General features: G+C 34.7%; 2 long non-coding RNA genes and 2 other non-coding genes across 4 annotated transcripts; all 4 read right to left on the bottom strand.

Annotated features, from left to right (window-relative positions):
* Positions 1 to 4,982: 4,982 nt before the first annotated feature.
* Positions 4,983 to 5,088, bottom strand: LOC121224778 (small nucleolar RNA R71). The gene has a single exon (XR_005922523.1). It is a non-coding gene; the product is annotated as a small nucleolar RNA R71 (small nucleolar RNA).
* A 2,617-nt stretch (positions 5,089 to 7,705) lies between these two features.
* Positions 7,706 to 7,811, bottom strand: LOC121224875 (small nucleolar RNA R71). Its single transcript, XR_005922617.1, has one exon. It is a non-coding gene; the product is annotated as a small nucleolar RNA R71 (small nucleolar RNA).
* A 39,860-nt stretch (positions 7,812 to 47,671) lies between these two features.
* Positions 47,672 to 61,277, bottom strand: LOC121224484 (uncharacterized). Its single transcript, XR_005922062.1, has 3 exons — positions 61,147 to 61,277; positions 48,073 to 48,125; positions 47,672 to 47,933 (listed from the first exon to the last, which is right to left on the bottom strand). It is a non-coding gene; the product is annotated as an uncharacterized lncRNA (long non-coding RNA).
* A 1,719-nt stretch (positions 61,278 to 62,996) lies between these two features.
* LOC107945500 (uncharacterized) lies at positions 62,997 to 64,125 on the bottom strand. Its single transcript, XR_001696597.2, has 3 exons — positions 63,454 to 64,125; positions 63,182 to 63,308; positions 62,997 to 63,110 (listed from the first exon to the last, which is right to left on the bottom strand). It is a non-coding gene; the product is annotated as an uncharacterized lncRNA (long non-coding RNA).
* Positions 64,126 to 72,089: the final 7,964 nt, after the last annotated feature.

Below are 72,089 nucleotides of genomic sequence, written 5' to 3'. Positions count from 1 at the left end.
CGTCCTTGACTAACTGTAACGGGTCTTTCACTACTATCTGGTGACATCATCCCTTCTGCGGTAGCGGGCGCATTACTTTCTACATCATCTACACCAAATTATTTGAGATCCATAACTATAAAAGAAAAACATTTTAAAATTGTCAGCAGTCGTCACACTATCAAAATACAAGTATGGCATGTATAGCTAGACTCTTATTCATACTGAACATTTCGAGAACCGAATAAACTCTCGCTCTAATACCAATACATGTAACACCCTTTACCCGAGACCGCTGCCGGAGTCGAGCACGAGGCGTTATCTGACTTAACTTACTAGTTCGGAGCATAAAAATTTGCTTTTAAAATTATTTCGCTCACGTTCAATCAATATATCCCTAAAAAGATCCCTCAAGACCCTAAAACATGCAATGGAAACGGTTCGGGTCCAAATTGGGAACATTAAAAATTTTCTGAATACTTAAACAAATCAAAATAATTTATTTTACTGTTCACAATAAAACTGTCCACTTATGTAATAGTCACTAATTTAATTATAACTCAAGTTAAGATACTCAAAATTTAGATCTATAAATTTTCCCTGAAACTAAACTCATATATCTTCTTATCATAAAATTTTTAAAATTTTTGGATTTTCCAAATAGTACAGTTTATTCGTTAAAGTCTCTCCTGTTTCACTGCTCGACAGTTCTAACCCCTCATCACTAAAAATCAATTATCTTATTGTATAGAATTTGAATAATGTTCTCGTTTGTTTCTATTGAAAATATACTCACTAAATAATCTAGAAATATAAATTATGACTTATAATTCTTTTTGTACAATTTTTAATGATTTTGTAAAGTCAGAATAGGGGACTTCAAAAATCATTCTGACCTTGTCTCACTAAAATATTTGATTCAAATATTACAAAATTTAAATTTCTTAAACCTGCACCGTTTCTTTCATTTGAAAATAGACTCGATAAGCTTTAATTCTATATTTCTACTACCCTTGTTGATTTTTCAAAATCACGTTAACGCTGCTGTCCAAAAACTGTTCAATTGCAAATTTTTACTCTTTTGTAATTTCTTTGTATTAACTATCATTTAGTCATACATAACATCAAAACATGTTCTTAAATAGCCATTTAAATAGCTAATCATTATTGAATATTTAGATGCTATTCATTAGCCATATCATAAGGACACACACACAAAATGACTAAGTCCCTATACATTCCATAACTTAATCGTTCGAATCATAAAATACCGAGATGTCTATTGATGGTGTGAAACGATCTCTGATGTCCTTACAATCCCTGTATTAACTTGGCGATACTAAGAAAAAGAAGGAAAATAACGGGAGTAAGCATAAAGCTTAATAAGTTTACAAGAAAATAAATAACAACATTTATCATAAATAATTATACTCATAAATCATCATCAAGTATCGTGGTCTTTGCTTCTTCTTTACTTACTCCCTTGTTTACTTAAATAACTCATGATTATAACTTCTCCTCCCTTGCTGAAATTTCTTTCTCAACTGATAACAGAAATATTCTTAACCCTTATAACTCACCTGAATCTATTTATTATGCTTTTACCTAAACTTTCTTGTAACATAGTCTATTTACTTGCCCGTTGAACCACATGGAATACTAAGGATACTCGGGTCTCATGTCTGATAATAACATGCCAAAGCCATGTCCCAAACATGGTCTTACATGTGATGTTTCCTGTACTGCCAATGCCATATCCCAGATATGGTCTTACATGAGAGTTCTTATATCGGTGCCCATGCCATGTCCTAGACATTATCTTACGGGGGACCTCTCATCTCGGTGCCAACGCCATGTCCTAGACATGGTCTTACATGGGACATCTCATAACCTCAATAATACCAATTCCATGTCCCAGACATGGTCTTACATGGGATCTCATCCCACTAATGTCATGGCATTTGTATCCAATACATTCCTAATGTTTCAACGGGACTTTTTAACACTGATTCTCTATCATCTCATACTTGAGTCAACATTAAATAATTTCATAAAATAAGTACATAATTTCTGGAAAATAACAACATTAATAATTATTAAAATATTGCATTTATTTACGATACAAAATACGATCAAATTTAGCAACTTAGTCCTCAACCTTTTTCTTTTCCTGGTCTAACTCCAGATTTTGTTCCTCTTGACCTATAATAGAAAATTTTGCTTATTTAATACTCACATTCATCAAAACAGTCCTTGACTCGAACTTTGGAAAAATTATGATTTTGCCCCTAAACTTTTTCATATTTACACTTTTACCCCAAAGCTCGAAAATTAAACTTCATCCCTTATTCTTATATTTTATGACATTCTGAACATATTTCCCTTCTATGGCAACATCAAATTCCCACTCTAACATTTACTTATGAACATTAGGTGTTTTTACCAATTATGTCGTTTTACTCGTTTTTACTTAAAATCGCCTAGCAAAAGTTGTTTAATATAATTTAAAACTTCATATTCTACCACAAAACATCAAAATAAATAGATTTCACCTATGGGTATTTTTCCAAATATAAACCCTAACATGAATTAATGGTAGAATAAGCTAAATCAATCTACGAGGACTCCAAAAACGTAAAAAAAAATTAAAAACGGGGCTTGGATGCACTTACTATGAGCTTTAGAAAGTGAAGAAACCTTAGATATGGTATTCCTTGAAGTTTCGGTCCTATGGAAGAAGATGAGCACATTTTTCCATCTTTTTCCCTTTTAATTCTTTTTATTATCAAATGACTAAAATGCCCTTCATTAAAACTTTAGTTATTTTTACCTATGCATGCCCATTTTTGTCCATGAAAATCTAATGGTCTAATTAACATTTAAGGACCTCTACTTCATTTATGCACTTCAATTAAATCCTTTATCATCTAAAACTCATATTTACCCATTTTTGCATTTAGACCCTAATATGCAATTCAAACATGCAATTGCTGAAATTTCTTATCGGTATTCTAACACATGCATCCAATCAACCGATAAACCATAAAAAATTTATCACAATAAAATTTTCTATCTTGGATTCATGGTTTCGCAACCACTGTTCTGTTTAAACCCTATTTTGGGATGTTACAAGGATAGCATAGGATAGAGATTTGTTGAGGCATTATAAGAGGTTTCCATGGCAATACTGGTGAAGAAAATGAAAAACATTCAGTTAGAAATGAGAACACTTAGAATTTGGTCCCCCACATACACGTGTAATGAAGAATATTCACCTTAAAATTAGGGAAAAAGTAAGGATTGGCTAATGACTTTTACCCTAGAGGACAACCCAAGTATAAAAGGCAATGAAAAAGAAGAAGAAGAAGGACGGCGAGAGCTAGGACAGAGGTCTCATTGTGGCAAGAAGGGTAAGTTGAGCTGACTGTGAAGTTTGGTGAAAACAAGCAACAAGACGTTGACTTAGGGGGATTGAAATTTTTAACCCTTATTTATTCCTTTGCATTTGTTTCTATTCTCCTGTTCTAAACTGATATTTTGGGATATTGAGGATTTTGTTCTTGAATTTGTATTGCCCAACTATGAGCTAACTTAATATGGCTAGGGTTTGCTTTAGATGATGTTTTAACCTTGATTAATGTTTATGGGTTAATATGGTTTATATTACTGCTTTACTCAATGGTTGTTTTTGTTTAAATGCTTAAAAGAGTGTTGATGAATGCTCAATAAGTCTTAAGGTAGTTTGACATCGACATAATTAGGTTACTTGGATCAAAGTTGGGTAATATAAGAGAGTGTTGAGTGAAATAGTTGTGTAAACTCTAGACATAGAGCCTTACTTTTTATGATTTAGAGGATTGAGCCTTAGTAGTAGTTACTAATCTTGAGCCTATAGACATATAGTGCCTTAGGGGTAAGTAACTTGAGGTCTTGCTTTTGACAGAGGTGAACCACATCAGTACCCACTCAAGTAGTAAATTCGCCATAGTTTTGCCACGGCATTGTTCCCGAGTTAGAACAGATCCCTTAGTAAACCGCTTCATGACCAATATTCCAACCTTGCTAAAGTCTTTAGTACTCTTGTTTGATTTGTTACAATGATAATCTCTGCTAGTATACTTCACTACTCTCACTTGTAATGTGTTAATCCTATTTTAATTTCATTAAACATCATTCAATACATTTATCTTTTCTGTTCAATTGTGATAACTTAGACAAAGAGCACTCATCCAATCCTCATTGGAACGATGCTCACTCATCACTTTATTACTTGATTTGATGTGTATACTTGCACAATTTAGACATCATATTCACAAAAGACAAGTTTTTGGCACCGTTGCTGGGAATTGGCGATTGGTAACCTTAGTTTTTGTTATTGCATTTTTTTTATAGTTTTAGTTGCTAATTTTTTTGTTTCATGATCTCAACAGTTTTGCTATTAGTTGTATGCGTAGAGGCACTACGGCTAAAGGAATCTATCATTTAAATCCAAAAATTAAAAGGACCTTGCTGAGAAGGAGAAGAGAACAAAGAGCAATGAATCAAGACGGTAACAATCCACCTACTATGAATGTGTAACTTAATCCAGGAGCTCAAAATGTTAATCCTCTTGTTGCTCAAATGTTTGATGATTAAGATAGGCCAATTTGAGAGCATGTTGTGCCTATCTTAGACAACATGAATCTTGGAATAGTTAGGCCACAAATTCAAGCTCCCACTTTGAACCGAAACCTGTAATGTTTCAGATTCTTCAATCAATTGGTCAGGTTGGTGGTTTTCCAAGTGACGATCCTAGATTGCACTTGAGACTTTTCTTGGAGTTTTGTGATTCTTTTAGACAACAAAATGTCCCTGAAGATGCCTTAAAATTTAAACTATTTCCCTATTATTTAAGAAATCATGCTAGAACATGGCTCAATGCTTTACCATCTAGAACAGTAGAATCTTGGAATGATCTTTGTCAAAGATTTCTACTACGATATAACCCACCTAATATGAATGCCAAACTGAGAAATGACTAACATCCTTCAAGAAACTAGAGGATGAAACATTGTATGAAACATGGGAAAGGTTCAAAGATTTTCTTAAGAAATGTCCTATGCATGGATTTCAGCATTCAACCCAAATGGAGATGTTCTACAATGGTTTGAATGCACAGACATGGATGGTGGTTGATGCTTCAGCTAATGGAATTTTGTCAGATAAATCCTACAATAAGGCTTACGAGATTTTTGAGAGAATTGTCAATAGTGATTATCAATACCCCACATCAAGAGTTGGAATTGGCAAGAGAGTGGCTGGATCATTCGAACTTGATGCTGTTACCTCACTTTCTCCTCAGGTATCTTCTTTAGCCAACAGGATAAAGACCATGTAAAAGCTTGTAAACTTGAAATTATGTAGGGTTTTTTATATATATATTTTAGCACCTTTTTACTTAATAAATATGTTAATATTGAGTAACTATTATTAAAATAAGTAAATTTTACTTAATTAGTAATATTGGGAATGAATTTATAAAGTATGTGAAATTGTGCTTAAGTACATGATTTTTGTACATATTTTATATTAATTTATTAATATGTGATTTTTCATTATGTAGGAGGATCACTGAAGATGTGATTAACGTGAATGAAACATGGACATGCATAAATTAATTCATGTGGGCGACAACACCATGCAATTTGGTTCATGAGGTTGATAATTTGACCAGTAAAAGAGGTGCTAAAATATGGACATGTCTGTTATATTATTGGATTGAGAAACTGTCTAATAAGGGGGAACTAAAGCCCAGTTTCGACACAAATAGATGGCAACCCAAAAGCAAGCTTTGGGGTATTTAATTGAAGGTCTTTATAGTTGGAAAATAATTAGAAATCAGCCCAACTACTTCACTGTTGAAACCATCCACCCTATGGCTATTAATAACCTTGATTTGAATTCAAAATGAGGAGACTTAGTCATCCCATTCTCCTTGAAATGTGGCCGGCCATGTGTGATAGAAAAAAAAGGGATTTGAAATCTATTTTTAGCTAACTCTACCCCTTACCTTCACCAAAAAATACCATGCACCTATCACTTCTCAAATCATCCCTCAACACTCATTTCTCTTCTCTCATAAGCATTTTCTCTACATTCCATTTCCCTTTTCCTTCCCTTGCATAGCTGCCCATCTCCTTCCCATCCTTTAGCCAATGTAAGCTTTATCAAAAGCATTCTTTGGTTGGCCATCTTAGGAACTCCTTAGCAAAAAAAGGCATTGAGTAGAATGGAGGAGCGTATCAATTAGAATAGATCTGAAAGGCTACTAAACTGAATAGCGTTTACTCTTTCCTCTTGTTATTTATTTTAATCATGTTTGCTTTGAGTTTATTGTTTTTGAAATCAACGATGATATTTTAAATCCTATTTGCTAGGATGATTATGTTAATTCAATAAGATCTATTTTATTCATGTTTAACATGTTTGTGCTTCAGTCGATCATGCTTTCAATTTAGATCATTAAACCCGACTAAGTTGAGGTTCGTAATATCTTTAGTTAGCTCTATTATCTTGCATAGTTTTTAGGTTTATGTGATTAAACTGTTGCAAACATAAATGTCCCTGTGACCTCGCATAAATGCTAAGAAACCCTTAGTCTAATATGATCAGTAAAATGCATATTTAACTTAGTAAAAGATCCGAGAGGACTTAATTTGGTTCCCAAACTCATGAAAGATCAAGTTACCGTTGAAGTATTTCCGAACATTGTTAAGCACGATAAAATAAATTGAATTGATTAATATAATTATCCTAGCTCATTTAATGTTGATTGTATCTAGATTAGAATAGCATAGGGATTAATCTTTGCATCTAGTTAATTATTGAGTTTTTACATAAAATTGGTAATTATAATTCTGCAATTAATCGGTTATGTTTATATAGCCCCTATGGAGATGATAACTTATTTTACTTACTTATTACTTGAACGACTGTGTACACTTGCACAAATCCAGTTACAAGTTTTTGGCGCTGTTGCCAGGGATTGTTGCCTTAATCATTTTTGTGAAATTATTTTTTACAATTTGGTTTTTATTTTATTTTTATTTAATTTCTAAATTTACTAATTAATTCTTTATTTTTTCCTTTATTAGTATTCTTTATTATTTAGTGTTTTTTGTGATTTTCTTTTCAGGTTTTCATGAGCATAGATCGAATCATCGATTTACTCCTTGTAGACCTTGAAATTGAGTAGCATTTAGATAAAAAAGACAAGAAAGGTTAGCCTAGAGACAAGTCGCAATAATATACCTTGAGAATCAAAATGATGTTCATGGGAAAAGAGCCGCTAATGTTTGGAATCCAATCCTTATTGCTGATGATAGGGACTGACCATTAAGACAGTATGCCGTGCCACTTCTTAATGAACTAAATCTAATAATTAGAAGACCAGAGATGGAGGTACTACGGTTTGGATTGAAGCTTGTGATGCTTCAAATAATAGGCCAATTCAATGGAATACCCACAGAAGATCCACATCTTCACCTTTGATTGTTTATGGAGGTGAGCGATTCCTTCAAGATAGATGGTGTAGCTGAAGATGCACTGAGGTTGAAGTTGTTTCCATACTCTTTGCTAGATCGAGCACGAGTATGACTTAATTCTTTGCCATCCAACCCAATTTCTACTTGGCAAGAATTAGTTGAATGCTTTCTGGTCAAGTATTTCCTACCTAGCAAAAATGCTAAGTTGCGGAATGAGATCACCACTTTTCAACAATTGGATGATGAGTCCTTATACGAGGCATGGGAAAGATTCAAGGAGTTACTATGTAGATGCCTTCATCACGGGATTCCACACTGTATCCAGTGGGAGACATTCTATAATGGTCTCAATGCACACATAAGGTTGGTGGTAGATGCTTCTACGAATGATGCTCTCTTGTTGAATTCTTATAATGAGGCTTAAAAATCATCAAGAGAATAGCTAATAATAATTACCAATGGCTAACAAATCAAGCAGCTTCAAGAAGACGAGTAGTTGGAGTACATAAAGTAGACGCCATTACTTTACTCTCAGCTCAGGTACGGTCTATCTCTTCAATGTTGAAATAGTTTACTACTAACGATTTAAATCATGTTGCAGCTCAGCCACCAATCCACTACGAAGAAGGTGGATCGAACAACACTTACATGCAGCATAGACTGAATCGACCTCTTAGTTTCAATCAACAAGTTCAAAACCTACCTTAAGTTGAACCTTCAAATAATTTGGAGAACTTATTGAAGACATACTTTGCTAAAAATGATGCTTTGATTCAAGGCCAAGCAACAACATTGGAGAATCTAAAAAATCAAGTGGGACAATTAGCTGATGAGTTTAGAAACGAATCCCAAGGTGCCGTACCAAGCGATATAGAAAATCCTCTATCAGCCGAGTCTTCTAATATTGAGAACTTATTAAGAGCATACATGGAAAAAAATGATGCAACTTTGAGAAATTTGGAGAACCAGATAGGGCAACAAGTTAATGAACTTTGAAATAGACCACAAGGAGCTTTGCCCACTGACATGTAGAACCTAAGAAAATCGAGCAAGGAGAATTGAAAAACGGTCAATTTATGAAGTGGAAGGACTTTCTAACCCAATGAGTTTGAAGTTGAAGATGAACCTCCCCAAAAAGAGGAAAATCAACCAACAATTGAAATTCTTGCACTAGAGAAGTCAAATTCTGAAATTCTACAAAGGTAAAATCTAAACTAGTGACTTTTGACAAGCTTCTTCATTAGATGTAGAAATATTACCTCAGAAGAGCTTTCCAATCCAAGCCAAAGCTCCACAACCTCCATATCCAAAAAGACTCCAACAACATAAACAAGATACTCAAATTAAGAGAATGTTGGATGTGTTGAAACAACTATGTATCAACATCCCATTGGTAAAAGCTTTGGAGCAAATATTGAACTATACGAAAGCTATGAAAGAATTTTTTCTAAGAAGAGAAGATTTGGGGAATTTGAAACTGTAGCCTTGACTACATAATGTAGCTTATTTTTTCAGAACAAGTTGCCTCATAAGTTGAAGGATCTAGGAAGTTTCATCATACCTTGCAATATTGGAGAATCCTATTGTGGTAAGGCTTTGTGTGATTTGGGATCGAGTATCAACTTAATGCCTATGTTCGTGTTTAGACGGTTAGGTATTGGTAGGGCTAGACCGACTACTATTACACTCCAATTGGTGGATCAATCTTTGGCATACCCGGAAGGAAAAATCAAGGATGTCTTAGTATGTGTTTATAAATTCATATTTCCTACTGACTTTATTACCTTAGATTTTGAAGCAAATAAAGAAGTACCAATCATCCTAGGAAGGCCTTTCCTGGAAACCGGTACGACAAGAATCGATGTACAGAAAGGTGATCTCACTATGCAAGTTCAAAATGAACAAGTGACCTTTAATATACTCAAGGCCCTAAGATCTCCTGATGAGGTTAAAGATTTTTTTACTATATTTGAGGAAGATCGGTTGGTTCTTGCAAAATTAGAATACAATGATCCATTGGAAGGTATTTCATTTGACTCTTCACATCAAGATAAGGATGATACATGTTCGGAAGCTAACTTAGAATAATTCAGTTCAAAAGTTCAGTTCGAGTCATTAGAGCTACCATCACATGAGTACAAGCAACCCAACCCATCAAGATAAGAGTCACTCGAGTTAGACTTAACGATTTTGAAAAGATCATTAGATAGTGAAAAGAGTTCTATCGAGGGACAAAAGAGATTCATCCAATCTTAAGTATTTGATCCTGGGAAACTCGAGTCTCAATGGTTAAAAGCAAGGATCATAGATCCCATCTATGACATTCAGTGGGTGGGACTTGTACCAAAGAAAGAAGGTATAACAAAAAATGAGCTGATTTCGTTAAATATTATCGTGGGTAGGTAGATTTGTACAAATGACAGAAAGTCGAGCAAAGAAAAACAGAAAGATCACTTCCTGTTGCTATTTATTAAGCAAATATTGAATATAATTGTTGGTCAACATTACAAGCAACCCAACCCATCAAGAGAAGAGTCACTCGAGTTAGACTTAACGATTTTGAAAAGATCATTAGATACTGAAAAGAGTTCTATCGAGGGACAAAAGAGATTCATCCAATCTTGAGTATTTGATCCTGGGAAACTCGAGTCTCAATGGTTAAAAGTAAGGATCATAGATCCCATCTATGACATTCAGTGGGTGGGACTTGTACCAAAGAAAGAAGATATAACAAAAAATGAGCTGATTTCGTTAAATATTATCATGGGTAGGTAGATTTGTACAAATGATAGAAAGTCGAGCAAAGAAAAATAGAAAGACCACTTTCTGTTGTTATTTTTTGAGCAAATATTGAATATAATTGTTGGTCAACATTACTTCTTCTTTCTAGATGGATACGATTGATATGATAAATGGCTATTCGACATTGCCTTTGTTAGTGACAATCATCAATAACATTGAGGGAGTCCACTTCACTCTCTCTGTAGTTAATTTATTTTCAATTTTTTTCTCTCTCATTTGAGTAAATGACATGCTTAGAAATTATTTTTTCTTAAATTAGTACATTTAATTAATTCTATCTAAGCAGATTGGAACTTAAGTGGGACCATTGTGACCCCTCCAACCTTTCCTGAGAATTAATTTAATGTAATCTTTTGAGAAGAAATTTTCTAATTAGCTTTGAAATTTTATTTCAATTTTGATTTTTGTTTTTAATGTTAATTTTATTTGTTATGTTTAATAAGGGGGTCAATTTGGCCCAAGTACTAATAAGTTTATTTTATCTTAACCAGTCTATTTTGTAAGTACAATTTGGGCTCAAGGCCTGAAACAACAAAGAGCAGAAAATTCACCCCATGTTGCCATCCATAGGGTTCTCGAAAACCTTTTTTTTGCTACTAGTTTTCCATAATTCATCATTATTTAAACCCCTCTCTACCACCATATTTTTCACAACCCTTTAAACAATTAGCCTAAACCGTAGCCACTCATTCTTTTTCCTTTTAGCTGTCAGCCTTGAATCCCAAAGAATCTCTCTAAATTTCCTTCCCTTGTTGCAAACCCTAGCTTATTGTTGCCTTGAGCCTTTAGCCAGAGCAACCATATCGCCACCACACCCTATCATTATCAAAAGTCGTGCGCCATCGCAAGCCCGTTGTTGTCTCAAGCCTATCACCGTCGCAAAATCCCTTGCTTAATCTATTGCCAAAATTTTACCTATTTTCGGGAAAAATCACCATGTCTCGCAAAAGAACTAGATCTTTCGAAACCTCTACTGAAAATCCCATTATGATTCAAGATAAGGAAGTGAAAGAAAGGTTTGATTCCATCTTGAAGAATCAACTTATGATGTTGGAAAAAGGTTCCAACTTCGAAAGCAATGATAAAATGGTTGTGCCTTTGCCGATTTGAAAGACAATTGATGCCCTCAATTGGAATTATTTTTGTGATGCATGATCATTGCCCAATGAGGAGTTAGTTTGAGAGTTCTACGCCAATTTGACTAAGCCAGATGCTACTGAAGTTCTTGTTCGCAAGAAAAAGGTACCCCTAACTTCTAAATCCATTAATGATTTGTTTAACCTACTTGATGTTGAAGAAGATGAGTACTTTGCCATGATGACAAATATAAATTGAGATTTTCTTCAACAAGTGCTTAATGTTGTGACAAATCTGGGATCCCAATGGATTATAAGGAAGTATGGCAGCCATTCTTACCGAAGGAATATTTAAAGTCGTTGGCTAAGGTATGGTTCTACTTTGTTTGATATAGTTTCATGCCTATCTCACACAGTTCGACCATCTCGATGGAGCAAATTCTTTTGTTGTATGCAATTATGACAAAAAGGTCTATCAATATTGGGAGGATCATTCTCAAAGAAATCCACGATTGTGCTAGAAAAAAGACCAGAAGTGCTTACTTTTCATCATTGATAACTTCACTTTGCTTAAGGACCCAAGTTAAAACAAAAACAAACTTGAAATGCCTATATGTTCAAGGTTGCATCACAGCCTAGGATCTTGAAAGGTTAGTGGAGAATGTCCATGAACTAAACTCAACTGAACAGAGTGAACCAACATAAACAAAAATTGATGAGTCATCGAACAAATCTGAAATGAAAGCTAACTCAGTTACAGAGACAGAAGAAGCAGAATCTAAGGAAGAACCAAACAATCCAAACCCGATAAAGAAAGCAAAAAACTTTGAACCAAGAGAGGAGTCGAATGCTGATGAGCTAGTTGAACCAAGTGTTGATCATAAGTTGACTATTCCTATGCCCACTTCTTCAAACACTGTGAAGAAAACAAAATTGTCAATTGTGATGGATATGATGAAATTTATGCATAGCCAACAACAGGCTTATTAGAAATATGCAAAAGTTAGAGATGATTTTATAAAAAATACTTTTAAAAATATCTTTAAAAATTTTGTTCTTGAGTTCCTAGATTATATCTTCAAGTCATGGAAGGAAGATAAGAATGCATGCGAGGATGAAACATCAAAAGAGGAAGACGAGGAGGAGAAATCAAATAAATAAAAAGGGGGATTTCTTATCTTTATTTTTTTTATCTCTTTTTAGGTGTTTATTTTTATTTCCTAGTTAGAATTTTTGCTTTCGCATAATAATATAGCAAGCATGAGTAAATAAGCTCAATGCCTCTTCAACATAAAAAAAAGAAAGTGATGTGGTAATGGGAATGAGCATGTCTAGGATTGGATTGTTGAGAAAGACTTGGTACTTAATTAGTCTTTATGACTCACCTCTCTTTTCTTGCAACCCTACCTGGTGTTCAGTTTTCATTCATTACTTTGTTTTTGCAATGAGGAAATTGCTTCTCTCTAAAGGGGTAAGGCATTTCGCATGAATTTTAAAGTATGTTTCAATCTTTTTACTTAAGTATGCTGAAATAAATGAATGTTCAAAAAGAATTTTTGTTGATAAGTTTGTTCAAATACAAGCATGATTTTTGATTTTATCTAAGTTATTTGCATGTTATCTTGAGTGATGGAATGTTTGTATGTTCTTTAGACTTATGTCGTATTTGCCATGAAAATTTGATTTCTTTAGAAATAGACATGTATGAAGGTTTAAGTTTTTAGAATTGACTTAGTAACTTTCTTGAGGTGAAATCCTAAAAGGTATAAGAATCTAATATGATATAGACACACTTTCTTTGGATCATTTGAGCTTTTCAAGCAGACCTTATTAATTTAATCCTTGAAACTTAATTTTTGAGCTTAATGGCATGTTTATTACAAAATACCTACATTATAAGCCACATTATTATCTTTTTAATTTTGTCCTATTTTGTGCAACTATTTTAACTAAATTTGTCTTAGTGATCAAAGTTTGAGGAAAGATATGAAAAAATGTATATGCTCTTCACATATTAAAAAAAGAGAGGAGAAGAATGAATGAATGAAAGAACAAAGGTAAGTTTACTCAAAAGAATAAAAGAAAATATTGCTCAAAAATCTCAAAAATAAATAGCAAAGCTTGCTCAAAGTCTGAAAAATAATAAATGTTGAGTGTGAGCTCGAAATAAGTTTGGGGCTGTTCCAAAGACCCAATTTTATGAAGGTTGTGGCACAAAAAGATCCCAGACAAGTTAGGGCTAAGATGATTGAACCTAAAAATTCACTTCTCTTTATCCCTACCTTTAGCCTAACCCTATTACAACCTAATAAAAGACCTATTGATTGGATGATTATACCGACTACATTAGTGGAGAGGAATTACTAAGCTCAACTTATGAAGATCACTAACTAATCCTTGGGATTGTCATGTTTAGTTGATAAGGAAACCATATTGATTGGTGAATGTTATGTATGACTTTGAAAATGCATGCTAACTATGATTCATGTTGACATTATGATGTGTTTAGTATAAAGTTTGGAAATAATATTTGCATTTGAGCTACTTTTCAATAAAAAGTATTTTTGAGCATGATTTTATTGATGCATGATTATGTACGAAAATTGATTCTACTTTATCATTTTGCAAAATTGCCTTAGCAAAAGTTGTGCTATGCATGAACATTACTCGAGACGAGTAATGGTTTAAGTTTGGGGGTGTGTAAACTCGAAATTGTATAGGGTATTTCTATATATTTTTACCACCTTTTTACTTAATAAATATGTTAATCTTAAGTAATGATTACTCAAATTTTAATTAGTAATATTGGGCATGAATTTTTAAAGTATGTGAAATTGTGCTTAATTACATGATATTTATACATATTTTATATTATTTTATGTTAAATTATTAATATGTGATTTTTCCCTATGTTGGAGGACTACTGAAGATGTGATTAATGTGAATAAAACATGGACATGTATAAATTAATTAATGTGGATGGCAAGACTATTCAATTTGGGTCATAAGGTTGATAATTTTACCCAGTAAAAGAGGTGCTAAAAGATGGACATGTCCACTACATTATTGGACTGAGAAACCTTCCAACATGGGGGAACTAAAGCTCAGTTTCGGCACAAGTAGATGGCAGACCAAAAGCAAGCTTTAGGGTATTTAATTGAAGGTCCTTACAGTTGGAAAATAATTAGAAATCTGCTGTAACAGCCTGTTTTCAGTGAAATTGAAATACTGGCTTTGGGACCACAAATTTGAATTAGAAAAATTTATTTTATTATTATTTTATTGTCTAAAGCATGATAGAAATATCGTATAAAAATTTCGTTAAGAAATTTTACCGGTTACATGCCCAATTTGATAAAAAGGACTAAATCGCGTAAAGTGCAAAAGTGGAATCTAATAGCTAAATGTATTAAGTAGCTATAAAATTTTAAAGTGGAGGTCCTTATATGGTAATTAAATGATAATAGTGATAGTGGGTTATAATGGCTTGGCATTTTGTGTAATTTGCAAGGTTAATAAAGGTTAATTAAGTAATTAGGAAATTAAAGTTAATAATAAATAAAACTACATTAAACACCATTTTGTATCATCTTTCTTCAACCAAATTTCACAAAGAAGAAATACATTTTTGTGCTTAACTTTCGGCAACCTTATTTCCTTCAATTAGGTATGTATTTTTAATCCGTTTTTTATGATTTTTATGTTTTCGGGATCGTTGTAGCTTAATCTAGCTAGCTCGGGACTAATTTTTGAAACTATTAAACTGTTAGGGTTTTACCATTGATGAACATGCTTGATCTTTGAAGTTAGATGATAGAATATGAATGGTTGTTGATAGATAGACAACTTTTGTAAAGGAATTTTTAGTAAAATTGTCAAATAGGAACTAAATTGAAAAATAAGAAATATTACATGGTAAAATTGTGAAATAATTGAAGTATAGTACATGTTAAGGACCTATTTGATATTCGGCCATGGTGGGTTGTGGTGAAATTGTGTAAATTTCCATTTTTATAAACTAGGGATTAAATTGCAAAGAAATTAAAAGTATAGGGGCAAAATGGTAATTTTTCCAAAAATGTGTTTTTGATTAAATTTAATGTGAAATATATTAAGTTGGATTACATTTATTCGTATAGATCAAGTTAGACCTCGTACGGAGTTAGATCGAGGCAAAGAGAGAGTCTTGGATTAATCTCACCCGTGTCTACGTATACTCGTCGAGGTAAGTTCGTGTAATTAAATTGAGTACTTATATGTTTTAATTGAATTATATGCATTTTATTAGTATAATGGCCATGTATAAATAACGATCGCATATCTGACGACATACAATGATTACCGAGTCCCGTTTGAACCTTAGGAATTCGTAGGATACAAATGACATGTCATTAGGGTTACCGATTTGGTTGTAGTCCTGCATGTGTTGCGGACGCACCACAACTTGTATGAGCTTACCAATTTTTAGCTCGTGAGAGCTTACCAATTTCAACTCGTATGAGCTTACCAATTTACAGCTCGTGAGAGTATATTGATTCATAGCTTGTGAGAGCATACCGATTCATAGCTCGTATGAGCATACATGTACAAGAATTGATGAATTACAGTTTAGCACCCTATGTGCGAGTTATCCCGAATATCCAACGATATTCTAAATGGTTCAATGGGCAATGTTCTTTTACGAGATGATACGAGTTCGATACAAACTATTACAGGTATATACATGAAATACATGGAAAGGCTATTACATGATATATAGTTAAATGAAATGGATGATACATGTATATAGAAATTTGATTATTAGTTAAGCTCATTAATGATCTGGTTTGTATGTGATTTTACATGGCTAAAATGTTGGTGAATATGTGTTTAGGCACTTGTCCAAGTTATGTTGGGATATGTATTGTTTACTTACCTTATATGTGCTTAAATGGTAAGTTAAATTCTATGTTATACGAACTTACTAAGCTTAAATGCTTACTCTGCGTAATTTATGTGTTTTATAGTGATTCAAAAGCTCATTCGGTTAGAAGCTTGTCAGAGCTATATCACACTATCCATCGACTCACTCGGTACTTTCGGTTGGTTTAAGTTTGGTTATAATGGCATGTATAGGTTAGTTTTGCTAATGTTGGCCTATATGCTTTGTTGAGATTATAACCATTTGATTTGGCTTGCGTTTTGGTATATTTTGGTATGTATATATGTGGCCTTCATTTGGTTGATGTGTGGCTTGTTTAGTGGTTGAATGATGTATGGCAAAATGATAGTTATATGTGCATTTTGTATAAGTGCTTTGTGAGTTGATGAATTGTTAATTTGTTGTATAAGACATGTATGTCTAATTATGTTAGAAATTGAAGGGCATGTTTAACCTCAATTGGTATGTTTTGGTAAAGTGATCTACATGATATGTATTGATGCAATTATGCATATAAGCTAGTTGAACATTTGGTTATACTGAATACATGGTTAAACATGTTTATATTTTTCATTTGAGGTGCCTAAGGGAATATTGGTTGTATGTGATCATACCATTTCTATAAGGCTAGAAAATGCATGGTTTTGGTACCTTATTATGGCTAGTTTATATGCACAATCTTGGGTGTAGGTGCATGTCAAATTGGGTGAGAAATATGGCTTGTAAAATGGCCTAATTTTGTCACACGGGCTAGCATGTGTCTCAGCCGTGTGTGACACATGGCCAGGTGACATGGCCGTGTGTCCCTTGTAGCTTTTTAAAGGGTTGCAAGTCAGGCTATTACACGGCCTGGCACACTGGCGTGTGAGGTTACTTCAAAGGGTACACGGCTTAGCACATAGATGTGTGGCTTGGCCGTATGACCCAAGTTAGCGAGTTACACGAGCACAGACACGGGCTGGGACACGATCGTGTGTCCCTATTTCGAATGCCCACATGGCCTAAGACACGGGCGTGTCTCTTGGCCGTGTGACCCCTACAGCTTTGAAAATTTTTACTAGTTTCTGAAAAATTCTTTGAGTTTCCATTTTAGTCCCGACTTGTTTCTAATGTGTATTTTGGGCCTCGAGGGCACATATAAAAGACAATATATATGATGTTGATTGGTTTCGTTGTAATTATTATTATGTTATGAAATGTTTGAAATTTTTGTCTGTTTTATTTGTATTATTTGGTAATGCTCTATAACCCTGTTTCAGCGACGGATTCGGGTTAGGGGTGTTACATCAGCCCAACTACTTCACTATTGAAACCATCCATCCTATGGCTATTAATAGCCTTGATTTGAATTCAAAATGAGACTTAGTCATCCACTTCTCCTTGAAATGTGGCCGGCCATGTGTGATAGAAAAAGAAGGGATTTGAAATCTATTTTTAGCTTACTCTACCCCTTACCTTCACCAATAAATACCATGCACCTATCACTTCTCAAATCATCCTTCAACACCCATTTCTCTTCTCTCATAAGCATTTTCTCTACATTCCATTTCCCTTTTCCTTCCCTTGCATAGCTGCCCATATCTTTCCTATCCTTTAGCCAACATAAGCTTTGTCAAAAGCATTCTTTGGCCGGCCACTTTAGAAACTCCTTAGCAAAAAAAGCATTGAGCAAAATGGAGGAGCACATAAGTCAGAATGGATCCGAAAGGCTACTGAAATGAATAATATTTTCAATCCTATTTGCTAGGATGATTATGTTAATTTAATAAGATCTATTTTATTCATGTTTAACATGTTTGTGCCTTAGTCGATCATATTTTCAATTAATATCATGATGCATTTCATTCATATATGATTAGGTGCACTCAGGTTAGCTGAACGATCCTATCCAGACAACGACTAGTAGACATATAATTGTAAAGTGCAATGCTCAATTTAGATCATTAAACCCAACTAAGTTGAGGTTCATAATATCTTTAGTTAGCTTTATTATCTTACATAGTTTATAGGTTTATATGATTAAACTATTGCAAACGTAAATGTCCCTGTGACCTCACATAAATGCTAAGAAACCTTTATTCTAATGATCAGTAAAATGCATATTTCACTAAGTAAAATATCCGAGAGGACTTAATTTGGTTTCCAAACTCATGAAAGATCGAGTTGTTGTGGAAGTATGTCCGAACATTGTTAAGCATGATAAAGTAAATTGAATTGATTAATATAATTATCCTAGCCCATTTAATGTTGATTGTTTTTGTTGCTAAAGCCATTCATTCATATATTTAGGTAAATTGCATCTATATTAGAATTGCATAGGGATCAATATTTGTATCTAGTTAATTTTACTTAGTTTAATCACCACCATCCAAATTATTCAGTTTTTACATAAAATTGTTAACTATAATTTTGCAATTAATCGGTTAAGCTTATATAGTCCCTGTGGAGACAATAACTCATTTTACTTACTTATTACTTGAACGACTGTGTACACTTGCACAAATCCTGTTACAAAGCCTAGTGAGGTGAAAGAGCTAAAAGCAACTGGGTTATCTTGTGTTTATTGTGGTGAGGATCACATGTTTGAATAGTGTCCCTCGAACCCAACTTCTGTCTACTATATGGGCAACTTCAATAGGAACAACAATCCTTATTCCAACATATATAACCCTGGTTGGAAACAACACCCAAATTTTGGTTGGAACAGTCAAGGAGCTGGAAATTCCAACACGATTATTAGACTCAATGCCATGAATGTTCAACCTGGTTTCAATCAGTCTATACCACCTCAACAACGAGTTCAATAAGGATAGACATCATCTTCTTCCTCATCTACTGAGTCTCTATTAAATGAGCATATGGCCAAGAACGATGCTGTGATCCATAGCCAAGCATCATTATTATGAGCTTTAGAGAATCGAGTAGGAGAAATAGCTAATGCTTTGAACTGAAGAACATACGAAACTTTGTCTAGTGATACCGAGAATGCAAGACCACATGGGAAAGAGCATTGTAAAGCAATCCCTCTTAGAAGTGGAAGACAACTAGATAGAGTTGTCAAGAATGTTGCTCCTGAATCAGCTAATTCAGAAACAATTACAAGAAAAACCCTTGAACAACCCAATAAGAGCACCACAACTGAGAAATTTGGACCAAGTAATGCCGAAGCAAATTCAGATAGCATTGTTGAACACCAGGCCCGGGCAAAACAATCATTACAACCTGATGTTTGCCTACCCCCACCATTTCCCCATTGCTTTCAAAATCACAAACAAGACCTACGTTTCAGGCGATTCTTGGATATCCTTAAGTAACTTCACATCAATATACCTTTGGTGGAAGCCTTGGAGCAAACACCTAACTATGTCAAGTTTATGAAAGACATACTTTCAAAGAAGAAACGATTGGGAGAATTTGAAACAGTTGCAGTCACTGAAGGGTGCACTGCTATGTTGACAAATAACTTGCCTCCAAAGTTGAAGGACCCAGGAAGCTTTACAATACCTTGCTCAATTGGCAACCCATGCCTGTGTTCAAAAAGCTAGGAATTTTTGAAACAAGACCTACCACTATAACGCTACAATTGGAAAATCGATCATATGCACACCTAGAAGGTAAAATCGAGGATGTCCTTGTAAGGGTAGATAAAATCATTTTTTCTACTGATTTCATTGTGTTAGACTGCGAAGCTGAAAAAGATGTGCCTATTACTCTAGGTAGACCTTTCCTTGCAACAGGTAGGACTATGATTGATGCTCAAAAGGGAGAATTAACTATGAGGCTGAACGATCAGTAGATCACTTTTAATGTTTTCAAGGCTCTAAAATGTGTTGATCATATCGAACAGTGTCATGCTGTTAGTTTGTTAGATTCTACTATGGAAGAGGAATTTGAGAAAGAATATCACGACAAAGAGCATAGTGAATCAGATTCAGTTGAGATTAATTATGAAGAGCCATTAGGACATTGCAATGAGTTGCTGGAATCCAAAATAATTGTCGGTAGACCTGGAAAGAGGTTTGACACATTAGATTTATCTGCTCAAACTTTCAGCCCTTTTAAATTGTCCATAGAAGAACAACCCACCTTAGAGTTAAAACCTCTACCTTCATAGTTAAATTACGCATATTTAGGAAAGAATAACACGCTACCTGTGGTTGTGTCTGCTGAGCTAACTTATGAGCAAGAGGTTAAGTTGTTAGTTATGCTTAAGAAATTCAAAAAGGAATTTGGTTGGATAATCGCAGATATTAAAGGAATCAGCCATACACTCTGCATGCATAAAGTTCTATTAGAATACGGCCATGGCAATTTTATTGAGCAGCAAAGAAGGTTGAACCCCATTATGAAAGAGGTGGTGAAGAAGGAGATAATCAAATTGTTGGATGTTGGCATTATCTACCCAATCTCTGAAAGCTCTTGGGTGAGTCCAATCCAATAGGTGTTAAAGAAGGGAGGTGTTATCGTGGTCAGTAACGACAACAATGAACTTGTACATACAATAATTTTCACGGGAAAGGCAAGTCTGCATGGACTATCGTAAGCTCAACAAAGTGACAAGGAAGGACCATTTTCCACTACCCTTTATTGACCAAATATTAGATCGATTAGCTAGAAAGGACTTCTACTATTTCTTAGATGGATACTCTGGGTACAATCAAATTGCAATTACCCTAGAGGATCAAGAAAAGACAACATTCACCTGTCCATATGGTACATTTGCCTTCAGAAGAATGCTTTTTGGTCTGTGTAATGCGCCAGCAACAATCCAATGGTACATGATTTCCATATTCTTGGATATGGTTGAGAATTTCCTTAAAGTATTTATAAATTATTTCTTTGTATTTGGGAATGATTTCGAAGGTTGTTTACACATCCTAAAATTGGTACTTCAACGTTGTGAGGAGACTAGCCTCATATTAAATTGGGAGAAGTGTCATTTCATGGTAAGTGAAGGCATTTTCCTAGGGCATAATGTTTCCTATAGAGGAATCAAAGTTGACAAGGTAAAAATCGAAGTGATTGAGAAGCTGCCACCTCCAACGAGTGTTAAAAGAATTAGGAGTTTTTTAAAGCATGCTGGATTCTATAAGAGATTTATCAAAGAATTTTCCAAGATCTTTAAGCCCTTATGTGCCTTGTTAGCTTTTGAGGAGTTAAAATAAACCTTTCATCTTTGATGAACCTTCTTGTTACCTTTTGAGGAGTTAAAAAAGAGACTAGTGGTTCCACCGATTGTAATAGCTCCTGGGTGGACATTTCCATTCGAGCTTATGTGTGATGCCAGTGATTATGCCATTGGAGCAGTACTGGTTCAAAGGAAAGACAAAATACTTCATGCGATCTATTATGCCAATCGAACTCTAATTGACATGTAGCTTAATTACACCATCATTGAAAAATAATTATTGGCTGTGGTATTTGCATTCGATAAATTCCACTCATATTTAGTTGGTACCAAAGTCACGGTTTACACAGACCATTCTACCATTAAGTATTTTGCGGCTAAGAAAGATACAAAGCCAAGACTGGTTCCGTGGATACTCTTGCAGTAAGAGTTTAATTTGGAGATTCAAGACAGAAAAGGAATCGAAAATCAAGTGTCAGATCATCTATAAAGATTAGAAGCTGGAAATGAAGACGACAATATCAAGCTTATTAAGGACGATTTCCTAGACGAGTAGTTGTTAACTGCTATAACATTGCCTTGGTATACTGATATTGTAGACTTCTTATTCAGTGGGCTGTTGGCACCTGATCTGAATAGCCAAGGTAAATGAAAATTCTTGAATGATGCAAGATTCTATTATTGGGATGAATCTTATCTATATAAGCAATGTGCTGATCAAAAAATTCGAAGATGTATTCTTGATGAAGAGATGAACATTGTATTGCAACATTGTCATTTAACCTCTTATGGAGGGCATTTCAGAGGAGTAAGAACCGTAAAAAGGTACTTCAATTTGGGTTCTGTTGGTCGAATTTGTTCAAAGATGCCCATGAATTTTATAAGATATGCGATTGTTGTTAGAGAACAGACAACCTATCAAGGAGACATGAAATGCCACTGTAAAATATTTTGGAACTTGATTTGTTCGATGTTTGGGTGATAGATTTTATGGGTCCATTTCCACCCTAATTCGACAATTTATACATACTTGTGGCAGTATATTATGTCTCCAAATGGGTAGAAGCCATAGCTCTACCTATAAATGATGCCAAGTCAGTGATGAACTTATTGCACAAGAACATCTTCACAAGATTTGGTACGCCTCGAGCCATCATTAGTGATGAGGGATCTCACTTCGATTGCAAGCTAGTTGCGAACCCCTGCAAAGGTATGGAGTAAAACAAAATATTGCCACATCATATCATCCACAAACGAACTAGCAAGCTAAAATTTCCAACAGGGAAATTAAGTAAATTTTGGAGAAAGTTGTTAATCCAAATCATAAAAATTGGTCCTTGAGACTGGATAAAGCTTTATGGGCATATTGCACTGTTTATAAAATCCCATTAGGAATGTCACCATTCAAGGTCGACTATGGAAAACCATGCCATTTTTTGGTTGAGTTAGAGCACAGGGCATACTGGGCTATAAAGCAATTGAACATGGATTGGAAAGCTGTTGACAATAGAAGATTGCTTGAATTAAATGAAATGGAAGAATTCAGGGCACAAACATATGAGAATGCTAAACTTTATAAGGAGAAGACCAAGCGCTGGCATGATAAGAGAATTATGCCACAACAATTTGAACCAAGACAACAGGTGTTGTTATTCAACTCAAGGTTGAAAATGTTCCCTAGTAAACTGAAACCCTGTTGGTCAGGTCCCTTTGAAGTAGCCAAAGTATACCCCCATGGAGCAGTGGATGTCAAGGATATGCAAACAGGGGTCACATTTAAAGTTAATGGACAACGTTAAAGCACTACTGGGGTGCTCATGTAAATCAAGATAAATAATCCATTGACCTTAGAGATGTTTAAGCTCAACATCTCTTTCCTGTCTTTATTTTCTTAATTTGTTTTACTTTAGTTTTGTTTTCACAATTTTCATCTTTAATTACTTGATGATATTTTCAATTCTAGTTATATTTTTTATTAGTGTACAAATTTTGCAGGAATTATAGAGAATGAATGAAGGTGCAAGCACGATAGATGTAGTACCAATATGTGTTTGACCCAGTAATCCAGAGGTAAATTATGTCGCAGCAAAGTGGGTAACTAGACATCAAAGAGAGAGAACATGTGGGTTGAAAAGAGAGAAAGAGTACAAGGAAAATATTTTGGATAATTGGACCCTATCCTAATATGAAAGCCCATGAAGAAAGTGCCAAAAATTTTTAGGGCCGAGTCATTCTAGGGTTCCCTCCCATTAACTTCTCTTAAGTAGTTTCACAAACCATCTTCCTGCTTAGACTATAGAAAACTCACAAGGATTCTTCAAGACTAATCAATGGCAAGAGTCAAAACAACTTCTAAGAGTGTCGAATCTTCTATGGCAGGGGCCACCCAACCCAAAAGTTTCTTAAATAATGCCGCTACATCAAAATATGACAATAACATTTCCAATATACCATTCTATTTTGAGCAAGGTTTTTTGTTTAAGGATGAGCCACACATGGGGTATGACGAGTCAGTTTCACCTATTGTGGCAACGCACAATTGGCAAATCTTCGTCTTGTATCCAGACGATATCTTGGGAAAAGTTGTTCGAGAATTCTATGCACATATAAATTCCCCTGATAACCCATTCATTTATGTTTGAGGAACATCAGACTCATTTGATGAAGATAGAATCAATGTCCAATTTGGGCTGACAGATGTTCAAGAGCATACCCCGTTCACTGAAAACATCATTGCTGAAGGCTTAAATCAGGTGTTAAAGGACTTGTGTGTTGAAGGAACTCGATGAAATGTGTCCAGCCAAGAATGTCACACAGGCGAGAGGATTTCGACAAAGCCTATTTGTAAGGTCTGATATCATTTCCTCAAGAGTAGGTTAATGCCATCTACCCACAATTCCACAGTCGGAGGAACGAATGCTACTGTTGCATTCGATCATCATGGGTAGGAAAATCAACATCAGTAAGGTTATTTTTCATGGTGCATCTGTGTGCAGAATTGAATTTAGGCAGTCTAAATTTCCTTTCCCGAATCACTGCTCACTGCAATTCAACTAAAGTTCCTTTAAATGCCAATGAGGATGTTACCCCAAACAATGGAGGAATGTCACGATCTATATTTGCAAAAATCTAAGGACTAGAAACATCGAAACAACACCAGCAAAGTAAAGCACCTACATCTTCAGCTAGGCACTTTGCATCAGCAGAAGCATCAACCTTTCTGAGTTTATTTAAAAAATAAGTATTTGAGACTCAGTAATATCAAATTTCTAAGAAAATGACAAAGGCTCAAGAACAGCAGGCGCTCTATTAGTCCTATGTGAAGGATCAAAATATTGCTCTGAAAAGATCCCTGTAGAAGAACTTTACTAAACCAATGCATCAATTTCCTGATTTCCCCAAAGATTTGCTACCACTCCTCGAGGCTGGACGTGATAAGGAGGAACCAGTTGAAGTACTTTGTGACAAGGTAGAGCCTGAGACTATGAGATAAAATCCTGAAAAAGGGAAAGCAACTGATGAGGAACTAGAGAAAACAAAGGCTGTGAATACTGAGGGCGAGGAAGAAGAACAAAATGAAACCACCCCTACACCTGCACCACAGAGGGCAGTGTTGAAGCTGTCCCACCTCCGTCAACAGAAGACATGTTCGAATAAGACTGTGAAATCAATCAAATCATTGACAAGATCACCAATTCTGACAAGGAATAGGAGGAACCACCCATTCAGTCACTTAAAAGAAAGCTAAGATACAAGCTTATAGCACAAAAATCAACCCGCAGGCAGTGAAGTACCATCACAACAAGTTGTTAGTGAGTTTCTTTTACCCTTTATTAAATAAATAAATCACATTGAATTTTGTTAATTTTAAGTCTCATGCATCAAGGACAATGCATCCCTTAGGTTTGGGGGCGTAGCATGTATTATAGATTTTAGTTTAACATTGCATCATTCGTTATTATATGTTATCCTTATAGACATACTTATTGCCATATCATTTTATGCATTTTGGTAAGTAATAAAGAATTTTTTGTTATAGCATTATTGAGTTGATTGCATGATAGCTAATTTAGTGAAGTCTAATGATGAAAATAGTCATTAAATTTTTTTGCAAGATATAGAAAGGAGATGAATAGAACCAACTCCTAAGGTTAGGATTCTCTATCATATCTATGACACGTAGATTGTATCATTCAATCCTTAATGACCTTAGGAATTTTTGGACTAAAACTCACAATTTCTTATAGAAGACATTGAGCTGAAATGCACAAATGTAGCAAATGAAAGGCTAAATTTAAACTCCCAGAAGCATAAACTGGTAAGCTAAGTTTTGTAGTAAAGATTGTAATTTCTGTCTCATTGAGTAGCCCAAAATTTTGGTGTTTGCTTCATCTTTACTTTTTGGAAGAAAAGAGTTTCAAATAAGAGTATCTTAAAGTAATTTTGGGACACTCCGCTGTGGAAGACTGGTAAGTAGCGTGGGAGTTTGGTGTTTATTCCATCTTCACATCCAAGTAGAAATGTAACAGCCCAAAATTTACCCTAGTCGGGAAGTGGTTTCGGGACCACAAAACCGAGTTACAAGAAAATTTATTTTAATTTTAATTGCATATATTAAATGTGGTAGTGTATGTGTGGAAATAATAAAGGTTTAAAATTTGCCTTAGGAATGTGGATTTTCATGAAAGGACTTAGTTGAGAAATTTAGAAAAGATGATAGATAAATTGAAAGGATTAAATAATAACAAGGTGAGAAAGTTTGGGTTTGCATGTCAAAGTGCCCAATTCTTGATAAGTGGCCGGCCAAGCATGGTTCCATTCCTCCAAGTTTATGTTGTTTATTATTTAATATTGGTAAGTAGATTAGAATAAATAAAAGAAGTGAATTAAAAAGAAAAAAAGGATGAATAAAATAAAGGAGGAAGAAGGAGTGTTCATCCTTTTCCTTACCACAATAGCCGTACCTAAAGAAAGAAAAAGAAGAAAGTGAAGTTAAGGCATTTGGTCATCTTCAAGTTGATTAAGAAGCTCTTGAATATTCGGTGCCTAGGGGAAAAGTTTCTAAGAGGTTTGGCCATGCATGTAACTAGATTGAGGTATGTTTGATATTATTCTTTGAGATTCATGTATATTTTAAGTTGTAAGTAAAAATCTACCTAGCCATGTTCAAATTTTGTTAATTGATGGAGATGATATTCGGCCATGAATGTTACATTCTTGGTTGGTATTTTGATGTCTTTGGTGATGAGGTATGAAGATGGTTGATTTTGAGTGTTTAATAAAAAGGATGCATGAATTATTGTTAAATAATGGTCGAATGTAGCATGATTAAAGATGTGAATAAATTGAAGTTAAGGAGGTTGTCAATGAAAAATATGAGTTGGATGAGGCTTAAAGAATAAAAATCTAGGTGACTAGAGGTCAAGGACATTCGGTCATAGGCTTGTGTGCTAGCAAAATCGGCCAAGTGTTTATGTGGTGGAAATTAAGTGTTAAATGGAATGAAAATGATATTATATGGGGTATGTATATTCGGCCATATGAGTAAATATATGGATGATGTTAAATTTGATTATGTATAATGGGCATTAAGATGTGGAACATAAGAAATGTAGTATATGTGGATTTACATGATGTTATAGTTGACATTGTGCATATACACATGCATTCGGCCATCTAATTGAGTATGAAGGTGGTGTTAAATCTAATTGTGATGCCCATTCCGAAGTATATATATACATATATATATACATAAGTATGCCATTCGTGATGTTACCTTTAATTATGTGTGTAATCGACTAAATGGGTAATTAGTGAGGATGGTTGCCGAATATACAAACATACATATGCATGTGTAATTGAATTATGAATGTTTAGCAAGATGGTTAAACTAGTTGATTTATTAATTAAGCTCAAGGAGTTAGAGGAGGATAATCGAGCAAAGGCAAAGAAAAGATCATCGAGTAGCCGAGTTGGAACCATCTTACCCAACACAAGTAAGTCATTAAGCATGTAGTTGGTATTATTTCAAATGGTCATAATGTTTATGTATTGATGCTGAATGGAATGAATAAATATACATATATATATGCATGTACGTATGTGATGATGAAATTGTTGAATGAAAAGAGGTAAGATGTACTGAGTTGTTGATCTCGGCACTAAACGTGCGGGTATAACCATTTATGACCATGAGATTGGCGCTAAGTGCGCGGGATTAAATTGTACAGCACTAAGTGTGCGATTTGACTATGTTGCACTAAGTGTGCGAAATGAATATGATGCACTAAGTGTGCGAATTGACCATGCGGCACTAAGTGTGCGAGTTTGACTATGTAGCACTAAGTGTGCGGTTTGATTACGTAGCACTAAGTGTGCGAGTTGATTATATAGCACTGAGTGTGCGGACTCAATATACATTCGTGAATCATTATGGACACTATGTGTGCGACACTATTGAGTCGATCGCGGACAGCGGATCGGGTAAGTGTCTTGAGTACATGGCTAATAGGTGCTATGCTTATACTTGGTGTTGAGCTCGGTAAGTTTGAACCTATGTGACAACTATACTTGAAGTCACGTACATAAAATTTATCGTAGGATGGGTGAAAGGCCGTTTAGTCATTTGATTGTAACGAAAATAAATTGATTTATGAAAATGCTTCAATGTCCTATTGATGAGTATATGGAATGTGAATGCATGAATTGATATGAAATTGAATCGATAGGTTGGAGGAACTATGGTATGGTTCGGAATGGATGGAGTAATTAGCCTCGTTCCATTTTGTTTTCTCTTGTGATAATGTTATTGATGGATGGTAGTGCATAGCTTATGACTTACTGAGTTATAAACTCACTCGGTGTTTCCTTGTCACCTATTCTAGGTTTCTTGGACACATCTCTTTTTGCGTGATCGGGCCGTCATCGAAGTCATCACACCGGATAGCAAGTTTTGGTACTTTCTTCTTAGTTGGCTTAGAAGAACATTTTGGCATGTATAAGCTATTACGTTGTGTTTGAACTTTGGCATGTAAACTTTAAGCCATGCGAAAATGGCACGAATGTTCGATTGAGTTGGATCAAGGGTAGGCATGAAATGGACCTAGTTACTTTCGTAACAGATGCTGGCAGCAGCAGTGTCATGAGATTGAAAAATCACTAAAAATAGTAGTAGTGGAATTAATTGATGAATAAACTATGTAATCGAAGCTCGATGAGTCTGTTTTCATGAGGAAGTAACGAAAAGATCATATGGGCAGTATATTAAGAGATAATCAGATTTTTGTGGGACAGGGCCAGAACGGTTTCTGGATTCCCTGCTCCGACTTTGGAAATTCATTATAAATTAACCAGAGATAATTAGGGGTCGTACCATATATGTATAGATTCCTCTCTGAGTCTAGTTTTCATAGAAACAAACAGCATCAGTATTGAAGCCCCGTGCAGGGAGATATCCAAGTCGTAATGGGAAAAGGTCAGTGTAGTCGACCCCTGCAACATGGGAGACTTTGACTAATAAACTGTACTAATTTTCCCGACCAAAAATTCTAGAAAAAAATACATAGATGGGCACATGAGTCTAGTTTCTGGGAAAAATTACGAAACTGATTTTCGAGTTACGAAACTCAAGATATGATTTTTAAAACGACTAGTACACAGATTGGGCAGTGTCTGGAAAATAAATTTTATAAGGGTTAAAGTCAGTTAACACCTCGTGTTCGACTCCGGTGTCGGTTTCGGGTTCGGGGTGTTACATTTGATTGGTATCAGAGCTATGGTTTAGTCGGTTCTAGGACTACCATAGCACGTATGAGTCTAGCTATACATGCCTTAATGTTAATGTTTAAAAGGGTGATGACTTCTGACGGTTGAAATGTTTTTGTTTTGATTAGTAAATGGATCCCGGTGTAGAAAGAACCCTAGCGGATGACGTTGAGAGCGTAGCGGCTACTCCTGCACAAGGGACGCCGCCTGTTGAACCTCAGTCATCTGCGAATAATCAAGGTGAGGGGGCTAAACAAGCCTTCTTTACCATGATGAATGAGTGGGTCACGCAATATGCCCGAACCAACCCGGCTGTCCAACAATTCCCAAATTTGAATAATCCACCCCAAGAGCCTGTAATGCCATCAGTCGCTGATCCTGTGAGGCTGAGTAAGCCACCTGTAGACTTGATTAGGAAGCGTGGGGCCGAGGAGTTCAAGGCCATAGTAACTGATGATGCCGAAAGGGCCGAGTTCTGGCTTGATAACACCATTCGGGTGTTCGATGAATTGTCATGCACACCTGACGAATGTCTAAAATGTGCTGTATCTTTGTTGCGAGACTCAGCCTACTATTGGTGGAGGACCTTGATTTCCATAGTCCCGAACGAGCGAGTAACTTGGGACTTCTTTCAAACGGAATTCCGAAAGAAATTTATTAGCCAACAGTTCATTGATCAGAAGCGTAAGGAGTTCTTGGAACTCAAGCAAGGCCGTATGACTGTATCTGAATACGAACATGAATTCGTAAGACTCAGTAGGTATGCCCGGGAGTGTGTAGCTGATGAGGTTGCTATGTGCAAAAGATTCGAGGAAGGATTGAATGAAGATTTAAAGCTACTAATGGGTATTTTGGAAATAAAAGAATTCGTAACACTAGTCGAACGAGCCTGCAAGGCGGAAGAACTTGGAAAGGAGAAGAGGAAGGCTGAATTTGAAGCTAGAGATTATCGTAAAAGATCGACGGGTAAAGCTCCGTTCTCAGCTGTAAAGAAGTTCAGGGAGGACATTAATAAGTCGAGGGCGACTGCGGGAATTTCCATCAGGGCAAGACCATCGATGGGCTCCCGAGCTACTTCGGTAGCTAGTGTGGGCAATAATCGTCACGAGAAACCTGAATGTCCCCAATGTGGAAGACGACACCTAGGTGAATGTTGGGCAAGTCTACTAGCAGGGCCTGTTACGGATGCGGTTCGAAGGACCACTTCATTAGAGATTGCACGGAGCTGGATGAGAAGAATAAGATTCAAGGTGCAAGACCTAGTGGAGTGACATCTAGAGGTAGACCACGGAGAATTTTAGGAGGCAGGGGTGGTAGTCAGAGGGGGCCTCTGATACGGCCGATCGAGCCGAGAACCGTACTCCTGCTAGAGCATATGCCATTCGCGCACGAGAGGAGGCATCCTCCCCCAACGTCATCACTGGTACCTTCACTCTCTTTGATACTAATGTGATTGCATTGATTGACCCTGGTTCTACTCATTCATATGTATGCGAAACCTTAGCAACCAGTAAGACTCTACCTGTTGAGTCTACTGAGCTCGTAATTCGAGTATCAAACCCTTTGAGTCAATGCGTACTTGTTGATAAAGTGTGTAAGAGATGCCCTCTAATAATCCGAGAATCCTGTTTTCCGGCCGATTTGATGCTTTTGCCGTTCGACGAGTTTGATGTTATTCTTGGTTTGGATTGGTTAACCACGCATGATGCGGTTGTGAATTGCAAAAGCAAGACTATCGATTTGAGGTGCGCAAATAACGAAATAATCCGAGTTGAGTCTGCGGACTTAAGGGGGTTGCCAGCTGTAATATCAGCAATGTTGGCCCAGAAATATGTAAGGAAAGGGTGCGAAGCATACCTCGCGTATGTACTTGATGACAAGGAGTTAGAAAAGAAACCCGAATCGGTGCCGGTGGTTTGTGAATACCCAGATGTTTTTCCTGAAGAGTTACCGGGTTTGCCACCTGTTCGGGAGGTAGAGTTTGGTATTGAGCTTGTACCTGGAACTACGCCTATTTCGATCGCTCCGTATCGTATGGCACTAACCGAGTTAAAAGAGTTGAAAGCTCAGTTGCAAGAATTGACGGATAGAGGTTTCGCTCGACCGAGTTTCTCACCTTGGGGTGCACCAGTATTGTTCGTGAAAAAGAAGGACGGAACCATGAGGTTGTGCATTGACTATCGTCAACTGAATAAAGTGACGATAAAGAATAAGTATCCGTTACCGCGTATTGATGATCTGTTCGATCAATTAAAGGGAGCATCGGTGTTTTCAAAGATAGATTTGAGATCGGGTTATTATCAGTTGCGGATTCGAGATTCGGACGTACCCAAAACTGCTTTCAGAACGAGGTACGGTCACTACGAGTTCTTAGTGATGCCGTTTGGGCTCACTAATGCCCCTGCGGTGTTTATGGATTTGATGAATCGGATCTTCAGGCCGTATTTGGATCGGTTCGTAGTTGTGTTTATTGATGACATCTTGGTCTATTCAAGAGATGAGACCGAACATGCTGAGCATCTGAGGCTAGTGTTGCAAATTTTGCGGGATAAGCAGTTATATGCTAAGTTCAGTAAGTGTGAGTTCTGGTTAAGAGAGGTTAGCTTCTTGGGTCATGTGGTATCCGCATCGGGTATTCGAGTTGACCCGAGCAAAATTTCAGCCATACTTAACTGGAAGCCTCCGAGAAATGTTACCGAAGTCCGGAGCTTTCTAGGACTCGCCGGTTATTACCGACGATTTGTCAAAGGTTTCTCGGTGATAGCCACACCAATGACGAAGTTACTTCAAAAGGATGTTAAGTTCGAATGGACGGAGAAATGTCAGAAAAGCTTCGATCAACTGAAAACTCATTTGACTGAAGCTCCAATTTTGGTGCAACCCGAATCGGGTAAAGAGTTTGTCATTTATAGTGACGCATCCCTACTTGGGTTGGGTTGCGTATTGATGCAAGAAGGTCGAGTTGTGGCCTATGCGTCGAGACAATTGAAGCCACACGAGAGAAATTATCCGACCCATGATCTCGAACTAGCCGCCATTGTGTTTGCATTGAAAATATGGCGACATTATTTGTTTGGTGAGAAGTGCCATGTGTTTTCGGATCACAAAAGTCTCAAATATTTGATGACTCAACGAGACTTGAATCTGCGACAAAGACGTTGGCTTGAGTTGTTGAAAGATTACGAGCTTGTCATTGATTACCACCCGGGAAAGGCTAATGTGGTTGCAGACGCCTTAAGCCGGAAATCACTGTTTGCTTTGCGAGCGATAAATGTACACTTTTCTGTTCTACCTGAAAATGTGTTAGTAGCTGAATTAAAAGCCAAACCATTATTGACTCATCAAATTCGTGAAGCTCAGAAAGTCGATGATGAATTGGTTGCAAAACGAGCTGAGTGTGTTCTGAACAAGGAATCGGAGTTTCAGATTGATGATGATGGTTGTTTGAGGTTTAGAAGTCGTTTGTGTGTTCCAAGGAATTCGGAACTCATTCCGATGATTCTGAACGAAGCCCATTGTAGCCGAATGTCAATTCACCCGGGGAGCACGAAAATGTACAACGACTTGAAACGTCGGTTTTGGTGGCATGGTATGAAACGAGACATCTCCGACTTTGTTTCGAGATGTTTAATATGTCAACAAGTGAAAGCGGAACATCAAGTGCCTTCAGGGTTACTTCAGCCGATCATGATACCCGAATGGAAATGGGATCGAGTCACAATGGACTTTGTGTCCGGACTACCATTGTCAACAAGTAAGAAGGATGCGATCTGGGTTGTTGTTGATAGACTGACTAAGTCGGCTCACTTTATCCCTGTGCGTACGGATTTTTCATTGGATAAACTAGCCGAATTGTATGTCTCTCAGATTGTGAGATTACATGGAGTACCTATTTCTATCGTGTCGGATAGAGATCCGAGATTCACCTCACGATTTTGGAAGAAATTGCAAGAAGCTTTGGGTACCAAGCTGCATTTTAGCACCGCTTTTCACCCCCAAACCGATGGTCAATCCGAGCGGATAATTCAGATACTTGAGGATATGTTGAGATGTTGCATCCTCGAGTTCAGTAGTTCATGGGAACGGTATCTACCTTTGATTGAATTCGCTTACAACAATAGTTTTCAATCAAGTATTAAGATGGCACCTTATGAGGCTTTGTACGGTCGTAAATGCCGTACACCATTGTTTTGGACCGAGCTCGGTGAAAGTAAAATTTTCGGAGTCGATTTGATTAAAGATGCCGAACAGAAAGTAAGGGTAATCCGTGAAAGTCTAAAGGCAGCCACGGATCGTCAGAAATCGTATGCGGATTTGAAACGAAAAGACATTGAATATCAGGTGGGAGATAAAGTGTTTCTTAAAGTTTCGCCTTGGAAAAAGGTACTCAGATTTGGCCGAAAGGGCAAGTTGAGTCCGAGATTCATTGGGCCATACGAAATATCCGAACGAGTCGGTCCAGTTGCGTATCGATTAATTTTACCCCCTGAACTTGAAAAGATTCACGACGTCTTTCATGTTTCGATGCTTCGGCGCTATAGATCTGATCCTTCGCACATAATTAGTCCGTTGGAGGTTGAAATTCAGGCTGATATGAGTTATGAAGAAGAGCCGATGCGTATCCTAGCTCGTGAAGTGAAGGGGTTGCGAAACAAAAGGGTTCCGTTAGTAAAGGTGTTATGGCTCAAACACGGGATCGAGGAAGCTACTTGGGAAACCGAGAGCTCGATGAAAGAACGATACCCAAACCTATTTACCGGTAAGATTTTCGGGGACGAAAATTTCTTGAGTGGGGGAGAGTTGTAACAGCCCAAAATTTACCCTAGTCGGGAAGTGGTTTCGGGACCACAAAACCGAGTTACAAGAAAATTTATTTTAATTTTAATTGCATATATTAAATGTGGTAGTGTATGTGTGGAAATAATAAAGGTTTAAAATTTGCCTTAGGAATGTGGATTTTCATGAAAGGACTTAGTTGAGAAATTTAGAAAAGATGATAGATAAATTGAAAGGATTAAATAATAACAAGGTGAGAAAGTTTGGGTTTGCATGTCAAAGTGCCCAATTCTTGATAAGTGTCCGGCCAAGCATGGTTCCATTCCTCCAAGTTTATGTTGTTTATTATTTAATATTGGTAAGTAGATTAGAATAAATAAAAGAAGTGAATTAAAAAGAAAAAAAGGATGAATAAAATAAAGGAGGAAGAAGGAGTGTTCATCCTTTTCCTTACCACAATAGCCGTACCTAAAGAAAGAAAAAGAAGAAAGTGAAGTTAAGGCATTTGGTCATCTTCAAGTTGATTAAGAAGCTCTTGAATATTCGGTGCCTAGGGGAAAAGTTTCTAAGAGGTTTGGACATGCATGTAACTAGATTGAGGTATGTTTGATATTATTCTTTGAGATTCATGTATATTTTAAGTTGTAAGTAAAAATCTACCTAGCCATGGTTCAAATTTTGTTAATTGATGGAGATGATATTCGGCCATGAATGTTACATTCTTGGTTGGTATTTTGATGTCTTTGGTGATGAGGTATGAAGATGGTTGATTTTGAGTGTTTAATAAAAAGGATGCATGAATTATTGTTAAATAATGGTCGAATGTAGCATGATTAAAGATGTGAATAAATTGAAGTTAAGGAGGTTGTCAATGAAAAATATGAGTTGGATGAGGCTTAAAGAATAAAAATCTAGGTGACTAGAGGTCAAGGACATTCGGTCATAGGCTTGTGTGCTAGCAAAATCGGCCAAGTGTTTATGTGGTGGAAATTAAGTGTTAAATGGAATGAAAATGATATTATATGGGGGTATGTATATTCGGCCATATGAGTAAATATATGGATGATGTTAAATTTGATTATGTATAATGGGCATTAAGATGTGGAACATAAGAAATGTAGTATATGTGGATTTACATGATGTTATAGTTGACATTGTGCATATACACATGCATTCGGCCATCTAATTGAGTATGAATGTGGTGTTAAATCTAATTGTGATGCCCATTCCGAAGTATATATATACATATATATATACATAAGTATGCCATTCGTGATGTTACCTTTAATTATGTGTGTAATCGACTAAATGGGTAATTAGTGAGGACGGTTGCCGAATATACAAACATACATATGCATGTGTAATTGAATTATGAATGTTTAGCAAGATGGTTAAACTAGTTGATTTATTAATTAAGCTCAAGGAGTTAGAGGAGGAGAATCGAGCAAAGGCAAAGAAAAGATCATCGAGTAGCCGAGTTGGAACCATCTTACCCAACACAAGTAAGTCATTAAGCATGTAGTTGGTATTATTTCAAATGGTCATAATGTTTATGTATTGATGCTGAATGGAATGAATAAATATACATATATATATATGCATGTACGTATGTGATGATGAAATTGTTGAATGAAAAGAGGTAAGATGTACTGAGTTGTTGATCTCGGCACTAAACGTGCGGGTATAACCATTTATGACCATGAGATTGGCGCTAAGTGCGCGGGATTAAATTGTACAGCACTAAGTGTGCGATTTGACTATGTTGCACTAAGTGTGCGAAATGAATATGATGCACTAAGTGTGCGAATTGACCATGCGGCACTAAGTGTGCGAGTTTGACTATGTAGCACTAAGTGTGCGGTTTGATTACGTAGCACTAAGTGTGCGAGTTGATTATATAGCACTGAGTGTGTGGACTCAATATACATTCGTGAATCATTATGGACACTATGTGTGCGACACTATTGAGTCGATCGCGGACAGCGGATCGGGTAAGTGTCTTGAGTACATGGCTAATAGGTGCTATGCTTATACTTGGTGTTGAGCTCGGTAAGTTTGAACCTATGTGACAACTATACTTGAAGTCACGTACATAAAATTTATCGTAGGATGGGTGAAAGGCCGTTTAGTCGTTTGATTGTAACGAAAATAAATTGATTTATGAAAATGCTTCAATGTCCTATTGATGAGTATATGGAATGTGAATGCATGAATTGATATGAAATTGAATCGATAGGTTGGAGGAACTATGGTATGGTTCGGAATGGATGGAGTAATTAGCCTCGTTCCATTTTGTTTTCTCTTGTGATAATGTTATTGATGGATGGTAGTGCATAGCTTATGACTTACTGAGTTATAAACTCACTCGGTGTTTCCTTGTCACCTATTCTAGGTTTCTTGGACACATCTCTTTTTGCGTGATCGGGCCGTCATCGAAGTCATCACACCGGATAGCAAGTTTTGGTACTTTCTTCTTAGTTGGCTTAGAAGAACATTTTGGCATGTATAAGCTATTACGTTGTGTTTGAACTTTGGCATGTAAACTTTAAGCCATGCGAAAATGGCACGAATGTTCGATTGAGTTGGATCAAGGGTAGGCATGAAATGGACCTAGTTACTTTCGTAACAGATGCTGGCAGCAGCAGTGTCATGAGATTGAAAAATCACTAAAAATAGTAGGAGTGGAATTAATTGATGAATAAACTATGTAATCGAAGCTCGATGAGTCTGTTTTCATGAGGAAGTAACGAAAAGATCATATGGGCAGTATATTAAGAGATAATCAGATTTTTGTGGGACAGGGCCAGAACGGTTTCTGGATTCCCTGCTCCAACTTTGGAAATTCATTATAAATTAACCAGAGATAATTAGGGGTCTTACCATATATGTATAGATTCCTCTCTGAGTCTAGTTTTCAAAGAAACAAACGGCATCAGTATTGAAGCCCCGTGGAGGCAGATATCCAAGTCGTAATGGGCAAAGGTCAGTGTAGTCGACCCCTGCAACATGGGAGACTTTGACTAATAAACTGTACTAATTGGCCCGACCAAAAATTCTAGAAAAAAATACATAGATGGGCACATGAGTCTAGTTTCTGGGAAAAATTACAAAACTTATTTTCGAGTTACGAAACTCAAGATATGATTTTTAAAACGACTAGTACACAGATTGGGCAGTGTCTGGAAAATAAATTTTATAAGGGGTTAAAGTCAGTTAACACCTCGTGTTCGACTCCGGTGTCGGTTTCGGGTTCGGGGTGTTACAAGAAAGGTGGTTGGAAGCATGAGTGAAGAAAATAACTTCAAATTATGACTGTGCTAAGTAGCTTGGGAGTTTGGTGTTTGCTCCATCTTCACTTCCAAGTGGAAAGGCATGTGTGATGAGATTAATTCCCAAAAACAAAGAGTAAAGCAATAAATGGGAGAAGTATTAACTAAAGTAAAGTTGAAAGAAATAATAAGTTAGTTAGATTAAGAATTCTTAAGTTCTTTAAGAATTGACTAAATACAATTGAATGCACACAACTGCACCTAAGGAAATTCTGATTTTAGGGAGAGATTCTTTCATTTCTGGATTTGATTAGTTTTTATGGGATAGATTGCACATATTCTTTAGTGCAGGTTATTCTGACGACTGGAAATTGGCAATATTAATCAACTCGATAGTGTAAGTACAGGCAATGAAGTGCATTAAAGCATGCATTAGTTGTTAGCTTGCATTGCATTGCTTGAGGACAAGCAATAATTCAGGTTTGGGGGTGTGATAACTCTTGAAAAGAGTTATAATTCATACTCTTAGACTTAATTAATTGCTTGTACTTAAGTAAAATTAGCTTCATTTTAGGTAATTGCATGATCATTTCTAGTCAATCGAACGGTGGATCTAAGAACTTGAGATAGTGATTACTTTATTACATGTTTACTTTTAATTGCTTGTAGAAAGGTCTTGTTGTGGCTGAATGCAGATTTAAGGGAGAAGGATAGTAGAGGATGGAGATTTTTTGAGGCATTATGAGAGGTTTCCATGGCAATGCTAGTAAAGAAAACGACAAAAACCCAGTCAAAAATAAGAACACCCAGTGTTTGGTCCCCCACATGCACTCGTAATGGAGAATATTCACCCCAAAATTAGGGAAAAAGAAATCATTAGCTGACGACTTTTACCCTAGAGGACAACCCAAGTATAAAAGGCAATGAAAAAGGAAAGAAAGAAGGACGACGGGAGTTGCGACAGAGAGCTCATTGTGGCAGGAAGGGCAAGTTGAGCTAACTGTGAACTTTGGTGAAGACAAGTAACAAGACACTGAGTTGGGGGAATTGGGGTTTTTAACCCAGATTTGTTTTTCTGCATTTTTTTCAATTCTCTTATTCTAAACTGATATTTTGGGATATTGATGATTCTGTTCTTGAGTTTGTGTAGCCCAATTGTGAACTAACTTAATATGTCTAGGATATTTTGGAATTTGCTTTAGATGATGTTTTAACTTTGATTAATGTTCATGGATTAATATGGTTTATATTACTACCTTACTCAATGGTTGTTTTTGTTTAAATGCTTAAGAGAGTGTTGATGAATGCCCAATAAGTCTTAAGGTAGCTTGACACCGATAGGATTAGGTTACCTAGATCGAAGTTGGGTAATATAAGTGAGTGTTGAGTGAAATAATCGTGTAAACTCTAGACATAGAGCCTTACCTTATATGATTTAAAGGGTTGAGCTTTAGTAGTAGTTACTAATCCTGAGCCTATAGACATATAGTGCCTTAGAGGTGAGTAACCTTAGATCTTGCTTTTGATAGAGGTAAACCACATTAGTACCCACTTGAACAGTAAGTTCACCATAGTTTTGCCGCTGCATTATTTGCAAGTTGGAATAGATCCCTTAGTAAACCTAGCCTTCATGACTAATATTCCAACCTTGCTAAAGTCTTTATTACTCTTGTTTGATTTGTTGCAATGATAATCTCTGCTAGTATACTTTACTATTCTTACTTGTAATGTGTTAATATCATTTTAATTTCATTAAACATCATTTAATTGTGATAACTTAGACAAATAGCACTCACCCAATCCTCGTGGGAACGATACTCATTCATAACTTTATCACTTGATGCGACGTGTATACTTCCATAATTCGCACATCATATTCACACGCGACAAACATGCTAATAGGATTTTAGGTGCGTTTGTACGTGATATTTGATGATATGGAGATTAGGAATTGTTATATCGAGATCCAACATCTATTCCGAATCATCGAGTATTATTTGTCGCTACGGAAACCTTAGTGTGGTGGAGGGATGTATTTGCATATGAATATGCATTTGATGCCTATGGGCTTAACACGTCGATGCTTTGGTGTGGTGTAGTTTTGGTTATATGAATTATATTGATGTGATGTTGTTTGCCCATGTATTCGAATCTGTTTTACTAGTGTTCCATTGGGTTAACCATTAAAATCTAAACTTGAAATTGAAAAATGAATTAAATTAAATTTTGGTAAACTATTATGATGTATGATTTGAATTGGAATGGTATAAAATTGTAAATTGATAATAGTATATGAAATAATGTAATAATAGGGAACTATATGAGTGCATATAAATAATTCAATAAGAAAGTATATAAAAGATTATGTGATTCATTTAAAATCAAGATCTGGGGCGAATTGAACATGAATGATTAAATAGACTCCAAAAATATATTCAAATGGTAAGTTAAATTATTAGATGGTATTGAGTGGACATGAAAATTGAATGACTTAATGTGAAAGGTATATTTGATACATAAATGGTTTTGAATGTTTAAATGGTATAAAGATTGGCACTTGACAAATGGTATGATTTGGTCGATTCTATTGTAATGTTAAATGGCAAGATATGATAAGTTTAAATGTTAAAATGAAATGAATTGATGTACAAAATGGTTATATGCATATTTCATATGATATTGGAAGCTTTTGACATGTTTGTGTATGTGATATGCATAAAGATTGAACATGAAATGATTGAATTCATTTGATTAGTACTTGTGTTATATTGACTTGAATCATGGATATACCATTTGTTGGATATGGTGCCCAAAGTGTAGTATTTTCGTCAATATACACTTGTAATTTTTCCAAACATATTGGTTAATAAAACAAATTGATTGATTACATTAATATACTTTGTATAATTTTCCTCACATGGTTTTTACATGCGAAGCAAAATGGAAGCAAATGTTGCTTATTGATTGTCTAATGTTTAACTAATACTAAGCGAAATTACGTGGTCTGATTGTAGTACGGAAAAACAACTTGTATTAGTAGACGAACCTAAACATCTCCTTAGTCTAATAGGAAATAAGAAAACCAATTGAAAGACTAATATGTCATCTATCAAGTCCAATTGGGGGATGCCTTGTCTTCGACATGGAAGCGGATGACTCCTAGAAGATAGATACATAGATGTGACTTATTGGATGGACAGAACCCAAGCAAAAGACATCTTGAATCCGTTTATGGATTTATTCACTTGTGACATTCACACTGTGACATACCTAAATCTTGAGTGGATGGCGAACTCTGTATGCGTAACTCGTACACTTTGATGTTAGTAAAAGCTCGAGTTCAAATAGATAAAGAATTGAAAGCTGGTGCATTGGGTTTATGACTTCTATAGTGTGTCGCATCATTCAAAAAAGTGGAATTCATAGCCCAAAACATGGGTAAATGATATCCTCTCATTGACATTACATGGTTGATGAAAAGTAAACGTGGCCACAGTCATCCGTTTTTGTGATGGAGGACTTGATCACTATTTAATAGTGATTGACTTTTCATGAAGGAAGATGTAATGGTTACCATGAGATAAAATAGAAAATGAATATTATCCAGAAGAGATCAAGGATATCCTATGAGGGTAACACACTAATGACAAGGTTATTGGACGAGCACTAAGTAGTTGCTTTCGTAATGGTATGCCGTTGGGGAGAGCTCAGTCACGAAACTATAGTGGAATGACTTCGTGACTAAATGGATTCATAATTAATAAGTGAACAGCCGAAACTTAATTATAAATAATTTGAGTCTCAACTTCATATGTCCAATTGGTTCCCCCACAAGCTCGTTAAAACCAGATATGAATTGCATGCTTGAATAAAAATGAACGAAATTAATAGAAAAAAAAAGAAATGAGAAACATTCATGAATGATTATGGTTTTCTGCAAAATGGAGAAATGGAATCATTTGAAAATGAATGTAGGTTTCCAGAAATGGACATGGAAATTTGCAATCCTATATAGGATTACTTAAAAAATGATGGAAGAATGAGTTTATGTTTTTGAACCAAAATGAAAATAAATCATTCAGTAATAGTGAGCATATTGAGTTGTGACATATTGAATGAATTTTCTCGAAATTTTACTAGGGGTAAAATCGTTAAAATTTTACTGGAGTAAAATTGGGATGAGAAAATTATTTAATATGTAAATATTAAAGTTTATTTTGGGAAATAGAAAAACTGAATCAGGCGGAATCATATTACAGAGTACTGAGTGAAAAGGGCTAGAAAGAACTCGTAATCGGACCCAATGTGAGAGAGGCCCAAGACTCCTCATATAACATGAAGGGGGCAGCAACCCTAGTAGAAATACAAGGGTGAGGTGTTCACCCCTCTCCTACTCTAAGTAGGATATTGTTTTTCTATTTAAAATAAAACCCTATAGCTCTACAAGGGTTCTACCTTCTCTTCCTGTAGAGCTATTAAAATAACTTTTGAGATATTCTTATTCTGCTGTAAAATAGAGAGAACTTATTATCAACTTTTAAATATATTTTTTTAGAATAACAATTTTTATCAGTTTCTATTAAACAAGAGAGAATTTTCATTTTCACCCAACGAAAACTTTTTCTAGTTCTGTGTTTTGATTCAATTGGTTTGAGCCAACACTCGAAGAAGTTCATGCTACGAGAATAGTGGAGATGATTGTTTAGTTGAAATTTGAAAAACATCAAGGATCTGTTTATCCAAAAACACATGTGTGTATTTAGTTAAGGTTTATTACTATAAATATCACAAATCAGATCGGATTTCAAAATTTTAATTTTCTGCTGTGCAAGAAAGCTGTTTTCAAACCAGGTTTTCTCCAGCACCATTGACCTTTATCTCTCAGCGCACGCTTTGTTTACTTTGAAACAACCTATAGCTAACTCAAAGTCCCGAGGTGTGATTCAACACCCAACCAACATCCTCGACTCAATAATTTTTGTATAGTCCCTTTTTGTAACACCTTATACCCGACCCAATCGCCAGGTTCAGGTACTGAATATCACAAACAACCTTAATAACCTAACAAGATTTCTGATCTGATTTTACTACATACTTAGACAATATCAAAATTTTAAATTTAACTACAATTAAAACTCATATCACATGAGTGATAATTTTTTACAACTTTGATTCCTTAAGAAACCTAGTAACTATTTAGAAATTTTAAATTAGGACTCTAATACAAACATATCCAACTTAATCCCTAAGGCGTCACCTCTAAGGGTTCCCCTATATATACATGAAACAATTATTGCATCCACCACTAGAATCTAGCGATGTTTGGCTTGGTCCCTCCACCCGATCCTCAAGTCATTATCTACCCTACATACAAGAAGTAAATTTTATAAGTTCAGAAGACCTTAGCAAGATCCTATACAAGGGTATTCATAAAAGACTTCTTAATATTAGGAAAAATGAGATTTTATGCATAGATGTAAAACTCCTTGAAGTTCGTAGGACATTCATAAATTTTGTTGGCATAGCCAATGCCTTGTTTTCTCTGAGCTAACTGTCGTAGGACATTACTTTCTTATGGGTCTTGACCTTGTTTATCCTTATTCCAGACTTTCCTTATACTCATAATGATATGTCTTATCACTGATTACTCGTATTTTCTATCATGGATTTGGCAACACCTACTGGCGTTTTAACCTAGACTTCGCCATAGCTGTGAATCTTCTTTTTGACTTAACCTACTGATTCGTTTAATTCACACTGATCTCCATATGGATTTGTCCTACTATTTCAACGTTAATCTTCTTTTTGACTTAACCTCTACTTGATCCATTTCCTGAATAAGGTCTCTTTCTATTATCCTCAGTTGCAGACTTGAATATGATACTTGGCTAACTGAATTAGCACCCCTCCTTTTATTTTTCTTGGCAGACTCGTACCCGCAATGTAACCTCAGAGTACTTACTCACCTTAGTCCAATCTTTTAAGATAATTCAATTAATGGATAATTCCCAATGGACTATCTTCTCCCCAGGTATCCCTTGACCGTATCCACCTTTGGTAGTCCCACATGGTCTTCCTCATGCTATATAGCCCTGACATGCTTTCATTTCTTCTACCATTTTCCAGTTGACTTTCCACTCAAAGTAGTCCTCCGCAGACTTCCTCATTTGATGGTCCCCGCGGGCTTTCCCGCACTACATGTTCTTAACCTAACATCCTCTATCTCTATAGATCTCTGGTGAACTTTACTGATTAGATCGTTTGGACGATCATTGACTCAAAGTGAATCTTAGCAGATGATTCCACAACATCTTAGGCTGATACTTGTGCACGAGTATCTTTATCAAAACTACACTTTCTTTCCCTATATGTCATGTAGAAAACACTTGTACTATTTCCTCTCGCCGTCTAAATTTGGCAAATCCCATTATTAACAGGCTTGTTCACATTCTCAAATACATCTACCAATTTTTCTTCTCTTCTTAGTTTGGCGAATTCTCTCACTATCTCATTTACCTGCGTTCTCAAACATGCCACGACCATCCTATTATGTTATTCACCACGCGAGTCATACAACGATTTCTCTTTTTATGCCCTAATAGCTTCTTGGTTCACCATTCTAGCAAACTTCATTTGTTGCCATAGCCCAGTTATGGTCTTACATTATATGATCCCATATTTATTGTCCTGGAAGACTCCATATGTTTCCATAGCCCAGCTATGGTCTTACATGATATGATCCTATGTTTATTGTCTTGGCGGACTCCATATGTTGTCATAACCCAACTATGGTCTTACATGATATGATCCAATGGTTACTGTCCTGGTGAACTCCATATGTTGCCATAACCCAACTATGGTCTTACACAATATGATCCGATGTTTATTGTCCTGGTGGATTTCTAATTCCGAGGGATCAATAAACCTCTTCTGAGGTGTCACCCCAAAGGACCAAATAATTATTTCCACGATGTCGCCTCAAAGGACCAGTCCATAACCACTGTCACGGTGTTGCTCCATAAAGTCAATAGACTGTCATCATGGTGTCACTTTAGCGAGCTAGTAGATATCATTCCTTGATGCCTCCAAAACTCCCTTGAATCCCCATTTCAGTCCGCTCATTCATCCATTACACCAAATAGTTCCTATCTTCATCTACTCCATCAAGGTAAATTTCTCTGTACTCACATACAATATAATCATGCATTTCATACAACTCATTGAACTTATTATTATACATACAGTACACCAGTCTACTAATCATTAATTCACAACTATATAACAATCAGAAAGCAAACTAGCAAGAGTTTACACACTCACACAGTTGTAGTGCCCACACATCATACTCTTTCATCAAGTTCATACATACCATGAAATTAGGCAAACTTAGTGTAGACACAAACGTGGTTCATTCAAGCAACACAACATTATTGATCACCCAAAGGAAGATTATTTAATCTCACCTTAAATCCTTCCTCCTTGTCAGCTTATTTTGTCCCACCACTAAAGCCTTCTTTGTCCTGGAAGCTAAGCATGAAAACCATATATCGATTAGATGAAAGGCATTCAAACCTTAAAATCCATAACCAATTATATAGAAACTTATTAGGATTTTTTACTCTTCTTCTTCCTCTAGTTCACGAGTATAGAAAGATAAGAAAGCTTACAAGTTCTAAATTTCTATACTTCCAGACTTCAATTCTCACGATCACTGCTCCATGCACGGCTTTCCTAATTTTTTCCCTTCATCGAAACAATAGAAGAAGACGATGCAAAGGAGAAGAAAATTATAAACTGGTTGAGGAGAATTCATTTCTCCCTCTCACACATATATATATCCTAACTTAGCATAGCCTCTGTAGTCCACCTTAGCCATCCATTGCTAATTATTTTGTCCCCCACTAGGGAACCAGTCGATTCCAATGCAACCAAACCAGAATTAAAATCCAATTATATGTAATCTAACCACTTAAATTTCTGATTTTTAGTAGATTCCTCCATCTTAATATTTTACTTAGTTAGCTCCCGACTCTCCTACAAATTTAGGTCTTGATGAAACCCGAGTGTGACACTTTTCTTTTTGATATATGGCATGTACCTAGGTTGTAAGTTGATTTTGTATGTTATATTATTATGTGGATAGTTAATGCTAGAAATGGTTAATTTTGATATGGTCAAATGGTGAGTTGTGTAATTGAAATTAGTATAATATTTGAAAGGTTAAGTTTGCATATGTATATATATAATGCCTAAAGTTTGAATGATTTGAATGGTAGAATGGTCTTGTATGATAAGGTTTGTTCTTGAATTGAATGGTTAATTTGATGAATTGGTTAGTGATGAAACGTTTAATTTAATATTTGAGTTATTGGATGTATGTGTTATGTTAAAAATAGGTTGAATATGAATTTGACCAACTTGTTAGGCCATTGTGATTTGGTACCATTTGGAAACAATTTATATTTTAATTCACACTAATAATTTATGATTCGATTAGACTAGTAATTACTTAACTTGTAATTAACTTGATAAACACATTTACCAAATTGGCAATCTATTGGGATCGATCCTTGGAATACTCTGTGTTCCATTATAACACATATAAATATTATAACTGACCTATCACACCTACAATAAAGTTGTTTTAAAATTCTTAAATTGTGTGTTGATTCATAGCCCCTATAACACCCTATACCTGGCCCGATCGTCGAGCTCAAATACTAGGATGCTACACCACTGTCTCACTTCTTATTCATAACAATCCGTCACAATATTACACATGCATCCTTTTTTTTCTTTTGTTATTATAAAATTCACATGAAACGTAAGTCATACACGCTCTAAGGAGGTTGAATCATGCTAAACATTCATAGAATATTCATAAAATAAGTACTAAACATGTATTAGGACCATTTAGCAAAATTTCCCAAATTTGTTACGTAGGTATCGATACTGGTAAGGTGGCATCGATAATTTTCTCAAGTGGTATCGATACTGCTTGGAAAATTTATACCAAATCAGCTTACTATTTCTCGTAGCCAACTTTCACAAAATATTGGTACCAGTGAACAAGTATCGATAATTTTACCTTGAGTATCGATACTAATGGAAAATTATCGACACCAACTAGCGAAACTGACTTCCTACACTTTGAAATTTTAGAGGTATCATTTTTAAAGCCCGAATATCGATACCTCTATTCCAGACCTTAAAAACTCAGCATATATCATCACATTGATCATTCCCAACCATTCCCTAACATCATACAATAAATATCACATAAATTAAGCACCAAAATGTCCCAAATAACAATCCCAAACATCATATTTTAAGTCCACAAATTTCCAAGCATAATAGGCATGCAACCAACTAAAAATCATAGCAAAACCAACATACAGTCCACCACATTGCCTTTGATTCCCAAAACACAAATAATTAAAAGAACACCAACTAAAAACAACTAAAGTTTCTGGCTTGGATCACCCATCGAGATCACATCACTCACACCGACACTACTTATTTGCAATGGTTAAAAAGGAGGGGGTGAGCTTGACAAGCTCAGTGAATGATTAGAATAACCACTACATAAATAAGCCATTATGCAACAACGCAACAAACATACAAAACATTCATAACATCCTCAACTCTTATGTCACATTTACACGTTTAATCATCTTTCATGAATTATTTTACACATTAATCACATGAATATTTAAGCATATGTTACAAAACATATAAATCACATTTAATCCACTACACCAAAACAGGCTTTTAGCTGCGCTTTTTTAGGCCTTTAGCGGTGCATTTTAGCACCGCTAAAAGTATTTGCGGCACTTTGAGAAGCGCTGGAAAAAATGCCGCTAAAGACCAAGACCTTTAGCGGCGCTGTTCCCACAAACGCTGCTAAAGATCACGACCTTGAGCGGCACTTTTCCCAAAAATGCCGCTAAAGACCAAGACATTTAGCGACGCTTTTATCACAAACGCCGCTATAGACCATGACCTTTAGCGGCGCTTTTATCACAAACGCCACTAAAAAACAAACCTTTAGCGGCGCTTCTAGCAAAAAAGCCGCTGAAAACATAATCTTTAAAAAAAATTATTTTAATCAAATAATATTTATTTTTATGTTAAATATTAGATTATGTTTTATGTTTTTAATTTGAACTTTAAATATACTTTTTAAGGATAAATAAAAAAATATTATTTAAATTAAATTTTCTATGAAAATTTTAACTTTAAAACTAAATATAAAAATTAATGAATTTAGTTTTAGAATTTAAAATAATAAATTAATAACACAATTAAAATCCAAAAGTTAGAACTCAAGTTGTCGTAATATTAAAGTAAAAATAAAAATTTAGAATCAAAACTAAAATAAACAATGGAAAGATAGCTCAAATGTAGGTTTTTGCTGCATGTTACACAGACAATAACGAAAAATTAAACACCACACATAAAATTTATCAAACTAGTTAAGAAATACATGGTGCAGCCATGCAGTATAAATACAATAGAATCATAGGGTAATTTTGCATAAATATCTTCAGAGTACCAAGAACAATTTGTCACAAAATTATAAAACATGATAAAAAAAAAGAACAGGTAGCAGACAAGCTATTTGTTACTTTTTGTTTTGCTTCCAAGGCTTCCTCAGCTGCCTTCATCTTGGCAACAGAATCATCTTCATCATCCCTGCTTAAGAAAACAAAGAACCTATTGTTAAACAATTTAGAACTTAATAATTTAACCCAGATCTCGAAAAACACCACTAATTTAAAAAAGAAATCAACAAAACCAAGAATTAATAAAGACATGGAAGAAGCTAGTTCACCAGCTATATTCTGGATACCAGCTTGCTAAAATTTATTGGCAGCAGTAGTAGACCTTCACATTTTAAAAAGAAGTTCAGTTCCATCAATGATTACTCACATTGAGGCTAAAAAGAAGATAAGGTGATACGGGGTTGCGCGCGGACCAAGATCGAGTTGCCAAGTCACGAGAAACTCCTACGAAAACCCTAAACAATTAGATTGAAACGAAACAGAAAATTAAAAGATTAGATTTTTAAATTTTCAGATCTGAAATAAAATCCCCAAATCAGCAAAGAATCAAATTGAGAATAGAAATAAGTGTTAGGGTTCTTGAAACCCTCAAGGAGATTGTGATTCTGCCCAATTGAACACCAAGATAGTTTTCCCCAAATTTCGACAATCTAATTTCACCCAAAAAGAGTATGGAAAAACCCTAGAAATTGGGGATTTTTGGGCTGATTCCTTAATATAGAAAAAGGCTGAAAACACAATAAGAACAGAAAATAGATTAGATAATGATTCAGCACAAGTAGAAATAAAGAAAGAATTGACAGTAAGAAATTAAAAGATAAGTCCTAAGAAGCCTTGAAATCTCGAAAGATCTCACAACTCCCTTCAAACGGCTCTAATCTCCCCTCCAAAGAATATCAATGGCAAGAAGAAGGTTGAAGATGGCTCCCACAATCAAAAAGATTGTTAAAACAACTTCTAAAGAAAACTCAAGAGAAAATCCTTGAAGAACTCAAAGAGAATTTTCACTCAAATCAAATCTGAAATTTTTAATGTAATTGTAATGTAATGTAGGGTGGCTGGCCAAGCCATATAAATAGGCCTTTCAAATGTTTTCCTAATTTAATTAGAACACTAAAACTAAAACTAAAAAAAACTCCTAATTATTTTAATATGGAAATTCGGCCAAGGGTCTTTTATTTGGAACTCTTGGACTGAATATAAAAATTTAAACTAAATAAAATAAATAAATAAATAAATAAAAATAAAACTTTACAACTTGGGCCACTTTGACAATTTGGCCTGATTTTCAACTAAGTATGGGTGGATTTCTTGATTGGGCTTGGAATCTTCTTATTGGGCCTCGCCTTCAAGAATTTGGGCTTTTGTGACTCGTATCATTCCCCCCTTCCTCAAAAAGATTCGTCCTCGAATCTGAAAAATCAAATGAACTCGACTTTCCTCTATTAAACGGGACTAATGGCAATTGAGTCCACTGAAAAGAATAGCCATGAGATAGTAAATAGCAACGGAAACAAGCTTGTAGTCCAATCATAAGCATAGCAGAACAGGTATAACGTATGTGAATGGACAGGTTCAGATTACCATGCAAACAATCTAATTTACTCACCACTGCCTCGTCAAATATTTGAAACAAAGATGGACATGTTTTAAGGCATTCAGTCGTCTCACATTGTTCCCACAAACCATGAATAAATTGCAAGTATTAAATCAAATGGTAAACATAATCGTCACAAGTAGGTATTTGAAAAGATTCACATGGTTCACAGAGTTGCATAATCATACCATGCATTAATCGACGGTCTATAGATTCACTCACACATGCATTATCAAAAACAAGAATCTTTTTATCAACCATCAAAACAGATAGATCATCAATAAATAAAATAGGACAGTCAAGCACGTTTCGATCTAAGTGTTCATCAACACGATCTTTATCACTATCCGAGGAGTACAAAAGTGTTTCAAAGGTTTCAAGCATCTTACCTCGATAAGCAGAAGAATAAGGGTCGATTTTACCTTTTTCATTTAAAACAAACCTTCGCTCATCGGGGGCATAGTGTAGTCGAATCTCCGTTGTTGAGTTAACCTTTGTCAAATGGAACTCAAACTTCATGTACAACCACATAAACTGTTTAAGGCACGAATATAAATTGAAAACAAATTTGGAAAATTTCGTTACCTTATTCTCCAAAACAGATTTGGACAAATTCGAGGATTTTACACAAGGTAAATCAAGAGAATAACAAATCACGCTTCTTTTCGTAATGACTTTATCAACCACAATCGAAGAGTAACAATTAATCAGATCAAAACGAGGGGATCTTTTAAGAACTAAGTCACCAAAAGTTTTATCAATAATTTTCAAATCTGCACTGGACTCGGTTTCTAAAATTTACTTACCTCGCTTACCTTCGGGATCATGTAGTGTGATTTCATCTTTGCCTAAGTTGATCGTATGAAAGCGTCTTTCATTTGAGAGGTATTGAAGTTGAAAGTTATCTTTCGATCTTTCGGGAACCTGAAAAGTAGCAACACAAGAAAAATTCATATCTTGGTTAGTGGAAACATTCCTCACTACCCTTTCCACGTCTTTTTCTTTTGTTTCTTTTTCTAATTCATTTTCTCTTCTTTCTTCAATTTCTTTTTCACTCTCAATCTCTTTTTGCTCTTTTTCATTCTCTTTCTCTTTTTCCTCACTTGTTTTAACAGAATTTTTCAGTTTGATTTGGTCCTCATGGACTTGTTCCAGAGTGAGCGGCACTAAGGTGAGTTTCTTTTCTTGATGCTTGAAAGAATACCTATTGGTACGACCATCGTGAGTGACTTTTCGATCCAGTTGCCACGGTTCTCCTAGCAACAAATGGCAGGCTTGAATAGGCATTACGTCGCACACAACTTCGTCTTGATACTTACCGATAGAAAAGGCGATGCGCACTTGTTGAGTGACCCTAAATTGGCCTTCGTTGCTAAGCCCTTGTAGTTGATAAGGTTGTGGATGCTTGGTAGTGGTTAAGCAAAGCTTTTCCACCATCGTCGTGCTGGCTATGTTCGAGCAACTTTCACCATCAATAATAACTCTACAAAGCTTACCTTGTACGTGGCAGCGAGTATGAAAGAGATGTTCTCGTTGCTGCTCGCTCTTTGGTTTTGCCAAAGATGATTGTCCATGATCATGACAATCATCATCCATTCTAGGGACACGTTGAGGGTTGCACCTATGGGGCTGGTTATCCCTATCTTCCTTAATTGGATCTCGATATTGATGTTTTTGATTCACTCGTACCTCATTCAAAGTAGTATTCAATGCTTGAAGTGTAGCATTTATTTGTGTGATTGCAGCAGTATGTCTGTCTAACTGTTGTTGGACTTTCATAAGTGCATCATTATTATCACCTTTAGACATCTTCAAAACCTGTAAAAAATAAACACTCAACACTCAAAAATAAAAGTTAGCAAACCTCACCATTAATCACTCAAAAAGAAAAATCAAATTCTCAATGAGGTCGAATTCAATCTTGTGAGTTCTTTATCAGAGTTTATATCAACCAATTAGAGAGTGTGAACCAAACTACCAACGAATCCTAATTTGCACTAGGATGCCAAAAACTGACGAGACACCAAGTGATTCGTGTTGCACCGAGGAAGGATTGTGCACACGTTTAAATCCTACTAACACAAGAAACAAGAAGGTGTTAGATATTTTAAAAGGATAATAAAAAGCAAACAAATGAAAACCTACAGCTAAGAATCAATAAAAATTGCTGAAAACAGAAAACCCGAAAAACTGTGGAGTAACTTGACAACTTCGTTCGAGGTGTTTCCGATCTCAAAAAATCACAATTAAATCTCGAATGTCCTTAAATATTTAATTTTTGATCTGGAAAGTTTGGGCACCAAACTCAACCCGCTGAATTTTTTTTAAATTTTTATTGGATTTCGTCTTTTTTCGATTTTTTGACTTTTTGACTGATTTTTTTGCAGGAATAAATTTTTATATTCAATCACAGTGCCACAAATATGTATGTAAAATTTCAGATCAATTTGACAACGTTTACCCACTCAAATAAAATTTTTTGAAAAATTTTTCTGGGTAAAACTGTTGTTTTTGCTTTAAAATATTGAGATCAGTTTAGAAATCAACCAAGAACACCCAAAACGCCCAAACTCTGATACCAAATGATATGGGTTGCGCGCGGACCAAGATCGAGTTGCCAAGTCACGAGAAACTCCTACGAAAACCCTAAACAATTAGATTGAAACGAAACAGAAAATTAAAAGATTAGATTTTTGAATTTTCAGATCTGAAATAAAATCCCCAAATCAGCAAAGAATCAAATTGAGAATAGAAATAAGTGTTAGGGTTCTTGAAACCCTCAAGGAGATTGTGATTCTGCCCAATTGAACACCAAGATAGTTTTCCCCAAATTTCGACAATCTAATTTCACCCAAAAAGAGTATGGAAAAACCCTAGAAATTGGGGATTTTTGGGCTGATTCCTTAAGATAGAAAAAGGCTGAAAACACAATAAGAACAGAAAATAGATTAGATAATGATTCAGCACAAGTAGAAATAAAGAAAGAATTAACAGTAAGAAATTAAAAGATAAGTCCTAAGAAGCCTTGAAATCTCGAAAGATCTCACAACTCCCTTCAAACGGCTCTAATCTCCCCTCCAAAGAATATCAATGGCAAGAAGAAGGTTGAAGATGGCTCCCACAATCAAAAAGATTGTTAAAACAACTTCTAAAGAAAACTCAAGAGAAAATCCTTGAAGAACTCAAAGAGAATTTTCACTCAAATCAAATCTGAAATTTTTAATGTAATTGTAATGTAATGTAGGGTGGCTGGCCAAGCCATATAAATAGGCCTTTCAAATGTTTTCCTAATTTAATTAGAACACTAAAACTAAAACTAAAAAAAACTCCTAATTATTTTAATATGGAAATTCGGCCAAGGGTCTTTTATTTGGGACTCTTGGACTGAATATAAAAATTTAAACTAAATAAAATAAATAAATAAATAAATAAAAATAAAACTTTACAACTTGGGCCACTTTGACAATTTGGCCTGATTTTCAACTAAGTATGGGTGGATTTCTTGATTGGGCTTGGAATCTTCTTATTGGGCCTCGCCTTCAATAATTTGGGCTTTTGTGACTCGTATCATTGCGCGCGGACCAAGATCGAGTTGCCAAGTCACGAGAAACTCCTACGAAAACCCTAAACAATTAGATTGAAACGAAACAGAAAATTAAAAGATTAGATTTTTGAATTTTCAGATCTGAAATAAAATCCCCAAATCAGCAAAGAATCAAATTGAGAATAGAAATAAGTGTTAGGGTTCTTGAAACCCTCAAGGAGATTGTGATTCTGCCCAATTGAACACCAAGATAGTTTTCCCCAAATTTCGACAATCTAATTTCACCCAAAAAGAGTATGGAAAAACCCTAGAAATTGGGGATTTTTGGGCTGATTCCTTAAGATAGAAAAAGGCTGAAAACACAATAAGAACAGAAAATAGATTAGATAATGATTCAGCACAAGTAGAAATAAAGAAAGAATTAACAGTAAGAAATTAAAAGATAAGTCCTAAGAAGCCTTGAAATCTCGAAAGATCTCACAACTCCCTTCAAACGGCTCTAATCTCCCCTCCAAAGAATATCAATGGCAAGAAGAAGGTTGAAGATGGCTCCCACAATCAAAAAGATTGTTAAAACAACTTCTAAAGAAAACTCAAGAGAAAATCCTTGAAGAACTCAAAGAGAATTTTCACTCAAATCAAATCTGAAATTTTAATGTAATTGTAATGTAATGTAGGGTGGCTGGCCAAGCCATATAAATAGGCCTTTCAAATGTTTTCCTAATTTAATTAGAACACTAAAACTAAAACTAAAAAAAACTCCTAATTATTTTAGTATGGAAATTCGGCCAAGGGTCTTTTATTTGGGACTCTTGGACTGAATATAAAAATTTAAACTAAATAAAATAAATAAATAAATAAATAAAAATAAAACTTTACAACTTGGGCCACTTTGACAATTTGGCCTGATTTTCAACTAAGTATGGGTGGATTTCTTGATTGGGCTTGGAATCTTCTTATTGGGCCTCGCCTTCAAGAATTTGGGCTTTTGTGACTCGTATCATTGCGCGCGGACCAAGATCGAGTTGCCAAGTCACGAGAAACTCCTACGAAAACCCTAAACAATTAGATTGAAACGAAACAGAAAATTAAAAGATTAGATTTTTGAATTTTCAGATCTGAAATAAAATCCCCAAATCAGCAAAGAATCAAATTGAGAATAGAAATAAGTGTTAGGGTTCTTGAAACCCTCAAGGAGATTGTGATTCTGCCCAATTGAACACCAAGATAGTTTTCCCCAAATTTCGACAATCTAATTTCACCCAAAAAGAGTATGGAAAAACCCTAGAAATTGGGGATTTTTGGGCTGATTCCTTAAGATAGAAAAAGGCTGAAAACACAATAAGAACAGAAAATAGATTAGATAATGATTCAGCACAAGTAGAAATAAAGAAAGAATTAACAGTAAGAAATTAAAAGATAAGTCCTAAGAAGCCTTGAAATCTCGAAAGATCTCACAACTCCCTTCAAACGGCTCTAATCTCCCCTCCAAAGAATATCAATGGCAAGAAGAAGGTTGAAGATGGCTCCCACAATCAAAAAGATTGTTAAAACAACTTCTAAAGAAAACTCAAGAGAAAATCCTTGAAGAACTCAAAGAGAATTTTCACTCAAATCAAATCTGAAATTTTTAATGTAATTGTAATGTAATGTAGGGTGGCTGGCCAAGCCATATAAATAGGCCTTTCAAATGTTTTCCTAATTTAATTAGAACACTAAAACTAAAACTAAAAAAAACTCCTAATTATTTTAATATGGAAATTCGGCCAAGGGTCTTTTATTTGGGACTCTTGGACTGAATATAAAAATTTAAACTAAATAAAATAAATAAATAAATAAATAAAAATAAAACTTTACAACTTGGGCCACTTTGACAATTTGGCCTGATTTTCAACTAAGTATGGGTGGATTTCTTGATTGGGCTTGGAATCTTCTTATTGGGCCTCGCCTTCAAGAATTTGGGCTTTTGTGACTCGTATCATTGCGCGCGGACCAAGATCGAGTTGCCAAGTCACGAGAAACTCCTACGAAAACCCTAAACAATTAGATTGAAACGAAACAGAAAATTAAAAGATTAGATTTTTGAATTTTCAGATCTGAAATAAAATCCCCAAATCAGCAAAGAATCAAATTGAGAATAGAAATAAGTGTTAGGGTTCTTGAAACCCTCAAGGAGATTGTGATTCTGCCCAATTGAACACCAAGATAGTTTTCCCCAAATTTCGACAATCTAATTTCACCCAAAAAGAGTATGGAAAAACCCTAGAAATTGGGGATTTTTGGGCTGATTCCTTAAGATAGAAAAAGGCTGAAAACACAATAAGAACAGAAAATAGATTAGATAATGATTCAGCACAAGTAGAAATAAAGAAAGAATTAACAGTAAGAAATTAAAAGATAAGTCCTAAGAAGCCTTGAAATCTCGAAAGATCTCACAACTCCCTTCAAACGGCTCTAATCTCCCCTCCAAAGAATATCAATGGCAAGAAGAAGGTTGAAGATGGCTCCCACAATCAAAAAGATTGTTAAAACAACTTCTAAAGAAAACTCAAGAGAAAATCCTTGAAGAACTCAAAGAGAATTTTCACTCAAATCAAATCTGAAATTTTTAATGTAATTGTAATGTAATGTAGGGTGGCTGGCCAAGCCATATAAATAGGCCTTTCAAATGTTTTCCTAATTTAATTAGAACACTAAAACTAAAACTAAAAAAAACTCCTAATTATTTTAATATGGAAATTCGGCCAAGGGTCTTTTATTTGGGACTCTTGGACTGAATATAAAAATTTAAACTAAATAAAATAAATAAATAAATAAATAAAAATAAAACTTTACAACTTGGGCCACTTTGACAATTTGGCCTGATTTTCAACTAAGTATGGGTGGATTTCTTGATTGGGCTTGGAATCTTCTTATTGGGCCTCGCCTTCAAGAATTTGGGCTTTTGTGACTCGTATCATTGCGCGCGGACCAAGATCGAGTTGCCAAGTCACGAGAAACTCCTACGAAAACCCTAAACAATTAGATTGAAACGAAACAGAAAATTAAAAGATTAGATTTTTGAATTTTCAGATCTGAAATAAAATCCCCAAATCAGCAAAGAATCAAATTGAGAATAGAAATAAGTGTTAGGGTTCTTGAAACCCTCAAGGAGATTGTGATTCTGCCCAATTGAACACCAAGATAGTTTTCCCCAAATTTCGACAATCTAATTTCACCCAAAAAGAGTATGGAAAAACCCTAGAAATTGGGGATTTTTGGGCTGATTCCTTAAGATAGAAAAAGGCTGAAAACACAATAAGAACAGAAAATAGATTAGATAATGATTCAGCACAAGTAGAAATAAAGAAAGAATTAACAGTAAGAAATTAAAAGATAAGTCCTAAGAAGCCTTGAAATCTCGAAAGATCTCACAACTCCCTTCAAACGGCTCTAATCTCCCCTCCAAAGAATATCAATGGCAAGAAGAAGGTTGAAGATGGCTCCCACAATCAAAAAGATTGTTAAAACAACTTCTAAAGAAAACTCAAGAGAAAATCCTTGAAGAACTCAAAGAGAATTTTCACTCAAATCAAATCTGAAATTTTTAATGTAATTGTAATGTAATGTAGGGTGGCTGGCCAAGCCATATAAATAGGCCTTTCAAATGTTTTCCTAATTTAATTAGAACACTAAAACTAAAACTAAAAAAAACTCCTAATTATTTTAATATGGAAATTCGGCCAAGGGTCTTTTATTTGGGACTCTTGGACTGAATATAAAAATTTAAACTAAATAAAATAAATAAATAAATAAATAAAAATAAAACTTTACAACTTGGGCCACTTTGACAATTTGGCCTGATTTTCAACTAAGTATGGGTGGATTTCTTGATTGGGCTTGGAATCTTCTTATTGGGCCTCGCCTTCAAGAATTTGGGCTTTTGTGACTCGTATCATTGCGCGCGGACCAAGATCGAGTTGCCAAGTCACGAGAAACTCCTACGAAAACCCTAAACAATTAGATTGAAACGAAACAGAAAATTAAAAGATTAGATTTTTGAATTTTCAGATCTGAAATAAAATCCCCAAATCAGCAAAGAATCAAATTGAGAATAGAAATAAGTGTTAGGGTTCTTGAAACCCTCAAGGAGATTGTGATTCTGCCCAATTGAACACCAAGATAGTTTTCCCCAAATTTCGACAATCTAATTTCACCCAAAAAGAGTATGGAAAAACCCTAGAAATTGGGGATTTTTGGGCTGATTCCTTAAGATAGAAAAAGGCTGAAAACACAATAAGAACAGAAAATAGATTAGATAATGATTCAGCACAAGTAGAAATAAAGAAAGAATTAACAGTAAGAAATTAAAAGATAAGTCCTAAGAAGCCTTGAAATCTCGAAAGATCTCACAACTCCCTTCAAACGGCTCTAATCTCCCCTCCAAAGAATATCAATGGCAAGAAGAAGGTTGAAGATGGCTCCCACAATCAAAAGATTGTTAAAACAACTTCTAAAGAAAACTCAAGAGAAAATCCTTGAAGAACTCAAAGAGAATTTTCACTCAAATCAAATCTGAAATTTTTAATGTAATTGTAATGTAATGTAGGGTGGCTGGCCAAGCCATATAAATAGGCCTTTCAAATGTTTTCCTAATTTAATTAGAACACTAAAACTAAAACTAAAAAAAACTCCTAATTATTTTAATATGGAAATTCGGCCAAGGGTCTTTTATTTGGGACTCTTGGACTGAATATAAAAATTTAAACTAAATAAAATAAATAAATAAATAAATAAAAATAAAACTTTACAACTTGGGCCACTTTGACAATTTGGCCTGATTTTCAACTAAGTATGGGTGGATTTCTTGATTGGGCTTGGAATCTTCTTATTGGGCCTCGCCTTCAAGAATTTGGGCTTTTGTGACTCGTATCATTGCGCGCGGACCAAGATCGAGTTGCCAAGTCACGAGAAACTCCTACGAAAACCCTAAACAATTAGATTGAAACGAAACAGAAAATTAAAAGATTAGATTTTTGAATTTTCAGATCTGAAATAAAATCCCCAAATCAGCAAAGAATCAAATTGAGAATAGAAATAAGTGTTAGGGTTCTTGAAACCCTCAAGGAGATTGTGATTCTGCCCAATTGAACACCAAGATAGTTTTCCCCAAATTTCGACAATCTAATTTCACCCAAAAAGAGTATGGAAAAACCCTAGAAATTGGGGATTTTTGGGCTGATTCCTTAAGATAGAAAAAGGCTGAAAACACAATAAGAACAGAAAATAGATTAGATAATGATTCAGCACAAGTAGAAATAAAGAAAGAATTAACAGTAAGAAATTAAAAGATAAGTCCTAAGAAGCCTTGAAATCTCGAAAGATCTCACAACTCCCTTCAAACGGCTCTAATCTCCCCTCCAAAGAATATCAATGGCAAGAAGAAGGTTGAAGATGGCTCCCACAATCAAAAAGATTGTTAAAACAACTTCTAAAGAAAACTCAAGAGAAAATCCTTGAAGAACTCAAAGAGAATTTTCACTCAAATCAAATCTGAAATTTTTAATGTAATTGTAATGTAATGTAGGGTGGCTGGCCAAGCCATATAAATAGGCCTTTCAAATGTTTTCCTAATTTAATTAGAACACTAAAACTAAAACTAAAAAAAACTCCTAATTATTTTAATATGGAAATTCGGCCAAGGGTCTTTTATTTGGGACTCTTGGACTGAATATAAAAATTTAAACTAAATAAAATAAATAAATAAATAAATAAAAATAAAACTTTACAACTTGGGCCACTTTGACAATTTGGCCTGATTTTCAACTAAGTATGGGTGGATTTCTTGATTGGGCTTGGAATCTTCTTATTGGGCCTCGCCTTCAAGAATTTGGGCTTTTGTGACTCGTATCATTGCGCGCGGACCAAGATCGAGTTGCCAAGTCACGAGAAACTCCTACGAAAACCCTAAACAATTAGATTGAAACGAAACAGAAAATTAAAAGATTAGATTTTTGAATTTTCAGATCTGAAATAAAATCCCCAAATCAGCAAAGAATCAAATTGAGAATAGAAATAAGTGTTAGGGTTCTTGAAACCCTCAAGGAGATTGTGATTCTGCCCAATTGAACACCAAGATAGTTTTCCCCAAATTTCGACAATCTAATTTCACCCAAAAAGAGTATGGAAAAACCCTAGAAATTGGGGATTTTTGGGCTGATTCCTTAAGATAGAAAAAGGCTGAAAACACAATAAGAACAGAAAATAGATTAGATAATGATTCAGCACAAGTAGAAATAAAGAAAGAATTAACAGTAAGAAATTAAAAGATAAGTCCTAAGAAGCCTTGAAATCTCGAAAGATCTCACAACTCCCTTCAAACGGCTCTAATCTCCCCTCCAAAGAATATCAATGGCAAGAAGAAGGTTGAAGATGGCTCCCACAATCAAAAAGATTGTTAAAACAACTTCTAAAGAAAACTCAAGAGAAAATCCTTGAAGAACTCAAAGAGAATTTTCACTCAAATCAAATCTGAAATTTTTAATGTAATTGTAATGTAATGTAGGGTGGCTGGCCAAGCCATATAAATAGGCCTTTCAAATGTTTTCCTAATTTAATTAGAACACTAAAACTAAAACTAAAAAAAACTCCTAATTATTTTAATATGGAAATTCGGCCAAGGGTCTTTTATTTGGGACTCTTGGACTGAATATAAAAATTTAAACTAAATAAAATAAATAAATAAATAAATAAAAATAAAACTTTACAACTTGGGCCACTTTGACAATTTGGCCTGATTTTCAACTAAGTATGGGTGGATTTCTTGATTGGGCTTGGAATCTTCTTATTGGGCCTCGCCTTCAAGAATTTGGGCTTTTGTGACTCGTATCATTGCGCGCGGACCAAGATCGAGTTGCCAAGTCACGAGAAACTCCTACGAAAACCCTAAACAATTAGATTGAAACGAAACAGAAAATTAAAAGATTAGATTTTTGAATTTTCAGATCTGAAATAAAATCCCCAAATCAGCAAAGAATCAAATTGAGAATAGAAATAAGTGTTAGGGTTCTTGAAACCCTCAAGGAGATTGTGATTCTGCCCAATTGAACACCAAGATAGTTTTCCCCAAATTTCGACAATCTAATTTCACCCAAAAAGAGTATGGAAAAACCCTAGAAATTGGGGATTTTTGGGCTGATTCCTTAAGATAGAAAAAGGCTGAAAACACAATAAGAACAGAAAATAGATTAGATAATGATTCAGCACAAGTAGAAATAAAGAAAGAATTAACAGTAAGAAATTAAAAGATAAGTCCTAAGAAGCCTTGAAATCTCGAAAGATCTCACAACTCCCTTCAAACGGCTCTAATCTCCCCTCCAAAGAATATCAATGGCAAGAAGAAGGTTGAAGATGGCTCCCACAATCAAAAAGATTGTTAAAACAACTTCTAAAGAAAACACAAGAGAAAATCTTTGAAGAACTCAAAGAGAATTTTCACTCAAATCAAATCTGAAATTTTTAATGTAATTGTAATGTAATGTAGGGTGGCTGGCCAAGCCATATAAATAGGCCTTTCAAATGTTTTCCTAATTTAATTAGAACACTAAAACTAAAACTAAAAAAAACTCCTAATTATTTTAATATGGAAATTCGGCCAAGGGTCTTTTATTTGGGACTCTTGGACTGAATATAAAAATTTAAACTAAATAAAATAAATAAATAAATAAATAAAAATAAAACTTTACAACTTGGGCCACTTTGACAATTTGGCCTGATTTTCAACTAAGTATGGGTGGATTTCTTGATTGGGCTTGGAATCTTCTTATTGGGCCTCGCCTTCAAGAATTTGGGCTTTTGTGACTCGTATCATAAGGGCATCGAAATAAATTCAGACCATTCATCAGTTGAGTATATTCAATACAGAATAGCCTTTAATCGGATCTAGAATGAATCGAATTTGGATGTATACTAATAAATCAGATTGCAAATCAAGCATATCCAGAGCATGGTAAGAACTAACCTCAGCCCTTTTTGACATACGAGTAACAATTTAGATTCGGACCCAAAATAAAGCAAACTAAAATATCAGAAACCAAAAATAAAGCATATCCAAACTCAAAATAAAGCTCAATATTGGAGCATTCTAATTTTCTCAGAAACCAAATAGTAGACCCAAATATCAGGTTTCGAAATTAAGCAAATTTGAGAAGAAAAGAAGTTTACCTTGTAGAAAAGAGGGTCAAATAATAACAAGTAGTAGCAATTCCAGCCATTGAAAGACGAAAAGAAGCTGAAATACATCGGTGGTGTCTCAATGATAGTAACTGCTTCACATGTCTCCTTCTTGTGAAGTTCTGGAAGAAAAGAACATATAAATACATTATGCTATCCACCTAACCATGGAGGAAAGTAAACAATGCAAGAAAGCACATAAAAGGCACATAGTTTTATTTCATATAGCAGCAGATAAGCAACAGACTATCTAGTATTCCAAAATTTACAGATGATGGGTTAGAAGAGAAAAAATTACTTGAACTAGGCTTTTCAACCTCCCTCACTATATGGGTCATTCCAGCTTTATATCCCAAGAATCATTTCTTTGATAAATGCCATTATTAACTTAAGCTCAAGTATAATGCCAACAGATTCATGCCGCCAATTAAAGTCTTAAACCAAGGGAAAATAATTGGAAAGTATAAAAAAATAAAACAAAATAAAGGAAATATCTGCTGAATGATAAATATTACAAAAATTATAAACTGGCACATGCTCAATTGATATTTCTTTGATAAATGAAATTATTACTCGACTCCCAAATCCTCATCTCTTATGTTCAGATAAGAAACTTGTATGCACAAGATTCATAAAATCATATAAGCAAAACATCAATAAATCCCTAAATTGAGCACTGAAGATTTCATTAATAAATTAAATTATAACTCGACTCCCAAATTCTCATCTATTTTGTCAGATAACAAACTTGATGATACAGAAAGGTATCAAAAGTGATATAACACTCATAGTAACAATTATCAGTCTAACTATTAAAGAAAGACGAAAAAAAATAGCATATGCATACAACACTCATAGTAACAATTAAAGTAGAAGAAATTAGTGGAAAGGGAAAGATATATCATAAATCCAGGTCCTTTAAAAATTTATTGAATAACATATATATTTATAACATCAAGAAAGAAAATCCACGTTAACACTTTTGGAATCCATGATATAAAGCTGAACCTGAGAACTATTCTGTAGATCAATCCTAAAGAATTTGACATTTCTTTTTGACTAGAAGGTTTCCATTTTCCTGGAGAAGGGAAGCTATCACATTTCTTTTGAAACATGAAAATATATTGATTTTTTTAAAGAAAAAAAAGGAAGAGAAGAGATTCTAACATATTGTAAAAAATCTACTGGCCAATCCATGAGTGCACTTTAGCTCAGAACAATAGTCTAAGAAATTTAACAGTAAATCAAACATTCTCACCTATGTTCAAGCCAATCCATAAGTTTTTCTAGGTTCTTATCCTTGCTCATCAGAAATCAATTTCCCCTTTTATTAAAACTGAAAGAATGAGAAGCTACATTTTAAACTAACTATTATTTGCACAATTTTCATTTTTATCTGAGACCTTTTTGTTATCATCAGCCCTATAACTAGTTGCTCTTAAAGGGTTTAGATGGATTTTTGGCTATAACTATTATTTAACTTCTGAGGCAACAATTCTTTTGTGATGTTGCAAAAGAAAATAAAATAGTTACAGATTTTCTATCTTTTCCATGCGACCTTATGTTTCTTTATCGATTTTATTATATCAGAATTACAAAGTCTATCTATTTGCCTTTGAATATCACAATTCAATCACAAATGCTACATAATATAGGCACCTAACTATAAGCTAGAAATATCATGAATAGGAAAATTAATCAGTTAGCCAGATAGTGTTAATGCTGTTACAAAATCAAGATTCTACTAAAACATATTAATTATTTTTCTAATAAAGAAATGGCAATAGATGCTAATTTCTACAAACGGATATGTAAATTGGAATGGAAAGAAAGAAACTTGCCTCTCAACCACATTTTTCATTTGCATTGCATATTCCCGTTTGTCAGTTTGTTCACGCAATGCCCGGACAGCAGGACCTCTTGAAACATTAAGAACACGCTTTTGTAGATAGCACCTAAAAGTACCAAAGTCCCAAATGTAAATGAATAGATTGCAAATAAGATTAGGCAATGAGTGGTACTCTACCAGCTGATACTTCAGCTTTTCCCACAATCTCTTCCCTGTCCCGTCCATTGGAGGGCTCACTAGACATATCTCCACTGATTCAACTGCCATATACATATCTTCATGAACTTCCATACTGCACATATTTCTGCTTTCAATCAAACAACAAGTTATAAACTTAAAAACAACCCATAATTATTCAAAAGTAACCCTAAAGCCCAAAATATCTTCTTCAATTTTTTTTTAAAAGATCCAATAAAGAAAAGAAATGGAACATAAAGAGAAAAGGGTACCTGAAAACAAAATAGAAGATTGAAGAATCACCAGCTGAGAAACCCAGAAGGGATCCTTCAATAAATATAGAATTCTCAGGCGGAGGACTCTAAACAATTAAAAAAAATTATATATAGAGAGAGAAAGGTTAAGACAAACAGACAAAAAAATGTTGGATTTTAATAATAAAGAAGATGAAGAAAGAAAAAAAACTAATCGTAAAATCTTAAGCATGGAAATATCACGTCCCTAACCTAGCAAACAAAGTTTTAGGAAAAATAAATAGGATAAAGAATGAAACCGTAATGAGAACCAAAAGGGAAAAAAGGAAAAGAGCGAAACCGTATTCATTAAATTTCTAAAACATCTATAATGGATCCACTAAAACCCTAGAGAGAACAAAAAATAATAATAAGCTAATTCAAATCCGAACATAAGCAGATTGCAAGAGAAAACAAAAAGAAAAAGGAGATTTGAGAAAGAGAAAACATGTCGGTAGCATGGAAATGAAGCTCAATAAATTCCTCGAAGCAGCTTCCATGGAGGAAGAGAGATTTTTGGGCGTTTAAGAATTGGGGTTGAGGAAGAAAAGATAGCAATGGGCATGGAGTTAAAAATTTTAAAGGACGGTATGTTTGTAAAGTTGGGGGTTTCAAGGGGGGAAATTAGGGATTTTAGGCGAGAAAGTTGGGGATTTTAGGGGGAGGGGATTTTATAAAATGGCGCTATTTTTTTAAAGTAAATTTTTTTGTGGGGTTTTTAATAAAAACGCCGCTATTGTTTACCTTTTGCGGTATTTTTATGAGAAATGTCACAAAAAATTATTTCATTTTGAATAAAATGACACTGTTTTGCTAAATAAAATGGCGCTATTTTTTAAAAGTAAAATTATTTTTTGTGTCTTTTTTTATAAAAACGCCGCTATTGCTTAGCTTTTGCGGAGTCTTTATCAAAAACGCAACAAAAACTTATTTCATTTCGAATAAAACGACACTGTTTTGTTATACTAAAAATCTTTTATTTTGTCTATTAAAAATTATTAGTTAAGTGATTTTATAAAACATTTATTTTTTTTTATAAATTGAATTTTTATAAAAAAATCAAGTACTCTCAAAATAAATATCATATATTTTAATAAGAAAAAAATGATTAAATGGCTGTAATTAATTATTAAGTTAGAATTATCCAATGTAAGCAATTAATCTCTCACATATCAAATTTCTATTAAAGATTAAGATGTTAATCATGATTTTATATTATTCATTTCCGATCTAATCTCTATTTTATTAGAGATATTTCTTCCTAATTAACTAAAATATAATTATTTTGCTAGATGTTCGATGTGGAATGATTTTAGTTTTTGTATTTTATTTTAATTTGTTATAATTTGGTCGTATATATCCAAAATAGATAGTTACCTATCCGTATCAATTTTTTACATTTTTTTATTTATTAATTTTTTTTAAATCCAATATTTAAATATATCAAATGGTTTAGATTAAATATTTTTTAGTCATAAACACCGCTAATGTTACCTTTTCCGACGTTTACAGAAGAAACGCCACTAATAAATTAAATTCTTATAATGAAACGACACCGTTTTGAAAAATTCTAAATCATATTAGTGGCGTTTTGGCTATAAATAGGGGTGAGCATTCGATCGAATCGAATCGAAAATTTTCGAGTTAATCGAGTTTTCGAATCTCATTTTATCATCCTAACTTTATTTGAAGTTTTCTTGAATCGAGTCGAGTGAGATGGAATTCGAATCGAATTGAATCGAATATATTTGTTCGAGTTAAATTTTAAAAAATAATTTTGGGTCCTTGTAACCGTTGTCACCCATCGTAATAAAATTTGTCCACCTTAATCAAATTTTTTATTAACTTTCATCACCTTATAATTTATTTATTAATTTTTTATATACTGGTTAGCTTATTTGTTTGCTTAGTTGTTTCAATTATCTTCAGATTCTTGTTACTATGTATTTTGAAATTAAAAAATATATTAAATATAAAAATATGATTTTTTAATAAAATTTATTTTAAAAATAAAATGTGAAATTGATACCAATATAAAATCTTAACACGAATATTTTATGGCATAATTAAGAATTCAATTTTAATATAACTATTCAATATGACTAAACAATTCAATAATATAAATAATATAAAATGTGAAATTTAATTAAATAATATAAATAGTATATATAAATAAAATTATTACTATTTATGTTTATTGATTTTTTTTGGATAATTTTGATTTTTTATTTGAGAGTAAAGGGTGAGAAGTAAAAGTTTAGGGGGAAAATAAAAATTTTTGGGGAATAAAAGTTTGAGGGAAAGTAAATAGGGGAAGTAAAATTTTGGAGGGAAAATATTAAAAAAAATTGGAGGGGGGAGGGTTTGGGGTAGATGGGAGGTGGGAGGTGGGACGGGAAGAGAATAAAAGTTTTAGGGGAAAAGTGGGAGAGAGTAAAAATTTTGGGGGAAAATAAAAGGTTTTGAGGGTTTTTGGGAGTAAAATTTTGAGAAAAAGTAAATGGAAGAGTAAAATTTTGGTGGGAAATGGATTTTGGGTAGATTGGGGGGTTGGGAGGGGAGGGGAGGGGAGTAAAAGTTTTGGGGGGAAAGTGGGAATGAGTAAAAGTTTTGAGGAAAAAATAAAAAATTTTGGGAGTTTAGGGTAAAAATGTAAAATATTATAGTTTGATATTCGAATTATTCGAATTCTTCGAGTTATTCGAATTCAAAAACTCAACTCGATTTGAACTCGAAATTCGAAAAAAAAATTCGAGTTGATTCGAATAACTCGAATAACTCGATTCGTTTAACTCAAAATTCGAATTTTTTTCGATTTTTTCGAGTCGAATCGAGTTTTGGTCACCCCTAGCTATAAACGCTGCCAAAGCTCGCATATTTTACAATTTTTTATATTCAATTATTGTATATTGCATATCAATTTTAAATTAATAATCTTTACAATTTATTATTATCTCTTTTACAATTATATAAGAACTTATTTAATATATAAATTAAAAATTACTAATTAATCTAAACCTTAAACCCTAACCCAACTCTGAATCTCTAAACCCTAAATCACTAACTCTTAACTCCAAACCCCAAACCCTTAACAACTAACCCTTAAACCTTATTTAATATATAAATTAAAAAACACTAATTAATCTAAATCATAAACCCTAACCCCTAAACATTATTTAATATATAAATTAAAACACACTAATTAATCTAAATCTTAAACCCTAACCTGACACTAAATGCATAAACCTTAAATCTCTAACCCTTAACCTCTAACCCCTAACCCCTAACCCATAAACCTTAAATCACAACCCTTAAATCAGAATCCCTAATCCATAATCTCTAATTCCATAATTTATAAACCTTAAAATTGCAACTCTTAAACCGGCCCTAAATCCTAAATTAACCATATATATATCGTAAACCATATATATTAAACCCGCCTAAACTATAATGATAATTAAATTAAATATTTTAAAATTAATACTATCGTATCTTCTACAATTATATTTGAAATTATTTAATATATAAATTAAAAATTAATCAATCATGTACCCAATAAATTTTAAAATTATTTTAAATAATAGTATTTTAATTTCTTCATTTTTAACAAATATTTTTCTATGTTTTTTTATTTCAAATTATTTCTACGTGTCATTAATTCAAATTTATCCATTTTTAACAAATATTCAATTAAAAATAAATTAAATTTTAATTAATATAAATAAGCAAATTAAATAGTAAATAGATAGATAAAATGTTTTTGCGGCGCTTTTTTAAAAACGCCACTAAAGCCTCGAGCATTAGCGGTGGTTTTCCAAAAACGCCGCTAAAGATCTGAACATTAGCGGCACTTTTCCAAAAACACCGCTAAAGATCTGAGCATTAGCGGCGCCTTTCCAAAAACGTTGTTAAAGATCTGAGCATTAGCGGCGCTGTTTTTAAAAACGTCGCTAAAGCCCCGAAAGGCTTAGGTTTTTTGCGACGTTTTTCCAAAAACCGCTGCTAATGCTCATTTTTAGCGGCGCTTTCATAAAAGCGCTGCTAATGCTCGATCTTTAGCGGCGTTTTACGTAAAGCGCCGCTAATGCTCGATTTTTAGCGACGTTTTTTGTCCAAACGCCGCTAAAAGCCTGTTTTGCTGTAGTGATCACAGTTAGTCACGTTTTATGATAGTTTGGCTCTTTAGGTTATGAAACATAAAGTGGACTCTATCACCACTCATCGGATACACGGATCTCCAACATACCAAAATGACTTGTATAGTCAAACATGTCCCATAAGTAAAGTATATAGCTAACACTCTCCAACACACCAAACACACAAATCTCGCAGAATTGAGCTTAGCTCACATTCTCTTATCTCTCTGAAAATTGTCCTTGAGCCTCAACGCCCCAAAAATCACATTACAAAGGTGAGTACTCACAATCCTATGGCTTGCGACCTATATCCACATTATTACCACATATATACTTACTACTTTTTCCCACATTTTCATTGCATATTCACATCGTTAGCACATTACAATTACTATCACATGGCATGAATAACATACCCACATATTTACTGTCCATGGAACGAATAACATACCCACATATTCTCTTTCACAACAATCATCACAAGCTTATGGCACATGTCACAACATCTCATATATGTTCATATTTTCACAACTGCACAAACACACATATATCACATTTATTCATAGGCATGAGAACACTTACACTCGAAATTTATAATAGGGGTTTAGGCAACCTCTAAATTCTCAATTACACAATGAATCATCTACGAGCAGCGATTCCAAAAAACTCACCAAAAATATACTTTCGTCGAAAAGCCGAAACTTCAGACCAGCTTTTCTTTGCTTGTGTCTCTACTTGTTGAAGGTCCTATTGACTCCAACACTTCAACAAGACAAACCACACAAACATACAATCAACAATCATTCATTAACTCACCTTAAATAGTTAAAAACATTAATTTAAGCTACGTTCTCTTTTAACCGAAACCTTCGACATAGAAAACTTTAAATTCAAATATCTCAGACTACGCTTAATCTTTCCGTACGAAAATAATTCCATTCACCTACATATTCATCTATGACTAATTCTCGACCTTTAAACTACACAAAAATACATGTTTCAAGGTATCAACATTTTTCGACAAGTTTTGGCCATTATGACGAAAATTCATTAAAACTTGAGAAATCCTTAGAAACCTTCTAATCATGTTAAAATAAGTTAAAAAACACTTTGAAATCATGTTTTAATCCACAATCCTGAAATCCATCATTAACGACCCAATTTTTGGCTGTTATTTGAAACATGTGTTTAATGGCTATAAATTCGATTTAAAAGTCTAGATATCATTTAAAACTAATAGAAAGACGAATAGTTACCTTTGAGGGAAAACCCACACTTGAAAAAGTCGATGAAATTAATGAGGTTTTGGGATGTTTTCTTGAAGATTTATGAAGATTAATGCTATGAGAATGAAGGGAAGCAATAAAATTGAGGTGTGAAGCACAAAAAGTGAAGGAGAGGGGCTTAAGAAGCAAGGGACAACACAACAATGAAGTAGGGAGAAACTATCGTGAAACAAAAATTTAGGTGGGGTTTCTTTAGGTTGAATTTTAAAAATTGGCTAAATTGCAATATAAATGCTCATAGTTTTGACCTAATTACAAATCAGTCCTCTTCTGTTTGTAACTGAGACGAAACTTTCTTATTTCTTAAAACCTTCTTTCTAAAATCTTTGTTTCTTTTTCTTCATAAGTGAGATCAGGTCGAACCTCGATCTCCTCTACTAAAACAATATACGATGGACCTGAAAGATACTTTCTTAGCATGGGCACATGGAAAACATCATGAATTCACTCAAGTTCTTGCAACAACTTGTGTCGATAAGCTACCGGTCCAATCTTCTCAAAAACTTTATAAGGTCCAACATACCTAAGACTCAACTTACCTTTCCTTCCAAACCTCAAAACCTTTTTTCATGAAGAAACCTTCAAGAACACCTTATCACCAACTTGAAACTCGATGTCTCGACATTTCAAATCCGCATAAGATTTCTGCCTATCTGTTGCTGCTTTCAACCTCTCACATATCAATTTCACTTTCTCTTTTGTCTCTTGACTAATTCCGATCCAACGACCCTCTTTTCATCTAATTTCGTCGAACACAAAAGAGTTCTACACTTCTTACCATACAACACCTCTTCAAACAGTGCCATGCGAATACTCAATTGAAAACTATTGTTGTAAGCAAACTCTGCTAAAGGCAGATATCGCTCCTAACTACCATTAAACTCGATCACATAGATTCACAACATTCTTGTAACACTTGAATTTCCCTTTTAGATTGGTCATTTGTTTGGGGGTGATAAGTCGTACTAAAAGTAATTTTTGATCCCAAAGTCTTTTGGAAACTCTTCCAAAATCTTGACGTGAAACACGAATCTTTATTGTAGATGAAAGAAACCGAAACTCTATGAAGACATACAATTTACGCAATGTACAACTCTGTCAACTTCTGCAAAGAATAATTGGTACGCACTACTAAGAAATTCACACTCTTTGAAAACTGATCAACTATAACCCAGACCAAATCCTTCTCCGATGGCGTCAAAGGAAAACCTGAAACAAAATCCATAGTGATCCTTTCCCACTTCCATTCAGGAATCGAAATTGGTTGCAACAAACCTGAAAGAAATTGATGTTTAGCTTTCACCTTTTGACAGACCAAACATCGAGCCACAAAATCTGTAACCTCACGCTTCAACCTAGGCCACCAATAAACCTCACAGATATCATGATATATTTTACCACTATCGAGATGCAAGGCATAAGGGCTACTATGCACCTTAGTAATGATCACTTGTCTTAAATTCACATCTTGTAGCACAGACAATCTACTTCAAAAATTCAAAATACCTTCTGCATCAACATCAAAGTCTCCCTTAACACCTTGCTCAACTTGACGAATCCTCTTCAAGAAATCTCCATCTAAAGGCTACTTCTCCTTAATTTTTTGAGTCAAAGTCGGCCTCACTTGAAGTTCAGCTAACAAACCACCATCACTAGCCAAACTTAAGCTCGCAAACATAGCTCTTAACTTCGACATCGATTTCCTACTTAAAGTGTCAGCAACAACATTTTTCTTGCCACGATGATACCTAATCATACAATCATAGTCCTTCAAAATTTCAATCCAATGCTTTTGCCTTAAATTCAACTCCTTTTGGATAAGGAGGTACTTAAGGCTCTTATGATCCACGTAAATAACACAATTTTCCCTATACAAATAATGGCACCAAATATTAAGCGTAAATACCACAATAGCTAATTCCAAATCATGGGTGGGGTAGTTGCACTCATGCATCTTCAACTGTCTAGAAATATAAGCCGCAGTTTTACCCTCTTGCATCAACAAACAACCAAGACTCAAATATAAAGCATCACTAAAAACCACAAAATATTTTCTAGGTTTTAGTCGAATTAACACTGGTGCCTTAGTCAAAACTACTTTAAGTTGTTCAAAACTCTTTTGTCTTTCATCAATCCATTCAAACATCACATATTTCTGAAGTAGTTTCGTCAAGGGTGAAGTAATAAGGGAAAACCCTTCAACGAATATACGATAATAACTAGCCAAACCGTAGAAACTCCGCACTATGGTAACACTCATAGGCGGCTTCCATTCAAAGATTGCCTCAATCTTCTTAGGGTCCACTCAAATCCCTTCTGCCGATACCACATGTCCTAGAAGCGTAACTTCCTTAAGCCAAAATTCACACTTACTTAACTTAGCAAACATTTGTTTATCCTTCAAAATTTGCAAAACAACCTTAAGTTGCTCATCATGATCCTCCTTAGAACGAGAATACACCAAAATATCATCTATGAAGACCACCACAAATTGATCCAAGTGTGAATGGAACACTCGATTCATCAAATCCATGAATGTAGAAGAGGCATTAATTAAACCAAATGGCATCACCAAAAACTCATAATGCCTATACCTAGTTCTAAAAGCAGTTTTCAAAATATCAGACTTCTTCACCTTCAACTGATAATACCTAGACCTAATATCAATCTTCGAGAGCACCGTCGCACCTCGAAACTGATCAAACAAGTCATCAATTTGAGGCAAATGATACTTATTCTTACTAGTTAACTTATTAAACTGCATATAATCAATAAACATCCTCATTGTACCATCTTTCTTCTTCATAAAAAAATTGGTGCACCCCAAGGAGATACACTTAGCTAAATGAACCCTCTATCTAACAACTCTTACAACTAAATCTTTAACTCTTTGATCTCCTTTGGTGCCATGCGATAAGGTGCAATAGACATTGGTGCAGTACTAGGATAAAGCTCAATATCGAACTCGACTTCTCAATTCGGCAGCAAACCAGGCAACTCTTTAGGAAAATCCTTAACAGTACGAATATCCTGAACTTTCTCCTTGCTAATCGAATTCATCACAACATCTAAATAAGCTTCACAACCTTTTCCTATAATCTTTTCAGCCTTCATTGCCGAAACTCTATTAGACAAAAATCTTGGTCTTTCACCAACTACAGCAATTTCCAACCCATCACTATTCCTCAAAGTA

Source organism: Gossypium hirsutum, chromosome D12, assembly GCF_007990345.1.
Source record: "Gossypium hirsutum isolate 1008001.06 chromosome D12, Gossypium_hirsutum_v2.1, whole genome shotgun sequence".
Classification (NCBI taxonomy): Eukaryota; Viridiplantae; Streptophyta; class Magnoliopsida; order Malvales; family Malvaceae; genus Gossypium; species Gossypium hirsutum.
The sequence above is the reverse complement of the archived record's forward strand: the minus strand, read 5'-3'. Positions and strand labels throughout refer to the sequence as shown.